The following is a 72,089-nucleotide window of genomic DNA, read 5'->3' on the forward strand; positions in this document are numbered from 1 at the left end:
ATCCCTTGGAATATATTCAGTAAGTGTGAGTTTTGAAATGTACATTTTTCTTTCATAAAAACCAGGAGCCTTGCATTTTGAAAAAGACGTCAGGGCAGCGTTAGCGAAGAGCCACCACCGAACAACACAACAAAAATATGTTCAAAACAAAAAAAGTTTAGAGCGATTTTAACCAGTTTTGTTATTTTTTGAATTTAAATTGAACATTCTGAACTTGAATTCTTATAAAACTATTTATTTTAAACAAATAAGAAACGCTTATGCTTTTATCACGTACAAAATTAAAAACGTAATGAAATAAAGTAAATAAAAAGCAAAAAGCATTGTTTCATTTTTGGCGGAATATAACAATGGTCATTTATGATAGTATAACAGTCAAACCTGATGTCTATAGTAAACTAGCATTTATGACACTTTTTTATAGAGTGTCAGCACTGATCCAGGAAAAGGAATGCGAGTGAGCAGTACGGCTATATACTTAATCAGTAGGCGATGTTGGTGTATAAGAAGGAGACAAAAACTCACACGTACACAGTTGTTTACATCACATTTGCGCAAGTCCCCTTGAGTTTGTGATAGAAAGTTTGTATGAGGCGCTGATCGTTAGGTTGACATTGCTGACAATCAGATGATAGTCAGTATTCTTGTAGGGTAGTTAATTCTAATAACCGCAATTATATGCATAAGACCTAATTTTTGGTTGAAGTAGCTAATGTGGCAACCTTGCTGTGAAACTTATACAAAGTTTCGAACCTTTACAGCACTGCCAGCTGTGTCAAGTAAAATGTAGGTTAAAGAAAAAGTAAACGATAACAAAGTGGAATGTGGAATTAAAAATCTGAAACAGTGGCATCGAGAATTAGAAACAGCAAAGAAGAGGTCGTCCTCGTTGAAAAGTTCAGAAATTTGAGTTTCATTAACGAAAATGAAATAATTTAAGGAATATAAATACTCAGATACGTGCAAAGTGTAGTGGTAATTAATCATTTGCATGAAAGTTGCAGTGTTTTATTAAATAAAACAGATTTGCAGAGTGAAAGAAAGTGGCAACCAAACGTGAAAAAATCGAAGTGAAAAAGTGAGTAGGGGCATATAGCCTCAGCCACACTAACGGAAACGGCGACGATTGCTGTGGCAGCGGGACCAGTAGCGGCAAATATCCTCAACCACACTAATCAATCGAGAAGGTGAGCAGGATTTACTGAAAATGTGACAATAAGATGCTGCTAGGGTAAATAGCTGCAAAACAAGAAGTAGATACCCTCGATTTACTCAAAAACAAGAAATGTGTCAATGGCAGCCTACAGTAATGGTATCTCAAGTCTGTATGTACTGTATAAACATGCGGCCAGACATGTGGTCGACTTCGACGTCGGGTAGTTATGAATCGGTGCAGTGATTTTTTCACTGTTTCAATATTTTGAAAATGTTTAAGGTTTAATAATAGGGTGATATATGAATCATAAAGGCAAAGAAACAAATGAAAGAATTATCCATTAATTATCCTTTATGAAATATGAATGAATGAAATTAATTAAGAAAATTTGAACTTATTGGTGCCGCAAGGGAACGGTAATAGTCTAGTTGAGGGGTCGACTGCTAATACGCTACCAAAAATATCGAGTGAGGTGTCAAAATACGCGTATTAATCTCGAGAACAATAATCCGAAGGCGGAAAAGAAAAATTGTATCTCTGTCCGGAGATATTTGCAGTTGAAGTTGGCGATTCCCATGTGGTTGTTGTTGTGTTTGTACCCACAAAAAAATTGTGCATCACCGTGGCGGTAGCCACGGTTATACCACACACCCGGACTTGGCATGGCGTAGCCCAGGGTTATTTTTTATAAGCGCGGCCGAAGGCCGCCAACGCAGAAATGTGTTCTGCGCAAAAATACTATGGATCTGACCCCCGGTTTCGGAGGTACCCGCGGGCCTTTTTTCGGTTTTTCGTTAATATCTTTTGAACACGTTAAAATTTTTATTTTCCGCCTTCGGATTATTAATACTGATGTCAAGACGCGTCGTTTGACACCTCTCAACTAGACTATTACCCAAGTTACAAAGCAAAGTAAACATTCAAAACCAGTTTATATGAGAAAATCACAGCTTTAAAAAAAATCCGTTCATATTACAAAACACTTTTGTTACTGCCGGTGTAGCTATTTCGGTGGTGCATTCAAACATTCATACAAATATACATACATAGTTATGCTTATCTTATGAATGTAGCTCCTCATGGTGTGCCTGACTACGTGGTACAATGACGCGCCGCTGAGCTACTGAAATGCCCATTACCATCAATTTATTACTTACGCGTCGGCGCATTTTCCCCAACTACTTTTCTAACGTCTATTTTTTATTTATTATGGATGTATGTACGTATGTATGTTCATATTCAATATGTATACATACTACTTATATCTTCAATTTCATTGATACTGAGTATTTAAATAAAATATTTAAAAACCAGTGTATGTACATACATGTACTCATGTGGGATATGTTTCGTTTTTAACGATAATGATCATTTAGTCTTAAGTGTCTGTACTAAACATTTGTTACTAGACTAAATAAATAAATAAATAGGAAGAGTACATTTGAGTATATACGTACATATATATACCTATACTTGCATTTCGCCATGTATATCATACCCTTAACTTACAGCAACTACATTACTATTTTTCAAGTTCATAATCATCTCACATAAGCTTGACAACATCATTTTTTTTTGTAATTCATTATCTGATTACCATTTGTAGAGTATTAACTATTAATGTATTGTTGTTCTTATTTTTTAACTGTTTCTCCCTTGAAAGATTGATAGTCCAATTGAGGTTTTCATGTGCAAGGAGATAACATAAACGATAAACGAATACCACACCGAGAAGAGAAGTCAAGTGGATGGATTGGGTGCGATACAGTGAATGGTGCGTTTGAGTGTATGGAAAAAAAGAAGAAATAATAAAAACTGTACGCTGCATTTCACACAAAAATGTTTTTACAACAACAATAGGTGTCCGCGCAGGCATCATAGCACAAAACTTATAGCCCGCTGATCATACGAAAAAAAAAAAACGTAGATCAACTGGGTACCGCCACAGTTAGCTTGTCAAGATAATAATTAATAAAAAGGACAAACAACGTACATTCATCAAACGCTCTCAGTACTATCTATTTGGGATGGCTGTGAAAGTGCAATTTGAGATTGGACATACTGCGAGATTGCGAAGCAAAAAAACGCCAGAAGGCTTCACACATGATTGGGAACTGTATGTGCGTGGTGTGAAAGAGGCAGACATCAGCACCTACGTTGACAAGGTCGTTTTTAATTTACACGATTCTTTTCCAAAACCAAAGAGAGGTAAGTACAAAGCTACTCTTGTAAATATACATACGCGCACACAGCAATAGCCAAACAGATAGAAACACCGTTTTAAAAATGACATTGCTGAAATTTCTTACAGTTAAGATTTATTTTTTAAGTATACTTTTGCATTATTAGGAAAACTTCAAGGACCCAGCACAATCAAGGCAACTCGTAGATATGAAATAAAATATTCTGTAATTTCCTCGTCAATACTTTTTTTTATTGCTGCTTTACAACACCTTTACAACATTTAACACATTTTTAATTGTTGGGAAAAATTTTAAATTTTGCTTTTAAAAAAACAAAAGCAAAACTGCATACAAACGGTTGAACTGTTACGGCTGGGGCAATTTTAACTTTTCAATAGTAAACATTTCGAGAAAAGCTTGAAACAAACATCCTATGTGATATAATCAATTTAATGTTGGACTGAATAACAATCCTAGCATCAGGCCCTTCTCCAAAAGAAGATTTGTCAGTAAAATGAGATCAATCGCATTGGATAGGTGTATACCATACTAGATCTGTACTTCTGTCAAAGATGACACTTCTGTGATTGTGTGGATTCTTCGAATGCTATGCTTTTGCTAGAAGAAGACTAACAGACCAATTCTAAATATTCTCGCGGATTTTTTTTTATTCCCGCGGAAAAATTCCTCCAATTCTTTTCTCCTAGGGAGAAGAATAATTGGGGAATAGGAATTTCGAATTTTCGAAGTTAGCTGTTTTGTCAATTGAAATTTCGTTGCGCATTTCTTATTTTGTTTAAAAAATTGTAAAGTTTAATTATTGTTGCCAATTTGTTTGAAATTAAGAAATAAGGTATAAACAATGCACATTATTGCATTTCATGTGGTATTCACTGAAATGAGTAATGAATTGGTGCCACAGCAACATCAAGCATAACATCAACAGCGGAGCATAAGAAGAAGACGGCCGCATAACACAAATCTGCCGGAGTTGCCTGCTTTCATTCTGCAAAGCAATTTTCTGACGGCCAAGTTGAGTTGAATTCGTCCTTCGTCATATGCCAAAATCTATTTAAGCCTTATTAAAAAATCCTTGCGCAATTTCTGGATGGCTGCATCAAATATGTATACCAAGAGCTCTACCGTTGCTTATGATATACTTTTCGACTTAAAATAAAGAATATTGTGGTTGTAGTTGTTGTTGTATTAACAGTGAGGATATTGTGGTAGAATGTACATACATATTTTAGCACAAATTTGTACAAATAAGTGTTCTTTCTTAAAAGAACGAATTTCCTTTAACTATTTTGATGCATTCCCTTTAATTTAATTTATGAATGTGAGGGAGAGGGAGATTTCTTTGCCATTTCATAGGAGTTTTTTCACTAGTTAAATTGAAGGGAATGCATCAAAATAGTTAACGGAAATTCGTTCTTTTAAGAAAGAACACTTATTTGTACAAATTTGCGCTAAAATATGTATTTACATTCTACCACAATATTCTCACTGTTAATACAACAACAACAGCAACAATATTCTTTATTTTAAGTCGAAAAGTATATCATAAGCAACGGAAGAGCTCTTTGTATATTTGATGCATCCATCCAGAAATTGCACAAGGATTTTTAAAGAAGGTTTAATTAGATTTTGGCATATGGCGAAAGGCGAACTCAACTCGACGTGGCCGCCAGAAAATTGCTTTGCAGAATGAAAGCAGGCAACTCCGGCGGATTTGTGTTATCCCGCCGGTCTTCTTCTTATGCTCCTCTGTTGATGTTGCTGTGGCACCAATTCATTACTCATTTCAGTGTATACCACATGAAATGCAATAATGTGCATTGTTTATACCTTATTTCTTAATTTCAAACAAATTCGCAACAATAATTAAACTTTTCAATTTTTTAAACAAAATAAGAAATGCGCAACGAAATTTCAATTGACAAAACAGCTGACTTCGAAAATTCGAAATTCCTATTCCCCAATTTTTCTTCTCCCTAGGAGAAAAGAGTTGGAGCAATTTTTCCGCGGGAATAACAAAATCCGCGAGAACAAAATTCCGCGAGAATATTTAGAATTGGTCTGAATATTTTATTGCTCAGGTAACTCGGTAGCATTCCTAATCTTACATGATGTATAAATTTCAAAGTGAAGTAACTTATTGACTCTTTTATACTAAGCCAGTTTAACCGATTCAGCATTATAGTTTTTGATGTTCTTTGGGGACATTTTAACATAAATCGCATTGCCTTGTTTTGTTGTATTTGTGGTCTTTTAATTTGCATATCACTCGCTATCAGCAGAATTGTAGGGCAGTATATAAAGTGCGGCTCAATAATTGAACGATACACCATTATTTTATGACGCTGACTAATAAGTTTACATGTTCTGTACATGAATCCTATTTTCTGCGCAATTTTTCTTTCAAGATAATTTATATGTTTTCCAAAATTCAGGTTTTCATCAATTAAAACTCCTAAGTACTTCATTTCATTTACTCTTTGAATTAAGTTGTTTTTTATCTTCAGGGTTATATTGTTTAAATCGTTATTACGTATGATGTTCTGGTTTTTGCGCTTGTTTACCAATTCAAACAGTTAGGCCCGACGAGAGGAGGGGGAATGGGGGGGGGGATTCCCTCCGGGCCCGGGGTTTCTCAGGGGCCCGCGATTATAGGTATTAAGAATTTGTTTAAATTCAGGAGAGTCTTTAGTTGTTCCATGTGCAAATTTTAAGCCGAATTTCAAAAGCAACGAATAATGATAATGATTTTTTGCTTGGGCCTTCGAACAGTGAGGGGACAATAAAAACATCAAACAAAAATGTATATTTACATGAATCCGAAATCGTAAAGTTTTCGTGGTAACACTGATGAAGGTTCATCTTCAAAAAGTCTTCCAACAATACCACCAACTCTGTATCGAAAGTCCAGTTTATTTAAACGACTTCGATATCGGTACCGTGAATAATCAGTTTTTGTAATCTGAAGAAGTCAACGAAATAATTCGTCGAGGTCATCAAAAGTGTCCTGTTATTTTTCTACGTGATTGTCATGACGATGCATTTCCTACCACGTTGTTTAACAGAATCTTGCCAAATGGGGAGAAAGTGGAGGGTGACTGGTTTGTATAGAGTGCCAGTAGCAATGCTTTTTATTGCCTACCATGTCGTATTTTAAGCACCAATACTTTAAATCTACCAAAAATTTGTTGGTCTGGCGGATATTCGAAATTCCAGGTATGAAGAAGCTATACGATAAACTGCCATCACACGAAAATACTCAAGATCACATTAAATGTTATATTCAAGGCGATCTTTACAAAATCTATTTCAAAAGGAGGCTACAATTGATACACTTATCAATGAACAGCTAATCACTCAAACTCAAAAGTGGAAAGAAATTTTATATAGAATTCTGGACACTATTTTATTTTTGGGTGAAAGAGGCCTAGCTTTCAAAGGCAAAGGTATATATCTTGGTGAACGAAATGATGGACATTTTTTGGGCATCTAAGATCTCATAAGCCATTATGATCAGATACTTAGAGATCATTTGGAGAAAGTTAGGATTTCACAACAGCAGCACAAACGTTTACAAGTTCACTATCTTTCTCCAGACATTCAGACCAACGAGTTTATAGAAATTTGTGCAAAGCACGTGAGGGAAACTATATTAGATAAAAGCAAGAAAGCCAAGTATTTTGCTATTATCGTTGATGCTGTGCCTGATGCCAGTAACGTTGACTACGTTCATTTTGCGCTAACTCCATTTCAATTCGAAAGCAACAAGTTTTAAATTTCAAGAACGGTTTTTGGCTTTCGTGAATTGTAACCAAAAACTGGTCAGAAATCGCTGATATAATTTGCCATACTCTAGGTAAACATGAAATCGCAGTAAAAGATTGTCGTGCAAAAGGGTACGATAACGGCGCCAATATTATACAACGGAGCACTACGTCACATTCTCGACAAAAACTCGAATGCTGATTACTCGCCTTGTGCAACCCACAGTCTGAATTTATGTGGTCTTGATGCTGCAGAATGTTGCACGGCTGCAATTACTTTCTTCGGAGTTGTACAAAAATGTTTTACTACTTTCAGCAGCACTCCACAACGATGGGACATCCTCAAAAAAAAATGTACCGAGCTCTCTTCATAGTCTTTCAGCCAAAGCCAAATTTGACTGCGCAAGCATACGGCGATGTAACCGGCATTCTCAAGTACATCAACAAGTTAGAATGTATCTTGCTGTCTTCAATTTGGTTCAAAATACTGACTACCATTAATGAAAGAAACGTGGTCCTCCAAGCTAGAGACGCCACCATAGATGTTAAGGTCCGACATCTAGGCGCCTTACTAGATGATTTGAAGTTGATCAGGAACCAATGGGAAACAATTTTAAACGAATACAAAACAGTTGCTATTCAATTGAACATCTCGCCAAAGTTTCCGGACATTCGAAAGAGAAAACCCAAAAGACGTTTTGAAGATAATGGAAATGAGATGATTACGGATGATCCAGATTCTGATTTTAAAAACAATACATTCTTGGTGATCGTCGATTCGGTAATCACTGGCATTACTGAACGATTTGCAGCTATGAGAAAATTGAGCGAGACGTTTTCCTTTTTGTGGAAATTTGAAGACATGGATAAAACTACGGTTCGGGCGAGCGCAGCAAAATTTGTGGAAAAATACAAGTCGGACATTTCTCAAAGCTTATAATCCGAAATAATTCACTTGAAACACATTTACGAAGGAAATTTTCATAACGGTCTGTCACCATTGGAATTGCTAAATGCCATCTACATATGTTCAAAATCTGTATACGATTTTCCCCAACATTTGTGTTGCTTTACGTATCTTTTGCACTATACCTGTCACTGTAGCTAGTGCAGAACGTTCCTTCAGCGTCCTTTCAAGGATCAAAAACTTTCATAGATCGTATTGATCTCAAGAGCGAGTTTCAGGACTTGCACGCTTTGTGTTGAATCCGTTTTGGCAAGACAGTTAAATTTTGATATTATTATAAAAAATTTTGCAGCGGAAAAAGCGAGAAAAGCCACCCTTTGATATCCGAACCTTCTATATTGAATAATTAAAATTTATAATCATCATTAAATTTATCAGAAATGTATTAAAATGTTACCAAATAACTAGAAAAGATTATTTGAAACAATATGTGGCTGTTAAAAGAGAATTTATTTCTACGTTACAATAAAACAGTATAAATAGTAAATATTCTGTGTAAATTTTATTTTCAGCTCTTAGTCCAAAAATCATTTAGTTGATGTGGCAAAAATTTTGTTTGATCTAATCCATCAATAATGATTCATGAATGAGACGTCATTAATTCAAATTAATCAAATGTATTAGTGGATTTTTTATGGGGCGGGGTGGTAAATTGTTTAGTCCCGGACCTTGATTTTCTCTCTACGGCTCTGCAAACAGCCAACAAGTTTTCATAACATCTTTGGTATCTAAATATTTAGAAAAAATACAGTACGGTGTGTCATAACCACTTATGTTTAACTAGGCAATTGGGTGCCTAACTACCACTACCAGGACTCACTTACTTCATAGTCATAGTTTTATTTTATATTATTTTTATTTATTTGGATTAAAGTCGACACAGACACAAAGTGGTCGACTACTAAGATGAAATATTAACATAAATTAATGTTACAATTAAAAATAATTAAATACAAATGTATACATTAAATTCAACCATACATATGAAAGAAATTTCAAAATATCAGGCCAGACGTGAGGGTATTGAATTATGCAAAGCTGATGCAGTTATACAAGTTGTAGCGCGAGCACCAGTTACTCAAGGGATTATTTACCGGCAAAGTGGTAAATGAAAAGGCATTACCCCGAGTAAAGTTCTTCGATTTTCTAAAGTTGGCAGATTAATAAGGAGAAACCTATTTCTATATGGTGGCAGATGCAAACTTGAATAGACAACGTAGTGAAAATTGCTTCTGTACCGACTCAATACGTTTTATCAAGTTTTGATATCCTGGGCACCAGAAACACGAACAATACTCTCAGATTGGTCGTACCAACGATATGTGCAGGGTCTTAGTCAGATACGGATCATTAAACTCCCCAAAAAATATTTTAGCTTTTGTTTCACCACAAAGTTTTATTTAATTTTAAACCATGCGTTATTTCACTTCTGTAAATTGCACTACTTCGGGCGTCATCAACAACTCACAGTTTGACAGCACATTATGCAATGAAGAACAATAATTATAAGAAATGATAACTACCGTTATATACTGTGGACGTTTTGAAAACAAATTGCATTCAAATAAAAAAAATTACTTCAAAATTTTTTACTTTTTCGCGTCTATACCAAGCAAAAATGCCACTGTGCGCTGCACAAAACCATGCTGGAGCTGCACATGCGTTGAAGTTAATATGTAATTATTTGCTCAAATGTTTTGGGAATAGCTGAAAGCTTAGCTGTACCTCTATAGTTCCCGAGACTAGACCTAATACCTTTTTTGTGCAAAGGTACAATAAAATTTCTTCCAGATCAAAGGAGAGATTCTATAGATAATTGGAATAATTTATATATCGGCTCAGATAAATTAACCGCACAGAATTTGAGCACACAACTAGGAACCCCATCAGGACCCGGAGAAAAAACCAGTTTCAAAGCTAGAAGCCCCTGAAGAACAGTGTTCTTATCAATTACTGAATTAGGAATGCAATTGAAACTTTTCACATTTACAGCGCTGTACCTGTTGTTGTTGTTGTAGCGATAAGGTTTCTCCGCGAAGGCTTTGGGATGTGTTGTAGATGTGATGGCCCATTGTCGGATACAGATCCGGTACGCTCTGGTAACAGCACCATTAAGGTGCTAGAACGACCATCTCGGGAACGATTTATATGGCCACATTAAACCTTCAGGCCATCCATTCCTCCCCACCCCCAAGTTCCATGAGGAGCTTGGCGTTGCCAGAGCCTCGTCTGTTAGTGAACCTGGATTCGCGACGGGTTGGTGAGGTTAGAAGATTGGGCGGAGAAGCTGTATATTGCGCTGGCAACCTGAAAGGGTTGCGCTACACAGCCCCTTGAATCTGGTATTTTAGTCGCCTCTTACGACAGGCATACCTACCTCGGGTATATTCTGACCCCCTAACCCGCTGGGAGGAGCGCTGTTCCTAATTCTTGTGTGTTTTCGGCGCCATCTTATTCGTGAATTGTACACCTCAGTGGTGTATTATTTACTCTATCAGAAGGCGAAGTGCCCGTTAGTCGGACATTATTGTAAAGCCGTGGTGAACGTAAATTGTCCCTTTTAAAAAATTAAAGTACAGGTAATTAAGTTTTTGCCATTTTTTACCTTGTACGAGTTTGATATGTTGCTATATTACAACCAAGTTCGTGTGAAATCGGAATACAAACCACGGATGGCGCACCGTAAGTTGTTGTAACATATTTTTAAGCTGAACTCTTTAAATAATAGTAATAGAAGAAAGGATTCCCCAGCAGGTTAGGGGGTCAGAATATACCCGCGGTAGGTATGCCTGTCGTAAGAGGCGACTAAAATACCAGATTAAAGGAGCTGTGTAGCGCAACCCTTCAGTTTGCCAGCGCAATATATAGCTTCTACAAACCCAATTGTCAACCCCAACTATCAACGGCGAATCCTGTTTCACTAACAGACGAGGCTCTGGCGACCCACAACAACAAGGAGAAAGGATTGAAACAATGGACACCTTGACTGATATTATAGGCAGTGTACTCGCTTCCAAATATTAAGAAAGCTTGTATCGCAATATATTTCTATTGTTTTGCAGTGTTGTATATACATACACACAAAAAGGAATAGAGGTTAAGGCTTCATGATACACGCGTCTTTTATGATGGACATTAGCACAAAACTGTGTTTAAACGTAACTCGGAAATATATGGTGCTAGCAATTGTAAGAAATGCGACGACAGTGCTGCTTACCTGATCTTAAAAAGGCATAAGAAGAATTAAAGGCAGTAAAAGAGGAATGGGGAGAAATGTCATTCAAATGTTGCCAGTCTATGAGATCTCTATGCTATGGAGGTGTCACACGTTGTTAAAGAGCTGAGGAATTCAACGAAATATTAGTTTCTTTTGCGAAATTTTGGAGTAAAATCGATTACCCTGGTCAACAGTGATTTTGGTGCAGCTCTACTTGTAACCAAATTTGGTAGTACTAGGTACCCTGATAAAAACTGTATACTTACTTTTTTAATGCTACGTAAAGTTTTCTAGATAGGGTCAAGAACCCCTTTTTAAGAGGTTAAGGCATGTATGGCTCCATAACTTTGTTTCTGTTTATTCTATCAATACAGTTTTGATGTCGTTGAAAATAGTACATTTCGCCGCTTCTATCAGTATACAAGTTGTTAATACGTCGTCACAAACGTCAGACAAATTGCCAAAATAATGTGAAAAATTAAATTTTTTATTAAATTTTTTCATTTTTAATCACGGTTTGCTCGAATAATTTGTCAACCAGTGCATATTAGAGATATACGCCGCCGATAAACGCCGCCGCCGCCGCCGATTTTGGTCGTTTTTCGCACGCCGCCGCCGAATGTCAAAAATATCGGCGCGGCGTCCGGCGCGTTACTATATTTTCTACTCGTTTAAGACTGTTTCGGCCATTTATTGTTCATGTCGAAAATTGGTCGGATATGGTCGAAAGTGGTATCAACGGATGCGCATCACTGCCAGTTATAAGAAACTAATTGCGTAATTTAACTCTTTATAACTATTCAAAAGTTGTTTAAAATAACAGGCGCTTTCGATGTCAGCTTAACACGAACTTTGCATCACCGAATTCAGCAAGTTATTAAAACAAAACACTAAAAGGCAAGTTATATAATAAATTTATATGCTCACTTTGCATTTTTGAAAAAATTAATAATGAACAATTAATTCAAATAAAATGAACCAAGGCGAACATGTTTTTAAATTGTCCTCAAGAATAAGCGAAATCAGTGATGCAAAATCCTTTGGTAGGTTCTAGGGGCATAAACACTCCTTTGAAATTATTCTTACCTCATACTTAAGTTGAGGATATATGTATGTACTTATGAGAAGGGTTTGAAAAATCACTAAGTCTTGCATTCAAACATCTGTTGTTTATTTGCGAAACTATACAATAGCGTCTGAAATGTTAATTTTGATTTTCACACTTCATCCTTCAACACCCGTCTCACGGTTTGACATTTTCTAAAGTTGGCGGCCATATCCAAAACTAGTCCCTTGGAGTGAATCACATTGATTATAGCCTATCAACCAAGTTTAAATATCACCTACACGTTACGGCTCCTTTTACAAATGTGAACACTTAGGCACATATATCTACCAGGTGAGGCTTTGTCCTTCGCAAGAACAGTCAAAGTGGTGAAGCAAAAGCTTTCCCAAGACAGTGGAACTAATGGCCGTGTGTGATACTATCCTAACGTATTGGACATTCGAACTTGTCTGAAAACTGAAGCTACGCGGTCATCCATAATGAGCTCCTATATCGTAAGGCCGGAAAACAGTAGTTAACAACTTTCAACTTAAAATCCGTCGACTTTCATTCTAAATTTAATTTAACGAAGACTATTGAAATCAATGTTGTGAACACAAACGTCTGCAATCTTTGGTCTACATTTTAAAAATTTTATCCAGGGTCCTTGTAAAATTTTAATTATGTAGATGTGCCGAGGATTATACGATTTTCACCCATGTCGCAATGACATCCACTTAGACTGCTTATGATTTCGAGGGCGGCATCTTTGGCCGAATAGTCACTCCCTAACGTTTCAAGGTGTTTCTCTGGTGTAGCTCGGCAGCATAGCGCGACAAAAGCATCCGCTGGAAAGTCTTCGGAGCTACACCTAGAGCTTCTAGGAAAGTGACCTCGACGAAGGTATGAGTTCGAAATCGCAGTCCTATAGCTTCTGTACTGGCATATGGTGTGAGGCTCAGGAGGCGTGGTAGCGACTGGTGGTCGGGGTTCCTACTGTTCGCACATCGGGAATTGTAGCTCTTAAAAACAGCCGAAAAAACTGGAGGAACCCTGTGCCACGAGAGTCATGAGTATTAATAGACCATTAATAGCAACCCTGAGTCGCCTTTATGCGTGACCGCCAAGGAGCGACAAATGATTTAAAGAAATTGTGTTCGCGACGATTATTAGGAGTTAACCCTAGGTGAAACTACGCTTTGCACGAGATATACAGGCAAAACTGTGACTATTTTATGTATCCCTATTTCTTTTCAGCAGACGCAGTAGTACCAATTCCAAAGACCGGGGTTAGGTTCGAAGCCTCTCTGGAGCAAGCGAACGAGGGACAATCCCTTCGCAAGGAGCTACTCCTGAAAATGTTTGAAGGGTCTGCGAGATTTTGCTGCAAAACCCCCGGATCTTTCCGAAATGGCCAACTCGTTGATTTCCTTAAATACGTATAAACAAAAAAAACCTTTCCTAAATATTATTTTTTTAAATAGAAAAATCAAGCTTTTAACGTAAGAACACCGGCGTACGCCGGCGCGCCGCCTACGCCGCCGCCACCGGTATATAATAGAGCCTACGCCGCCGCCGCCGATAAAGTGATCGGCGTAAACCTCTAGTGCATATGTAAATTATTTTAAAACAATCTCCTATAAATTCTGTTTTCAAAGACATTTAACTTTTTTATATCCGCGTAGATCTTCCTAATATATTCTATTTTAGTAAATTTTTACTGTGAAAAAAAAAGTTTTTTGTTGTTTATTTTATTTACATAAAAACTTTCGTTTACGTGATTTTTGTGAATGAGGTATGGCAAGACAATCACGTTGCATTCCCCAGAAGTAGTCAGCCATCATATGCTGATCCCATCGGCCTTGGTACCTCTCTTCCATAGTTTTTAGGTCCTGGTGAAACTGTTTGCCTTGTTCTTCGCTATAGGAACCAAGATTCTCCGGAAACTGGTCAAGGTGGCTGGGGAGATAATGGACTTTGATGGACATGTTACATCCTAAGTTTATGTAATTCTCTAGCCTGTTGTTAACAATATCAGAGTAGTTACTTGACTTGTGATTTCCCAGAAAGTTGTTAGTAACTTCAACAAATGAATTCCACGCAAGCAGTTCCAAACTGGTCATTGAATTTGAAAAATCAGTATCTTTTATAACATTCTTATCTGTGGTCCATCAAAAATACCCGTTTTTATTTTTTCTATGCTTAGCCTAGGAAATTTTCTCGTTCTCGTTCTCGTTAACGCCTTCACAAATTGTTTCATTAGACCCAGTTTAATATGTAAGGGTGGCAAAACAATTGAATCTCTTCTAACTAAAGGTGGGTTTATCACATTCTGCTTTCCCATTTCCAACATCTCACGTACAGGCCAGTCCCTTTCTGTCCAGTGTTGGTGCTCGGCACGACTATCCCACAGGCAATAAAAACATAGGTATTTGGTGTACCCACTTTGTTGTCCTAACAAAAAGTTAACCATCTTTAGATCTACACAAATACTCCAATTATGTTCGTTATACTTGATTTTGTCTAAAACAAGTGCAATATTTTGATATTCTTCCTTTAATTTAGTTGAATGAGCAATGGGAATTGAACCATATTGGTTGCCATTGTGTAAAATACCACACTTAAGGCTTCGTTTAGAGCTGTCTATGAAGAGACGCCATTCATTTGGGTGGTATTCTGAAGGACCTATTTTGAGAAGGCCTTGCACATCTGAACAAAAAACCATATCATTTTCCGAATTAAAAAATGGCAGCAAGTCTTGCACTCTTGTACGGTAGAGAGCCACTTTCGTACCTGTAGCCAACAAATTTTTTTCTTTTAATCTAGAAGCCAACACTTCTGCAGATTCCTTAGATAATTCAAAATCCCTTATTAGATCGTTTAATTCTACTTGGGTAAAAGTTGTTGGCTCAGTAGACGCTATTTCTTCGATATCACTATCGCTAGACAGTTCACTATTCGATGATTCACGGGTAGAGTAAAATGTTGGAACAGGTGCTTCCTCTGAATGTGGTAAAGGTCTCTTAGCGAACGTTTGGATATATCATTTTTTTAACAGTAACACCACAGTTATCGAAGTGATTTTTTTGTTCTCTCCATTGCATAGGCACCCCGAATCTCATATGGCTTCTTTTACCATTGACCAACTGTCTCAAGTGTTCACAGCACATTTTGCAAACTATTCGAGGCATCCACGGCTTGTTTTTGTCTACAACTTGCAATTTAAAGTACAAAAAATAAGCACTTTTTATAAAATCTCTTATATTTTTCCTGAATTTTTGGACTGTGTATTCCCCACAAATGTAGCAAAACACATTTGGGTCATTGACACAACTACCTCGTGATGAAGACATGATATTAAATTGTTTTTTTATTTATTTATAGAAAGGCACTAACACTTGAAACCGCGCTCCCAAAAGTACTAATTACAGAAAATTTAAAAATAAAGGGGAAGGAAAACATTTTTATAAAATAAAAATTTTTTTCACAGTAAAAATGTACTAAAGTAGAAAATCCCAGGAAGATCTACGCGGATATAAAAAGTTAAATGTCTTTGAAAACAGAATTAATAGGAGATTGTTTTAAAATAATTTACATATGCACTGGTTGACAAATTATTCGAGAAAACCGTGATTAAAAATGAAAAAATTTAATTTTTCACATTATTTTGGTAATTTGTGTGACGTTTGTGAAGACATATTAACAACTTGTATACTGATAGAAGCGGCGAAATGTACTCTTTTCAACGACATCAAAACTGTATTGATAGAATAAACAGAAACAAAGTTATGGGGCCATACATGCCTTAACCTCTTAAAAAGGGGTTCTTGACCCTATCTAGAAAACTGTATGTAGCATTAAAAAAGTAAGTATACAGTTTTTATCAGGGTACCGAGTACTACCGAATTTGGTTACAAGTAGAGCTGCACCAAACCAAAACTCTTATTTTGTTGACCTGTGTTATATTTAACCCAAATTTTGAACTGTTTTTCCTAAAATATTGATAAGAAAGGGATTCTAGTGAGAATCAGATAATTATTTGTTGTAAATCACCCCAACTTTTTTGTGAAAAACGAAATATCCAATTTTGGAAGCATTTTGATAAAATCTATTAATCCTTATATAAGGTGTCAACCTTGCGTGAGTTGAACCACATATGTATCTACATATATACTATGTATGCATGTATTTGTGAATGTTAAATTTGGTTGATTAAAACTGCTACGTTGCAAGGAAGGGGTATTTACATATTTGAATTGCGGCTTAGTTCGAGGGTTGTTGGTACACAATTAGGAGGGTGGTTGATTGGTGATGTGTAGAGAATGTAAGGGATGCGGAGCATTTGCAAAGACAAATTCTTGTTGACTTGATTTGGTTGTTATTTCAACTTTGTGTTTTGTTTTTCTTTGGTTTTCGGTGTTGGAAAAGGGGTATTTCCTTGTTAACAGTAAAAACAGTCTGTCCTTTCTTGCTATTTTTTGTTACGTTTGCGTGCCGATCATCTATGTTGATTGTTTTTGGCGCTTACTGAAGCATTTTATTGTTTAAGGCAAAATGAGCATTATGAGACACATTATTTTTTTGAGCTTTCGATAATTATAGGTTGGTAATTTTTTTTCGTTCCGTTCTACCTTACGAATATTTATTTAATCACCTACTTAAATAGAATTTCCTGCCTTTGATTCAACGTGGGCTAGTACCGGAAGGTGCTAGTTTCGCCTGCAACAGCAACAACTTAGCGTCCAATCTGGACAAGGGCGGATCCAGAATCCGGTAGTCTCTTTCAACTTGATGTGTGGTGGCGTCTAGGGATATTTTTCTAAAACCGATTCAATTCAACCGAAAAAAAATTGGCATTGCTTATCCATTCATCGGTCTATCCGTCTGCCTGTCCGTCCGAGGAGTCATCCTAAGATGTTTATTTGCTATTACTTCAATTCAAAGAAATATAGTGTGATGAAATTCAACATATTACTTATTCTGACAACGACGGAAACTCCTGCTAAAAAATAGGTATGCAATCACCCCCAATTAAAAAAAAAAAATTATTCCCGCAGCAAGTATGTCGGTCGTAAGAGGCGACAAAAATACCCAAATGATTCAAGGGGCTGTGTAGCGCAATTTATAGCTTCTCCAGCCCAATTGTCAATCTCACCTACCCGTTGCGAATCCTGTTTCTTTGTTGGTTTCTTTATAAGCCGAGGCTCTGGCGAACCCAAGTTCCTCATAGAATAAGGGGGTGGGGACGGGATGGTTCAATGTCGGGCGTGTACCCTAATGGTGCTTGTTACCAGAACGTACCGGAACTATGTATATCCGGCAAAGGACCATCAACATCGATAAAACTTACCAAAACCTTCGGGGAGTGTTTTATCAGCACTGCTGCAACAACAACAACAAGTGTTTTTATCACTACAACAACTCGAAATTTTTATATATCAAACATTTCAAAATTAAATACAATTTTGTGATAATTCAATACTTAACCTTTATGGGCAGTCTACATTTGTAGCAAATTTGGAAAAAGTCAAATGAAATAAAAAGTTCGAACAAACCAGGGCCGGAGGTTTTTAAAAGCTTCCTCATTATTTTTTCTATGTCGATTAAGTACATAAAATTATTCGAACTGTTCCTGACGCCCAGGCCTTATTTAAAAAAACAACATCTCTCAGCCGGTAGGCTACATTTGTAGACATTATATGAAATGTATGAACAATTTTATAATAATGTTGACTTCAATTTGTCGAAATATAATTTTTTATTACAAGTTTACTCAAGGCGTTCACGAGGGTAGGCACTTGTCGATGGTATGATGGCTTCGCCGAACTCCAGAGCGCCCGACTATGTGTCTTGCTCTTACGGTCATCCCATTAACGCCGCTCTGCCTATAAGAAGGGCGAGAGAGAGGGAGTATATAGTCAAAAGCGAAAGCAAAAAAAAAAAAGCTCTACAAGCGATGTGTCGGACTTTGGGAGCAAAATTAGCGGAAAATCAATGAGAGAAGAGGAACGGAGAAGGGTACTGATCAGGGGAATTAAGAGAGCCCTTGCAGGACTTAAAATTGTCAAGCGCTTAGGAGCAGTAGTCGACGCAACAAACTGGAGAGTGAGGGCTTGACATGGGCCCGAGAGGCGGTAAAAGTACGAACGCTGTTCAATGGTTGTGCCGCGAGAAACCTTCGGTACAGCAACCGCACTGTGAACTGTTTGAAATAACTTGCGGTTATCCCGAATTTGGGCGTTTTTGCGAAGATGAAAAGTAAAATTAAAGTTAAATAGCCAAAGCGGCAAGACGAAATTGACCTCACTTTTACCTGTAATTTAAACTCTCACTGAAAAAATTAAGCATTAAAATCAAGTAACATTTTTAAATTTAAGTCCGGGACAAACTCCTGTAAGAACGAAAACGGTGACTTTGTAACCGATGTCCAAAGAGTACTTAGATTATAGAGGGGACACTTCTCTGCTCTCCTAAATGGAGACAGCGATGTCCCGCAGGGATAATGAACCCGAGCCCGCAATTGATGATGGAACTAATGTCCCCCACCCGATTATGATGAGGTCAGAATAGAAATAACCAGATTAAAAAACAGCAAGGCCACGGGCACTGATGGATGCGGAGCTATTAAAATACGGAGGCGAGGAGCTGGTAAGGCGCATGCATCAGCTTGTTTGCAAAATATGGTCGGACGAGTGCATGCAAGACGATTGGAATTTAAGTGCTCTTTGCCCAGTCCACAAGAAAAGTGGTCCTGCAAACTGCGCCAACTATCGCGGAATCAGCCTTCTTAATATCGCATATAAGGTCCTATCAAGTGTATTGTGAGAAGGATTGGAGCCTACCGTAAATCGGTTGATTGGGCCTTATCAGTACGGCTTTAGGCCTGGTAAATCTACCATCGACCAGATTTCACAATGCGCCAAATTATGGAAAAAATCCGCGAAAAAATAATTGACTCACATCACCTATTCGTCGATTAAAGCCGCTTCGACAACACAAAAAGGAACTGCCTATATGCCGGTATGTCTAGACTGTGTGTCCCTGCAAAACTTTTACGGCTGTGCAAAATGACATTGAGCAACACCATCAGCTCAGTTAGAATTGGGAAGGACCTCCCCTAGCCGTTCGAAACTAAACGGGGTTTCAGACAGGATGACCCCCGTCGTGCGATTTCTTTAATTTGATGGAGAAAATTATACTAGCAGCAGAACTTAACCGTTTTGGAACAATATTTTATAAAAGCGTGCAATTACTGACGTATGCTGATGACATTGATATCATCGGCCTGAATACCCGCGCCGTAAGTTATGCTTACTCCAAACTGCGCCTTGGCAACCACGATAATTTTGGCAGCCATAATTTCGAAATAGTAAAAGACGAAGAATCACTCTTGCCAATAAATTCTACTTTGGACCAGAATTGGGCATTATTCGTATAAATGTTTATTATTCGAATGAAAATATATCTTAAGAAAATTATTCAAAAATAGTTTGTCTATGAACAAATTATCATTGAATAAATTTTTTTTTTTCAAAATCCCATAACTTGCTCATTTAAATATGAAGTAAAAAGAAAACAAGCTTTTCTCTTCCTGTATATTTATAAATCGAATAACGAACAAAATAATCTATTCGTCAGTCAAATAAATTTCTTTAAATAAAAAAACAGTCTGTGGTAAATAACAGACAAAATAATAATTGATCTTTTATTTGTTATTCAAGTTAATTTTGCTCTGCTTTCCACCAGGTAGGCAATTGAAAGTAAAGTCCTCTCTCGGCAAAGGAAAATCATGCTAAAAATCACTTTTTGTACCCGTCCAGCTATATGGTGTAGAAGCATGGACCATGACAACATCAGATGAAGCGGCTCTGGAAGTTCGAGAGAAAAGCTCTCCGAAAGATTTACGGACCTCTACGCGTTGGCGATGGCGAGTACCGAAGAATATTTAATGATGAGTTGTACGAGCTTTACGCAGCCATAAGCGTAGGCCAGCGAATTAAAACGCAGGGGCTACGCTGGTAGAAACGCAGAGGCTTTGCGTAGCCAAATGGCGCCAGTTAGCAGAGCGAAGAAGCGACTGGCGCGCCTTAAATTTCTAATATACACGTACAAGTAAAACAATTACCATACAAGTCGTACAAATGAAGTATTCCGGCAGCTTTCGTTAGTTTAATCACCCGAACAGGAAGTTTAAGAGATAATTTCTCAAGTTATAAAGCTACAATTTTATAGGAACAACTTTGTAAGGATAATTAAAAATTCGTATTTAATTATTTAAAAAAACGGGAGTGGAGGGCAACGCCTCCTACGGCCGCTCGTATATTTTAAAAAACCTTTCCTTTCGCAGATCTGGAAGTACTTTAGTCAAGTGCAGGGCGATTCTGCGAAATGCAAATTGTTCGGAAAAAATGCAAAACAGGTAGAAATATAACCAATTTGTAAATCACTTGAAGCGGTCACATTCAACATTGATGGAAATGTCTTCGTCAACAGCTCCTATAGAATCCTTTTTTGAACCTAATAACAACAACATAAGGAAGTCTCAGTCTGTAGATGAGCGAAAAAAACTGGATTGTGCTTTGATTAGAATGATTGCCACAGATATGCAACCCTTTAGGATTGTCGAAGATAACGGATTCAGATCTTTTACACAATGCTTGGACCCTCGGTACGTTTTGCCTTCACACTTTTAACAAATATATAAAATCAGTACTTTTTATGACATAGACAGCAGCAAAAACAGAAGTTGCAATTTTTATGAAATTTCGTCAATTAAATTCCTTATTCCTTTTTATTTTCAATAAGCTAAGAAAATACTTCCATAAAGTTTTTAATTGAAACTACGCATACCATGACACAAATTGCCGTATGTTGTTAATTAAAAGTTCCGTATACCTCATTGATTAAAAAGCTGCAAAACGTATACTGAGTACATTTTACCTTACGCATGTAATAAATATTTACTTTTTCTATGACGCTGAACATAGATCGATTCTAATGCTGTAATCGAAGTGAGAACATTCAGCCCTACTCTGCATTTCGACTTGGATTGGAATTTTTTCGATTTGGCAATTTTGGTATTCTGTGTTCCAATCTCTTTCGACCCAACTTCGAATCGTTCGATTTTGTGTATTCTGCATTTCGATCGTAGTTCCGTTTTTCTAAGTTGCAGGAAAAATATTTTCTTTTTATTTTTTTATTAATTTATAACAGAATTTTAACAAAAATGTAAGTAAAACTTGTTAAGAAACGTAGAAGGCTTGATGATGATTGTTTTTTATATGTTTCGACATGTCGATGTAGAAGTCCTTGGACGTATTTGCTCCGCAAAAGTATCTTAACATATACTTGAAAGCATCCTTGTTAAGTCGAAAGTTTTTTTTTTTTTGAACCTAAATAAGAAAATAAGTCATTAAACTTTACCACTTTTAAGTTCAATTTCTTACAATATTTGCCTTTCCATTCTCGCCTGGCCTTTTTCGTATGCTTTGCTTTCCAACTCAATAAATAATGCCGCGGCTATTGATTCCATTATAATAGACAGCTATAATTTGGTTGTGTTCGTTGGGTCCAGTTATATGCCAAAGCAAGCTGCCGGAGTAGAGGAAGGTGAAGCGAAAACGTAAACAATCCTTGCAGAAAGAATAAATAAACCTTTATAAAGTATTTTAGGCCAGTGCAATGAAATTAGCATCCATAAAATTCAGAAAATTTCAACTATATTCGTGTAGGAATCCGTTTTAACAAAACTTGGTGGCCACGGCTGGGAATTGGCCAAAAGAACGACAAAAACACACTTACAATTATGAAAGCACTTCACTCTAAAAATATAACACTGCGGCAATATATTCTATTGCTTCTTTTTGTACAAAATGGCGTGGATAATAAAATATAAGCGTTCAGTGTTTTTTACAAATTCTTTAATTTATTTTGTTCCAATGTGCACACATTCCGTACCAACAGCTGATTTCGAAAAATCATTTGCTCTTCCTCTTCTCGTTACTATTCTGTCGTAATGCAGAATACCCAACTTCGATTAAAGCGGAGCGTAGAACGGGAACGTAATCGAAATGCAGAATAGGGGTGATTATACATATTGTAATAATAAGTATTAAAGAAAAAGTGTATTGGTTAACGTTCCCAATTATAGTGGTTATTATTTGTTGTTAAATTATTAACTTTGTATTTTATTCTTTGAATTTTAAATATTTTATTATCGAATTACTTTTTGGTAAATGGAAATTTTTGAATACTTCAAAAAGAAAATTTTTGATTATATTTTATACTTCAAATAAATAACATAATATTTATAAAAAATAAATATTTAAATATTTGGTTAACAATCTGCTGAACTTGTTTATGGCCAAACACTTTGAATTAATTATTTCAAAAAGTAATAAAGAACATGATTTTTCTAATGACGCTCTTCACAAAATAAGAGACTATTTTTCGCTTGTTCGTTCTAAAGTTTTTCATCATAACAAAGAAAACTTTTTTTTTGTGAGTATGTTTTTGTTAATCTAATTCTAGTTTCGTAAATCTAATTTAGAATCACCTTATGAAGGACCTTTTAAAGTTATATCTAAGAAACATAAAACATTTACAATTCAATACAAAAATACTATTAAAAATATTTCAATTAATTTACTTAAAACAGCAAACATACTTATTAACACTTATTTAAATACAAATACAAATACTCTAGTAGACCCGTCAGACGTTGTTCTGCCCTAAATTTGGTCTATCCATACATTTTAATAAGCTTTTTCCGTCTAGCTCTGGTTTTGCCCATATCTTGAGACCCTAGTCACCCAGCGGTATAAAAATTACTCTGTACTAAAGCACTCATCAACAGCTTCAATATGATATCCATAATGTAAAAACACATCCTAGTATTACCCTGATGCACGTTTTGGCCTATATATCGAGACCCTTCACAAATAGGTATGAAAACTACCCTGTACTAAAGCACTCATCAACAGCTTTCATTCGTTATTCATATTCTATAAACACATTCTAGGGATACCCGCGTCCTCCTTTTCGCTTATATCTCGAGACCCTTGTTACCCGCGGGTACGAAAAATACCCCGCACCAAAGTACTCATTCGATACCCATATTGTACAAACATATCCCAGGATTACCCACGTCCACGTTTTGATCTCAAGACCCTATCCAGAACGGGATAAAAATTAGCCTATGCCTGTCTCCTGGTTCTAAGCTACCCCTCCACCAATTTTCAGCCAAATATGTTCATCCGTTACTTCCTCTTCAATCACTCTTTGTCTATTAAAAAAATCGCATCAAAATCCGTTGCGTATTTTTAAAGGTTTAAGCATTCAAAGGGACATAGGGACAGAAAAAGGGACTTTGTTTTATACTATGTAGTGATGTACATCCATACATACCTATAAACCTACGCTCGAAGTTAAATAACGCAGCGAATGCTATATATGTACGTATGTATGTGTCGCATCAAGCCTCACTCAAAAGCAATTAGCGCGGACAGTTTACAGCGAACAAACACACATACGCATTTTTTGATAAAAATGTTACTTTTGTTTAAACAATTTGGCTGATATAAGAAAGGAATCAAGTATTTTTTTGATGCAGATCGAAGGTAAATATTTCAAAGTTTTACTGAAAAGTAGAATTTTTGAAATCCATACATCCGTTTATGAGTTATAGCTGTGTAAACAAAAATTTTAAGATTTTTTGCTACATTTTGGCAATTTGCCACGCCCCTATAATATATATCTTCAAATTGTATTAACTGTACCATCTCACGTAGCTAGGCTTTCAAATGCAAAAACCCGTTTTAAAATCGGAGTATTCTGTGTGAAGTTATGTGCATACATCGCATTTAGCGACTTTATTTTATAAGATTTATATAGATTAAACAACAAAAAACAAGAAAAGGTTACATTTAATATTAATTAATAATTTGTTTGTGTTAAAATTTCTTGGAGGGGGAGTAAATATAGTGTTAACTACTTTGTACTCTTTATTTTAATTTTTAAAATAATTTTTAATTGAGTTTTCGTGTTTTAAAATGTTATTTATTATTTATTTAAATTTTTATATTAATATTGATATTTAAAATTTATAAATACACTGACATTAAAATTTTCTTTATGAAATAATATTCAAAAATAAAGTAATTCAAAAAATAATTAATAAAAATAAAGTATATTTAAATAAAGTAGATAACTCTACAAATATATTTGGTAATAAACCAAATATTTATTTTATTTTTAAAAATTTATTTTTGTTTATTTTTGAGTTTAGATATTTTAATACTAATAAGAATTTTCTTTTTTGAAGTTATTCAAACAATTTTAAGTTAACACGAAAACTCAATTAAAAATTATTTTAAAAATTAAAGTAAAGAGTAAAAAGTAGTTAACACTATATTTACTCCCCCTCCAAGAAAATTTAAAACAAACAAACTATTAATTAATATTAAATGTAACATTTTTTTGTTGTTTGCTGTTTAATGCATTTGTATTTGTATTTAAATTAGTGTTAATAAGTATGTTTGCTGGTTTAAGTAAATCAATCGAAACATTTTTAATAGTATTGAATTGTAAATGTTTTATGTTTCTTAGAAATAACTTTAAAAGGTCCTTCATAAGGTGATTCTAATTTAGATTTACGAAGAACTTTAACAAAAACATACTCACAATTTTCTAATTTTTTAGGAACGAAAAAGTTTTCTTTGTTATGATGAAAAACTTTAGAACGAACAAGCGAAAAATAGTATCTTATTTTTTGAAGGGCGTCATTAGAAAAATCATATTCTTTATTATTATTTGAAACAATTAATTCACCAGGTATTCTAAGTGTTTGGCCATTAACAAGTTCAGCAGATGAACATTTTAAATCTTCTTTAATAGAAGTTCCTAAACCAAGTAGAATGAATGGTAAAGTGTCAGACCAATGAATCGAGTCGTTTGATGCTATAATTGCTGCTTTTAAAGTTCGATGAAATCTCTCTATCATGCCATTTGCTTGGGGATGGTAAGGAGATGTATGAATTTTATGATAACCTAAAAGTTTAGTTAATTCTGTAAAAAATTTTGATGTGAATTGTGAACCTTGATCTACTGTAATATTTAATGGTGTACCAAACCGTGGTATATAATTTTGAATAAAAGTTTTACTATAGTATTTGTTGAAATATCTTTAAGTGGATAAGCTTCAGGCCAACGTGAAAATCAGGCGGAGTAAATATAGTGGTTATTATTTGTTGTTAAATTATTAACTTTGTATTTTATACTTTGAATTTTAAATAGGGGGACTCATGAAAGCATATAAACTTATAAGGTGTAAAATTATATCCATTTACACACGCTGTTATATGAACGCACCTAGTAAACTTGATTGTTTATCAGCTGTATTATTGCCGAACAAAATTTTTTTTGTTGTTATACAAATTAAAAAATGCTAAGATTAAGTGAAAAATCAAAACTAAAACGCATTTACTTGCTGTTGTTGGAGATTTCTGATGAAAATGCCTGCTGTAGTGTCTGCAAGGTTGCATTCCTTTGAGTTTACCGCGTTTACACAATGAAATGTGCGCGTAAATTTATACAAATTGTGTAAATGATTTTTCATGACAGCTCGTTTACGCACTAGATAAATTTATACGTCTACACACTTTATAAGGCATTTATACGGTTACAGGAGTCCCCCTAATATTTTATTATCGAATTACTTTTTGGTAAATGAAAATTTTTGAATACTTCAAAAAGAAAATTTTTGATTATAATATTTTATACTTCAAACAAATAACATAATATTTAAAAAAAAATAAATATTTAAATATTTGGTTAACAGCCTAATACCAATGTTGCTTTCCCTACATTTTGAAATAAAAGATTAAAAAAAAAAAAACGCAAAAAGTATGACATTTCAATTATCTCACTCCGATGAAAGGATCAAGTGAAGACCCATGTGGCATTCCTTGATGCTTCCAATTTTGTCGGCAGGCAACGAAGCGAGAGAGGAACTGTCCAGCTTTATTTTTCGGGAAAAATCATGTAAATGGTTAAGTACGTAAGTAAGTACACTGTTACAAAGAATAAGCAAAATTTAAATAAACTTTGTTTGGTTCGAATTAATCAATTAAATAGATTTTTTCTAGAATCAAATCGAAAAAATCTATTCTTAAAAAAATTGAATCGAATCCAGCTCTAAAACAAATAGTGTTTTAACCTTAAAAATACTTACACTCAATTTTGGGGATTGCAATAGGACTAGACGTTGAATAGTACTTAGATTTGCACATAATAAGCAGGGATATGGATCATCTCATTCTAAATGAATGGCTTTCTGTCGAAACGGATGTCTTAATTGCTCAACTTGTGTCACAATGTTTCAACAGGCATAACTCATATATAACTAGAGCTAAAGATTTGGGGTTCGTATCGTCATACTCCGCTAATGCAATGGGGTTATCAGACACTCTCACCAACCAAGTCCACGGCCACTCTGTTTACGACGTGGACTTGGTGACCATCAAAGGGGACAAGAGATAATTGCCCAAATTAATTCTAGTTACTGCAGCAGGTTAAACTCTTACTTATTCAAAATCAACTCCGGCACACATAATGTTTAATCTGCATGCGATATATCGCTACGTGATACAAACCAACTTTGCAATTGTAATGTGGAACCAACGCAACATCCCTTTAGTGGAACCCTGCCGAAACAGCGAGTTTCTTTATTAAGTTATTGAATGGAGTGAAGCAGTGCTTAACACAACAACAAAGCATCAACTGGACATTAGAAAGAGTAGTTAGATTAATGAATAGCCAACTGGATTTTATTTAAGAAATGAAATAAATGAGGAAACGTGCATTCACGCTTACTAAAATAAATTTCTTGTACTTACCCTATTTGGGAAAGTAATTACGTTGTCTTTATAAGATCGACAATCCCACAAGTTGGACAGCAGTTTATTTAATTTTGTCGCTGTTATCCTTTTATCTAAAGCAACACATAAATGCAGGCAAATCTTTTGATAGATGAAATCTCCAAACCATGAAAGGGCAAAGCTTAACAAAATTGTTTGAGCTTACTAACTTCCTAATGTTAATGTAGTGCACACTTCACTCCAATTAAAGACAGCTACTGAAATAAAAACACATACATTTATACGTACCCATTTGGCAATGTCTATGCAATGCCCTGCAAAAATGCTTTTCGTGTGGGTTGCGCCCGGTGTTATTCGCAGGGGGACTATTTTATTGTAATCTAAATAATAAGCAAAGCAAGTAATTGATCGGCTTCAAACCTTTCCAATTAATACTCAAAAAAATATGTATACCTACTTGCAAGAATGTTCCAAAAGGAATTTCGCCTTATATAAAGGATTACAAAATGCCGGGTAAGGTTTTTAAGGAGCTCAGCATTATGCAACATTCCTAATATTACGTATATCCAATTTTTACTCACGCCATCAGATACAAGAAAGCACACACTATTCTAAGGCGGAAAAGTCATTATAAGACTATTATTACTAAAATTGTTATTAGGTCACGATGCAGCGAGATCTTTATTTAGATCGATTGTGCCTTGCCTTTCAGCCTATTACTGTATGTGGAGGTTTTTAATACATTTAAGTACCTCTTCAGACTTTTTACTCCATATCACGAAGGGATTAAGAGTCACGCCACCTATATGGGAGAGTCTCTGCCTTGCCAGAGCGATGCATTCGCAAAGAATGTGAGCCGGCGTTTCATTCTCCAGCTCACAAACGCAACAGATTTGTGTTTCGGATAGATTTAACTTACGTAGGTGATATGGTAGACTACAGTGTTTTGTATAGTACTCATGCGTTTGAGTTTGGCTGATACTCTTGTTCCTCCATTGCTCCCAGCTTAAGATAACAAAATTTGGAACATTTTACGATGTATTGGGATGTTGGAAAGAACCTGTTTCCAATCACCCGCTACTTTGTTGGTTGACAATTAGTTTTTGTAATATTATTTCTTACTATCGCTTACACCATTTTCTGCTGTATATGCGTATACCTATCTGCGGCAAACCTTACTTACTTAATTGGCGCTTAACCGTCTAAACGGTTCTGACCGTCCAACAAGGCGCGCCAGTCGCTCCTTCGCTCCGCCAACCGGCGCCAGTTGGTCACACCAAGGGAGTTTAAATCGTTTTCCACCTGGTCCTTCCAACGGAGTGGGGGCCGCCCTCTACCTCTGCTTCCATAGGCGGGTTCCGATAGAAACACTTTCTTGGCCGGAGCATCATCTTTCATTCGCATAACATGGCCTAGCCAGCGCAGCCGCTGCGTTTTAATTCGATGGACTATGTTGATGTCTGCGTATAGCTCGTACAGCTCATCATTAAATCTTCTTCGGTACTCGCCATCGCGAATGCGTAGAGGTCCATAAATCTTTCGAAGAACTTTTCTCTCGAACACTCCCAAAGCCGCTTCATCTGCTGTTGTCATGGTCCATGCTTCTGCCCCATATAGCAGGACGGGTACAAGTGACTTGTAGAGTATGATTTTCGTTCGCCGAGAGAGGACTTTACTTTTCAATTGCCTACCTAGTCCAAAGTAGCATTTATTGGCAAGATTGATTCTTCGCTGAATTTCAGTGCTGATGTTGTTGCTAGTGTTGATGCTGGTTCCCAAATAAACGAAGTCTTTTACTATTTCGAAATTATGGCTGCCAACAGTAGCGTGGTTGCCAAGGCGCATATGCGCTGACTCTTTGCTCGATGACAGCAGGTACTTCGTTTTGTCCTCATTCACCATCAAACCCATCTTTACCGCTTCTTTTTCCAGTTTGGAGTAAGCAGAGCTAACAGCGCGGGTGTTTAGGCCGGTGATATCAATGTCATCAGCATATGCCAGTACTTGGACGATTTTATAGTATATTGTTCCAGTGCGGTTAAGTTCTGCAGCTAGTATAATTTTCTCCAGCATCAAATTAAAGAAATCGCAAGATAGGGTTCACCCTGTCTGAAACCTCGTTTAGTTTCGAACGGCTCGGAGAGGTCCTTCCCAATTCTGACTGAGCTGATGGTGTTGCTAAACGTCATTTTGCACAGCCGTATAAGTTTTGCGGGGAAACCAAATTCAGACATAGCGGCATATAGGCAGCTCCTTTTCGTGCTGTCGAAGCCGGCTTTTAAGTCGACGAAGAGGTGATGTGTGTCGATTCTCTTTTCACGGGTTTTTCCAAGATTTGGCGCATTGTGAAAATCTGGTCGATGGTAGATTTACCAGGTCTGAAGCCGCACTGATAAGGTCCAATCAGCCGGTTCACGGTGGGCTTCAATCTTTCGCACAATACACTTGAAAGGACCTTATATGCGATATTGAGAAGGCTGATTCCACGATAGTTGGTGCATTTTGCAGTATCCCCCTTCTTGTGGACTGGGCAAAGAACACTTAGATTCCAACCGTCGGGCATGCTTTCGTCCGCCCATATTTTGCTAAGAAGCTGCTGCATGCGCCTTACCAACTCCTCGCCGCCGTACTTGAATAGCTCCGCAGGCAATCCATCAGCGCCCACGGCCTTGTTGTTTTTCAATCTGGTTATTGCTATTCTAACTTCATCATAATCGGGCGGGGGGACATATATTCCATCATCATCGATTGCGGGATCGGGTTTTTCATCTCTGGGCGCTGAATTGCTGCCTCCATTTAGGAGAACAGAGAAGTGTTCCCTCCATAATCTAAGTACTCTCTGGACATCAGTAACAAGGTCGCCGGTTTCGTTCCTACAGGAGTTTGCCCCGGTCTTAAAACCTTCCGTCTGTCGCCGTATTTTTTGGTAAAATTTTCGGGCGTTATTCCTGGGGGCTAGAAGCTCAAGCTCCTCGCACTCACGCCTTTCTGCTTCTGATTTTTTCTTCCTGAAAAGGCGTCTCGCTTCCTTTTTAACTCATGATAGCGTTCACACACTCCTCTTGTCGCGCTAGCTTTTAACGTAGCCCTGTAGGCAGCGTCTTTTCTTTCAGTTGCAACGCGGCATTCTTTATCGTACCAGTTGTTTTTTCGTGGTGGCCGGTAACCAATTTTTTCCTCGGCGGCAGTACGAAGTGCTTTGGAAATATGCTCCCACTGCTCCTGTGAGGAGCTCCCACTGCAGGTGTGAGAGTCGAGTTGCGAAATCATTGGCAGTCTGTTGTGATTGAAGCTTTTCGACGTCTAGCTTCCTTGTGTGCGGCAAACTTACATACCTATTTTTCAGTGAGAAATTCCCCAGGTTTTTATAACAATTTTGCTCTTCCCTGCACCAGCGCACAAATCCATCACTTCTCACATGTGAGTGGCGTTTATCTTCACTTATATCCGTCCGAGCTGTGGCAATTGGCATCTAGAACATAACAATGTTAAAAATACCATTTTTACAGTCGGCTATATAATTGGGCTAGGGATTAATACTAGTTGTTCATTATCATCGTTAATTGGTGCTCAAGCGCCTAAGCGAATTTGGCCGTTTCATAACAAGTCACGCCAATTGAGATGCTAAAAGTGGTGAAGTCTTCCTTCACCTACCTCTCCCCCCAGTGCAGGTATCCCACTTGCTTTGGCTCCAAACTGCAGTGTCGGTAGAAATATTACCGGCCAAGCGCCTCCGACCATTCTCATAACACGCATGACCTACCCAGCGACACGACATGACCGACCTAAGTGACATTGTTTTAGCTGTTAATGCTGGATCCCAGTTTAGACGAATTCCTTCACAGTCTCGAATTTATATCCGCCAGCAGCGTGATGCCAAGGCACAAATTCGCAGATTCTTTCTTGGATGACAGCAAGTACTTCGTCTTGTCCTCATTTAACGCAAGACCTACTTTTTTTGCCTTTTATATAATCCAGAGAACGTGGAACTGACGCCGCGACTATTAAGGCCAATAATATATGTAAATATAAAACGCTAGTAATTGTAAGCTCGTATATTGGAGTATGCTATAACGATCTATTTCTGCTGTTAGAATTATCACGCAAGGGAGTCGCCTTGTCTGAAGCCTTGTTTGGTTTCGAATTGCTCGGAGAGGTCCTTTCCAATCCTTACCGAGCTGGTGGTACTGCTCAACGTCACTTAGCAGAGCCTTACCTTTAAGATACATCAGTTCGTTAACTTTGGGCTCAGTATTTCTCATAGTACGCTTGATAGAACATACGGGATACTAAGCAGGCTGATTCCGCGGTAGTTATGGCGGTTTGTGAGATCGCCCTGTGAATTGCGCAGAGCACATTTAAATTAAAACCGGGAAGCATGCGCTCATCCGACCATATTTTGCATAGGAGTTGAAGCGTGCTCGATTTGGTTTCGTGTTCTTCGATCAGGAGACAGCCAAGTCGCTTGCTGTATCTTTTTATGCTGGAACCTGGTTCGCCACGGTGAATTCAATCAGCTTGAACTAGTTGGGAGATGTTAAATCATGGAGGCTAAATTTTCCGACTGTAGGACCAAAGACCCCTTCTTTACCCACGCTTATAAAAGAAGTCGTGGGATATTGCCGCATCGTTTATTGGTACATAAGCGCATATGAACGAGATATTGTAAAACTTCGCCGTAATGCCGTTAACGACAGTACTTTCCAGCGAAGCTTCTTTCTCGCCACAACACAGACACCTTGACTCCAAATTGCCGTTTATTCATATTGCCACTGTAGTGCATGTTGCAAGGCCCTATCGTTCTGCTTTACCCCGTCCATCGTGCTTCCTGTTTGGCGGTGATGTCGGCCGTTGCCTTTACGAGGACATCAATTAACTGATACACGGGACATGGTACCTTCACCTAAAAGAGTTCGGTCATTCATTTCTTTATTTGGAGGGTATTATGTATAAAGAAAAAGTAATAAATCTAGAATTTTAAATTGTGTGCAAAGGCGAGCATCCAAGATCCCTTTCGCGTTTATCTTTTTCAAATAAATTTGAAATATCGAACGGGTGCAGAATCCTTGTCTCCAATCCGTCGCCTGGTGTGCTATTATCTTTCCTATATTCCAGCCTTTTCCTATTTTATCATTCTGACGCCGCTAATTTTACGGAGGCCTGGTAACCAATACGTTGTTAGCTCAATCCCCTCCACCTTTGCAGTTTGTTCTCCACCCGCAAAACTGAACGATTTTAAGCTCGCTGCTACGCCGGCGCCTTTTCAGACTTCGTAGCCATTTCATTATTTACTATTACATCGCATGCCGCGGACCATTTTACGTTGCTTTGTAGCATGCATCCAACAAAAAGTTCAGGGTGTAATCCTCTCCAAAAATGCTGCTTAGTTTGCATCTCGAGCTATAGTATCACTCCAAAAATACATGATAAATATCTTCTACTGCATCGGCCCCACAGTGATCGCATATGTTATTAGGCTCGTGATTAAGTTAGGTTAGGTTGAACTGGCCGGTCCATGAGGACCTCACATAGACTGAATAAGTCCGTAGTGTTACCAGAAGTTTGTTTTAACGACCAAACTGAAAAACCAGGACCTATGTTATAAAATAAAACCGTCCTCTCGGCAAATACTAGAAACTTCCTAGGACTTAAGCCACTTGCTGCTTCTAGATCTGACAGCTGTATCACTCCTAATAGCTGGAGTCATAGCCTGGCAAGCGCAGCACACGAGCACAGAACGTGTTCGATCGTTTCCTCCTCCAAGCCGCACTTCCTACATCTGCTATCACTGACCAAGCCTAATTTAAAGGCTTGTGACGCCAGAAGGCAGTGTCCAGTCAGAATACCCGTCATGAGTATACAGTCCTCCATTTGTTAGTCGCTTTTTCATTCCCATCTATTCCCATATGCCGTGGGACACAATATAGATGTACGCTTTTCCCCGACCCGATCATTTCCAGGGATTGCTTACACTTTAACACACTTTTAGATGCTGTGCTATGCGAGATTATTGCCTTAATTGTTGCTTGTCTGTCAATATAAAAGTTGACACGGTTGCAGCTTAAGCTATTATTTTCCAGTATTTCTACTGCTTTGGCTGCGGCTTATTTTCCGCTTGGAAAACGCTACAGTAATCTGGCAGCCTGTAGGATCTATTTATTTCCGGATCAGCACAGTATACTGCAGACCCAACTCCTTTCACTACTTTGGAACCATCTGTACACACTAGAGTGATCTTAAAAATTTGTTTTCCGCAAAAAGACTGTACCGCACCCACAATTTATTCCTTTGTATGTAAGTAATAAATATCACAACTCCTGGGCAAATTACACCCTTAAGCTGGCGTGGCACATTCCCATGGACAATGCCCAAACACATTTTTTTTTAATTTTCGAGAATAATGCCCGACAAAATCTTATAAAAAGTTGTAAATATCTGTTAACAAGGAAATGAAAAAGGAAAACAATTTTTGGAAATATGCGTGGCATTTCCCATTTTTCAATCCTGCATTTTCCAACGTTTTGGGAGAACAATTCACGTATCAAGTCAAAATTCGGTACACATATTTCTCCCACATTGGTAAAGAACCACGCCTATTTTATAAACATTTTTTTTTTAATAAATGATCATAGACCAATGTAAAAGGCATTATCTTTGCCAAAAATATCTTTATATAAATGGTATTTTACTTTCAAAATAGCCATTACTGAAAGAACAATCGAACTATTGTGAAGAAAGTGTACATTTGATTGTCACTCCATAACTCGAGAACGGCTCGACAGATTGCCATGAAATTTATAGGAAAGATACAGGAAGGAGAGATGATGGTTAGTTGATTTGAAATCCCAAATCGGTTTAGCCATATATATATATATAAATCAAAGTCTGTGTGTGTGTGTCTTCGCTATCGAAACGTATTTCCCACACATCAATCATCACCAAATTTTGGTTATGGGTTCCTTCGATCAACGGGAAGGTTTTAGGCTAAAAGTAATATAAAAGGGGCGTGGCACCTCCCATACAAATGGAATCTTTGGTACTGCATACCTTTGAAGGTATACATGCCAGAGCATTGAAATTCAATGAGGAGTTATATGAGGTCAATCCCTAACACCACCAAGAAAAGGCGGAATTGGGAAAAAGGGGGCGTGGAACCTCCCATTCAAATGGAATCTTTGGTACTGCATAACTTTGAAGGTATACATGCCAGAACATTGAAATTCAGTAAAGAGTTATTTGAGGTCAATCCTTAACACCACCAAGAAAATATGGAATTGGGAAAAAGGGGGCGTGGCACCTCCCATACAAATGGAATATATTATACTGCATATATCTGGATGTCGTAATGGTAGGATAATTAAAATTGGTAAGGAGCTATGTGACGATAAGTCCTAAAACCTCCAGTAAAATGTGGAATGGGGAAAAACTATGGCTGCCGTACAAACTTAAGTTATTTTAACACCTAAAGTTTGACTGCATTGTTGAGTTTAGTTGTTATGCCTTTTGGACGTTTAGTAATCTGCCGCTGTTAAAAAAATTGTTTAGCTTCAGTCTATCTACATCTTCTATAAAAATCAAATTCTGTGTGTGTTCCCTATGAAAACGTGTTTGCTATACTTCGATCATCACCAAATTTTGGCTCGAGGTTCCTTCGATCAAGACGAAAGTTTTTCATATTTCAGAATTAAGAATTTTAAATTTAAATGTTTTTGTTTTTTGGCTATGCGAAAGAACTATATCTTAGCTCCCAAAAATGTTCATGTTAACAAAATCAATGATCGCTTTCAAAATCAATTTCCTGGTGAAGTGACGAAATATAAATCGATCGACACAGTTACAGATGAAGATAAAATTGTGAATTATCCAAATGAATTTCTATACTCCTTAGAACCAAAAGGAATGCCTGCGCATATATCAACTTTGAAAATTGGCTCACCAGTCATGCTTCTTCGGAATGTAATCAAAGCAACAATCATCAGCGGTAAAAGCAATACAATAATATAAAATAAGATACAATAAGATACAAGAATAAAATGTTTTAACAGAAAATTTCACCAAATATGCGTACAAAATTCAATTCAATTTACAGAACAATAAATTAAATTATCAACAAACAAAACAGAAAAAATAACGCAACATCCATTCGATCTCGGGCCTGGTAAAGCTAGTTTTTTATAAATATGAATATTTCTAATAAAATCGGTCAAAATACATTTAATAAAGAACCCCCTTTTGACAAGACATAGTTTCAAAAAACTGAAACTAAATAAACTGTACGACAGCCCTCTACGTCTACTTAATTGACGCTTAACCGTTTAAACGGTTATATCCATCCGTCCAACAAGGCGCGCCAGTAGCTTCTTCGCTCCGCCAACTGGCGCCAATTGGTCAAACCAAGGGAGTTTAAATCGTTTTCCATCTGGTCCCTCCTGCTGAGTGGGGGCCGCCCCCTTCCTCTGCTTTAATAGGCGGGTTCCGATAAAAATATTTCCTTCGCTCGAGCGTCATATTTCATTCGCCTAGCCAGCATAATCGGTGCGTTTCAATTCGCTGGACTATGTTGATTTCTGCGTAAAGCTCGTACAGCTCATAATAAAATCTTCTTCAGTACTGGCCATCGCCAACGCGTAGACGTCCGTAAATTTTCGAAGAACTTTTCTCTCGAACACTCCCAAAGCTGCTTCATCTGATGTTGTAATGGTTCATCCTTCTGCACCATATAGCAGAACGGGTACGATAACTGAGTTGTAGAACATGATTGCCTAAATTGCCTAAAGTAGCATTTATTGGTAAGAGTGATTTTTCGCTGGATTTCAGAGCGTTGCTTGCTTTCGTTAATGCTGGGTCTTTTACTATTTCGAAATTATCGCTGCCAACAGTAGCGTGGTTTCCAAGGCGCAAATGCGCTGCCTCTTTGCTCGATGACATCAGGTAATTCGTTTTGTCCTCATTCACCATAAAACCCATCAAACCCATCAACTTGCATCTGCCTATCAGAACTCATTTGTACAAAATTATCACGACCTCTGTTTCTCCGATCCATATCATTCCCGTGAGCACTGAGCGGTATACGGAACTAGAAAACTCTGTGGATGATGGATAATATGTGTGAAGTGAGAAAGTTGGATCAAAAAGAGAAATAAATGCTGTTATGAATTAGCCTTATGCAAATTACTGTTTTTTTTTTAATTAATGGAGAACCATAACACAGTTGTAACAAATACGGAAGAAGAACAGGAAAGGTTGTCTAAGTTCGGATTGTAAACGAACATCATATATTCAGCTAGAGCTAGAGATCTATCATACAGTTCTTTTAGTACAGATCTCCTAGGTTAGGTGAGCCTTTTATAAGAAGTATTCCTCTTTGCACAGGAAATAAGTGTAAAGAGGTTCTTCACAGTAGGTCAGTTCTTCTTTATTGGTCAAAAGAGGTTGCCACACCCATTTACAAATGTTTAAGTTACGTCAATCAGTCTTCGAGTTATGGCTCCAGAATTGGTAGCCAATGCATGATCAAATAAGAGGCGGTGCCACGCTCGTTTTCCAAAATTGTTATAAATATACTTAAGAAGGGAAATAGCGTATTAACAACTTTTACAAGGCTTGTCGGGCATGGCTCTCGGAAATAACAAAAAACCCGATTCTGGGCATTTTCAATGGAAATGTGCCACGCCTTAACTTTAAGTTATCTGCCCAAGAGTTTGGAAATTATCTACCTACATACAAAGGGAAACTTTGAGGGGCGGTACCGCTTTTTCATAAACTTTTATTTTTTTCATACAAAATATGTCGAGTCTAGTGTACACATGTATCGGTCCGTCCGTCTTTTGAGCACCCTTGCGCGAACCATCCACCTCTATTGTGGTCTTAAGATCTCCCTCGAAGCGCAGATAGGGAATCAGGTAGTCTGTTCGTCTTGTGATTGATGACGCTATACTACTTTGTGAGGTAAAAATCTACCTAGCCGTGCTTTCTCAATATCCACTTATTAATATCTGGGATACATCGGTGTGTACAGCGTCCCTTTCTTGAGGCGTTCCATCTGAGCTGCCAGTTCTGCACGCTTATCTCTCGTGCTCCCTCACTTGAGTTTTAATCCTGATTAATTTGGCGCTGCTTCTTTTGCTAATATATCTATAGCACACATACCTGAAATTACTCGTGCTGCGTTGTCAGAGACTATGTGTATATGTATGTACGTTAATCGTTAGGTGGATAGGTGTCATTATAATTATACTTCGCATGAACGAATTCACAAATATTTATCGTATGTCATATAAATTCACCCCCAACTTATCTTATTTAACTATCGAGGCGGTTTATGATCATTAAATCATTATAACTCCATTTCAATTGTTGTCCTTTGAATGATTTGTATTTACAATTAAAATCTGCCTTTATGTATGTATGTAGGCAATACCTAATCAACCCTAATAAAGATTTGTTTTGAAGATTTTACATTTTCAGCACATGATAAAATTTGTTTGTTTAGCACCTTATGAGATAATTGCGTACGCATGAGTAGATGTTTATTCGTAAATCAATTAAAATTTTTTTAAATTCAAAAGACAACGACCTGTTAGAATATTATTATATCGCTGGCTTCGTGTGCAAACGTGCTAAGTCCACTTTTTATGAAAATTGAGATTTGATTGCAGTTGGCAGTAGCAAAACTAAAACCACATAATTTTACAAAAATAAAGTTATTATAATGTCGTTTTTACATATTATTATGCAGTGTAATGCAAATGTGGCAAGTCAAAGAAAATTTCAAATTAAAAAAATGCGTGCTATGTCCACCTGAAAGAAATTTTTCACTAGATTTGTAAATTTTGTTACTAGAACTCAATAAGATTTTTGCTTTTCACTTAAATTAACAATACTTCTGACTCAACTCTTTTTATATTGGCCTGCTCTTTAAGAGTTGTTAATTGTTTGATATGCTTACGAAATGAACTGGGAGCCTTCTCATTCTTTTATTATACCCAGCTGTACTTGAACACAGGGTATTATAACTTTGATTGGATAGCGGTTGGTTGTACAGGTATAAAGGAATCGAGATAGATATTCACTTCCATATATCAAAATCATCAGTATAGAAAAAAAATTTTATTGAGCCATATCCGTCTGTCCGTCTGACCGTTAACACGATAACTTGAGTAAATATTGAGATATCTTCACCGAGTTTGGTACACGAGCTTATCTGGACTAGAATAGATTCGTATTGAAAATGAGCGAAATCGGATGATAACCACACCCACTTTTTATATATATAACATTTTGGAAAACACAAAAAACCTGATTATTTAGTAAATAATACACCTAGAATGTTGAAATTTGACGTGTGGGCGTGGCACCGCCCACGTGTGATAAAATCAATTTTACTAATATTATTAATCATAAATCAAAAATCGTTAAACCTATCGTAAAAAACTTAAATTAATGAAATGGGTTAAGGACCACGTTCACTTTTATTTAAAGGTTTTTAAAAGGGACGTGGACGAATAAAACAAGATATATCTGCAAAAAAGAGCTTTATATCAATGTTATTTCATGTCCCAGGTGGATTTATAACCATAAATAGGGAAAGCTTCAAATTTAAAAATATGACTAAGCAATTTTCTATGTTTCGGGAGCCATAACTCGAAGAAAAATTAGCTCAGAATAGAACCATATGTATATGTATTATTGCGCAGCCTTGTAACTATTAAAAAAAAAACGAACATTACATACCCAGCTGCACACTTGAAATACTGTTGTACATATGGGGTATTCCATCGCATTTCGACTAATTTTGAAACCGACCCCTTTAGAATTGGCTGAAAGTTTTTCTTCCTTTTCTAGCTTACGAAAGACGTTTTTCAGAATTTTTTCATCCAACTCAAAAAAAGTTCTGAATTTTTAAAAAAACACCGTTTTTGTTTTCAAAATGCTATAACTTTTTCAAAAATTGACCGTTTGGGATCTTTTTTTTTTTTTTAAATTTGTTTTTAAATGTACTTTTCGGAAAAAATACAAAAAAATGTTTAAAGTTTATTTTTTTTCAATTAAATAAAAAAAAAAAATCGGCCCACTCCGGGATTAGTGGGGATGATTGCAGAGTTAATTGAAGTTTTTAATGAGAAAAAAAAAAATGGCGAAATTCGAAAAATCTCGAAAAACTGAAAAATTACAAAAAAAAAAAACTTTAAAGTACATTTAAATACAAATTTAAGAAAAAAAAGATCCCAAACGGTCAATTTTTGAAAAAGTTATAGCTTTTTGAAAACAAAAACGGTGTTTTTTTAAAAATTCATAACTTTTTTTGAGTTGGATGAAAAAATTTGAAAAAATTCTGAAAAACGTCTTTCGTAAGCTAGAAAAAGAAGGAAAACTTTCAGCCAATTCTTAAGGGGTCGGGTTCAAAATTGGTCGAAATTGGATGGAATACCCCATATATATGTGGTTCTATTCTGAACTAATTTTCGTTTGAAAGAAGCAAAAAGGATACAGAGGCTAACACCAACGACATTGAGCGGGTATTAATGCACTTTTCCTTCATATATCGGGATTTCCCTACTGTTTTAAAATAAAGATATAACAGAACAATAAACATAAACACACAAGTGACATTGTACTAAAAAGCGTTATTACAAAAAAAAAGGGCAGGGTTATTAACGAAATTTTCCAACTTTTACTAGAATTACTTATTATTACCTGCATCTACGCACTTTTACAAAATCTTTTATATAAAAGGCAATTTAACCGATTTAGTCCATTTTTACTGAAAATATTTCCTGTTAAAAGGCATTGTAAGAAAGAGGCAGTGCCACGTGCATTTTTAAGATTTGAATTTTTTCCCATTTCTTGTTATGATGGCACAAAATACGATTGGTACAAAACTATTTTTCGCTAAGATTTAACTTATTATTTTTGCCTACGACCCTTTTTGAAGTCATTTATATAAAAGTGGGCGTGGTCCTTAACCAATCTTATCCATTTTTACTAGAAATATTTCCTGCTATAAGGAAAATATGTGTACCCAATTTTGTTGCGATATGTAAATTTTTCTTCGAATTGTGGCTCCCGAAACATTGAAAATTGCTTAGACAAAAAAAGGGCGGTGCCACACCCATTTTCAAAAATTTTAGTGTTTTCCAATTTAGTGTTATAATTCAATTTAGAAAGTAAAATTCTATTGATACAAAGCTCTTTTTCGCTAAGATTTAACTTATTATTTTCGTCTACGACCCTTTTAAAAAATTGTATATAAAATTGGGCGTGGTCTTTAACCGATCTCGTCCATTTTTTCTAGAAATATTTCCTGCTATAGGGAAAATTTGTGTACCCTATTTCGTTACGATGCGTTAATTTTTCTTCGAGTTATGGCTCCCGAAACATAGAAACTTGCTTGGTCATAAAAGGGGCGGTGCCATGCCGGTTTTTTAAATTTTAAGTTTTTCCTATTTATTGTTATAACTCCCTTGGGGAAATGAAATACCATTGATATAAAGCTCTTTTTTTGCAAAGATTTAGCTTATTTTATTGGTCCACCACCCTTTTAAAAATCTTCTATATAAAAGTGGGCGTGGTCCTTAACCGATTTCGTTAATTTTTCTTCAAAGCATTCCTTCTAGTAAAGGAGACCTCTCTGCCCAATTTTGTTACGATAGGTTTAACGATTTTTGATTTATGATTAAGAATATTTGTAAAATTTATTTTATCACAAGTGGGCGGTGCCACGCCCATTAAAAATTGTTTTTTTTTAAATTTTTATCAAGAGTCTCAATATCAGTCCACACGTCAACTTTCAACATTCTAGGTGTATTATTTACTAAATAATCAAGTTTTTTGTGTTTTCTAAAATGTTATATATATAAAAAGTGGGCGTGGTTATCATCTGATTTCGCTCATTTTCAATACTAATCTATTCTGGGTCCAGATAAGTTCGTGTACCAAATATTTACTCAAGTTATCGTGTTAACGGACAGACGGACGGACATGGCTTTTTATCGGTACTGATGATTTTTATATATGAAAGTCTATATTTATCTCGATTCCTTTATACCTGTACAACCAACCGATATCCAATCAATGTTTTAATACCCTGTGTACAAGTACAGCTGGGTATAATAAATAAATGTAAGGCGCGATAAGCTCCGAAGAGATCTCTTCCAACTTGCATCGTGCTCCTATTTTTTTCCTACAAATTGGCGGGATGGGACCTACTTGTTTTATGCCGACTCCAAACGGCATCTGCAAGGCTACAACAACAACAACAGGCAGATGAGTTTTCACTGAGAGCTTTTCATGGCAGAAATACACTCGGAGTGCTTGCCAAATACTGCCAAGGGGCAACCCCGCTTAGAAACATTTTCTTCTAATTTGAAAAACTTGTTTATAAAGTTTTGGATGTTGCTTTTTCCGGGGCGCGAACCCAAGATCTTCGGTGTGGTGGGGGAGCACACTACCATCACACCACGGCGGCCCTATTGAGCACACAAAACAAACAGTGTTCAGCTGGGTATGTAATGTTCGGTTTCACCCGAACTTTCTTACTTGTTTTTACTTTACCTTCGTCGCAAAGTAAATATCAGTTAAATCTTAAACAATAAGTACCAAGTATCTCATGCTTTATATTTCATTTAAAAATAATCTTTTTGCATTTTATGAAAAAAAATACGTTTGGCTGCCTAAACTAAAATTGTAGCCCTTGTTAAACAGAGCTTTGCAATGATTTGGTTAAATAAGCACTTATAATCAGACTTTTTTCACAAAAATTAATTACTTCTAATAACTGCTTAATGTCTGTTCGAAAAAGGATGTGCATGCATTATTTTGCTTGTAATTCGACGAGTTTGCACTTTTTCTCTTAAAATTTTTTTCTAGTGGGAACTAGCTCATTTAAACTAGTTTATCATTAAATGAAGGAAGAAAGAAAATAAATCAATTAATTTTAGCAGAGTTTCGTTTGTACCAGTTTTGATTAACTTTTGTACACTTTTTTCGAGAAAAGCAAGCTTCGCTTTGCCAAAATGATATCTTCAATTCATTAAATTTGCTTCTTTTAAATGTGAACGGTGCCACGCCTACTTATTTTCCGAAATTTGAACAAATTTATATTTTTTGTCATAAGGTCAAATCACGTATAAATTTTAATGTTGTTGTTGTTATAGCGATAAGAACACTCCCCGAAGGTTTTCGGGAGTGTTATCGATGTTGATGGTCCTTTGCCGGGGGTTGCCACAAAGTATGGTGTATTTCTACTGATATTATAACAAAAATCCTAACCAAGTTATTACATTTGCAAAATCCTAAAACCTATTTTTACAGTAACCTAAAAAAACATAATTTTACATTTAGGATTTAAGCAGTAAGAAAAATTAAAAGAAAATTTAATCACTATTTAATTCATATTTTCTTTCAGTTTGTAATAAGCCGCCATATGTGATTAACGAATCCGGGTATGCCGGTTTTCTATTACCGATCGACATTTATTTTCGCAACCGCGATGAACCAAAACGTATTCAATTTACTTACGATTTGGATTTACAACAGACTGGTCCACCACATCATCGTTCGGAAGTACAAAAGTTTGTATTCGATCACGTTTCTGATGATTTTCGTCAAAAGCTACTTAAAGGTGGTGGCATACCAGTCACTGGTGCTGGCGTGGTGGGTGGAGTCACAGCGCCACCATCCAACACAACTCCAACTGCTGCTCTAAGCGATGAAGGGGGTGGTATGGTTAGTAAGCCGAAATTGAGTAGCGGCGATATGGCCACAGGTAGTGGTAGCGGTAAGAAGCAAAAGACTCGTGTAGATGATTCGAAGAATAATTCGTTTGCGACACTTTTCGGTACACCAATTAAGAGCGGATCTAGCAAACACTCGCCCGATGGCAAAACTAGCAGTTTAAATGTGCCCGGTGCCAAAACAACAGCAGCTACTACAGCCTCTAGTGTGAACAACACTGGGGGAGTTACACCCAACTCTGGCAGCAACAATCCAAATACGGTTGGTGTTAAAGAGAAATCCGCAAAGGAACGTGACAAAAGTAGCGGCGGCAGCGGCGGTAGCACAATAGTGTCGAGTGGTGGTAGTGAAAAGCCCCGTGAGAAATCCGAAAAGAAGGAAAAACATAAGCCAACATCTAGCCCGCGTAAGGAACCGCGTAATGATAGCAAAAAGTCTTCAGGTGATAGTAGCAAACATGAGAAACGAGAAGACTCTAAATCAAAAAAAGATAAGTCACGAGATAAAGAACGCGAACGTGACCGTGAGAAGAGTACAAGTAGTGGAACAAAACGTTCGCTAAGCCCGAAATCAGCCCGTGACCCTGGGGCGTCAAGTCCGAAACGTACATCACCACCGCGTTCTTCGTCGGCCACAAGCGGGCGTGGGGATGAGGTAAAACCAGCCGCTGGTAACAATAAAGCAGAAGGTAAAGAATCAAAGTCGCGCGAAGAGAAAACTAGTTCAAGTAGTAAGAAGTCTAAGAAAGAAAAAAAGGACAAGGATAAGGATAAAGATCGTGAGAAAGAACGTCGTGACGATCATAAGGAAAAGCATCGCAGTAGCGAAAATAAATCAAAAGATTCAAAAGAAGAGTGTCATAGCTCAACTTCTGCAGCAAGCCTTGCCACAAGTACTAATAACAGCCTTACAGCAAACCCTTCTGTAGACAATGGAAATGGTATAGCGGCATCTGAAACGAAAGATCTGAAAGGTAATAAGTCGCCGGCGAGTTTGAATACCAAAAAAGATGGAAAGGATAAAACGGAATCGTCTAAGTTAAAAAGCGTTGATAAAAATAGCGATAAAACAGCCTCAAATACGAACTCCAATTCATCAGCTATACAGACAGTTAATGCACCACCCACTAACGGTGATAAGAAGCTTTCAGGCAACACGACAAATCAAGCCAGTGACAAAGTGGAGAAAGAAAAGGATAAGGACAGAGAAAAAGAAAAGGATAAAAAGTCACATAAGCACAAGAAAAAGGATAAGAACAAAGATAAAGATAAAGAGCGTGATAAGGAGAGACATAAAGAAAAGGAGAAAGATAAAGAAAAAGACAAAGAAAAGGATAAGGATAAGGAACATAATAAAGAGATACGTACAGAAAAACCCACAGAGGCTCATGCGAATGTAAATTTAACAACAAACGTAACAGCAGCCGCCAACACGTCGACAGGAGCAACTGCGTCACATACCAATTCACCTAAACCCGAAACAAATACCACAAATGCCGTTAACACTAAATCGATAAACAACGCAGCCAATACCAACAACCACACTAGCAGCAATAGCACTACCCCGACGCCCGTTGTAGCAACAAAAAAATCACAAAACAAAGAAAAAAAATCCAAAGAGAAAGTATCCAAAGAAGAGAAACGTAACGCTACGATTGCCGAAGTAGGCGAAACAGAGTCACGTAGCAGCAGCAAACATGCTGCCAAAAACACATACACTGCTGGGCCAGTAAATCCAGCCATAAGTGTTACGGCTGCTCCTGATCAAGCTGTCAAAAATTCTAGCAATACCAATAACAAACAAATCGATTCAAGTAATGCAAGTAAGTCTAACATACCAGAAGAATCTCTATCATCGGCGGATATAACTGCTCCAACATCTACAACAGCTTCATCAACAACAACATCATTACCAGCAGCTACCACTAACATTGTACCCGCCGCTCCACTGCAATCAGATAGCTCAAGCAGTAGTTTTCCGGATTTAGCGCCGAAGTCAGCAGCTTCAAGCATAACGAAACCAACAACAACAACATCATCCAACACTAAAGAAGAATCAACGCCTACAGAAAAACCTGAAAAGCATCCCGTAACGCCTACGATTAAGGACCACAAGCAGCGTGGCAGCGAACGTAATACAAAGGCAAAAGATGTTGCTGAGAAACAAGAGAAGATGGATAAAAAAATCGAAAAGGACGAAAAGAAGCGACGACGTAGTTCGGTTGCAGCTGCCAATGTATCAGCAAATACCTTCATAGAACCACCCGTAAAACAAGCCAAAAAGGAATCGAACAAAGCAATACGCGAACAAACAAAGCCACCTGCATTGCGACATAGCCGATCGGCAAGCATCAGTGGCCCACTTACCATTAACAACAACAACAGCGTTAGCAATAACAATGCTAATAGTGTCACCACCAGGGATGCTGTAAATCAAAACATCAACAGTCATACCAATACCATTGATGCTCCCAACGGCGGTGGGAGCAGCGCATTTTTACCACCGCCCAGCAATGCGACTAGCACCAGTGTTACCACCAGCTCACCGGCAGCTGCCGCACCTACTGCCATTTCGGTGGTTCCTGCCACGAATGCCAGTAATACCAACACAAATGTTGCTGCCACACCAAGTGCTACTACAACTACAACTGCAACAGCTGCAGTGCCCCTTGCACCACCTCAAGCTCCCCAACCACTACGACCAACATCACCGGCAACTCCAGCTTCTTGTACAGCAAGCGCAGACGCAGCAAATACCAATAACGGGGTGACACCTACACCAGCATTACCAACTGAATATCTAAACGAATTGCAGGAGTTGCATCACAAAATAATGACTTTACAAGATAATGACGAATTGCAACAGGTTGTTGAGATGATTGCAGCTACTGGTTGCTATGAAATCACCGCCAAAACCTTCGATTTTGATTTATGTAAATTGGATCGCACCACAGTGCAGCGGTTGCAAGAATTTTTCGCAACATCTGTGTCGTGACACAAAATACGTGCCTAAAGTGATGAATTGCCTCGCAGTGGTGACGGCCAGACCAACAACCAGCTCGGTCGACTAGCTTGCAGAGAAAAATAATTTCGAATGGTGAAAAAATATTGCAAAAAATCGAGTTTCACAAAATCTAGTAGGAAGTGGGAGGCTTTAGTAAAAGTGTGAGATTGTGAGGGAATGAGAGGAGTAAAGATTTGCTATGTGACAGCAAAAAATCGCCTACATCTTAAAAAAAAAAATACTTATGGAGGACATATTAACGTAACATACATCAAAATGCTAATATGCGTCAAAATGCATATAAAAACAAAACAAAATATTTGTAAAAATTATATACAGGTAACAGGAAGAAATTATAAGTCTTATAATTATATTTTGTACTATTTTAAAGAGTAGGTGGCCAAGTATCAAACGAATGCTAATATTATCATGGGCTGGTGTTAACCTGCCAATGCGGACTTTTGTCAAAAATGATCTTTTAAGTAGTTCGGTAGACAGAAGATACTACAAAAATCAGGCAAAACAGTAAAACCTAATGGCGACTGTAAATGAAGTAAACCTACTTTAAATTAAGCTTGCCTTCTATGTTTTTTGCTTGCATGTAAAATCTTTTTACGCGAGTAAGCAGGTTTACACTAAAAGTCATTTATGTTTATTCAAGCAATTATAGCTCTGTAACTTTTTAATGATGAACTGAGCTTAATGAATATATTTAAATTTTTTTTAAATTAACTGTTCTTTTTGTCGTATTAACAAAATACCCCTGCAAATTTTTATGGCATGCTGCCGAAGAGACAATCCTATCAAATTAAAATTAAAAGCTAATAATAAACTTTATAACTCGGTCGATTCTGGCCCTTTTTCTTAGATATACTTTGTTCCTTTTTTCTTTTCTTTGCCTGCTGATTTGCACTATTAAGCAATATAAGAAAGCAACATTAACCGTTTTAATCTGATGGCCAGAAATGTCAAAATAACCCAGTGAAATCTCAGAAGAAGGCCCGGTTTTTCACAGCGAGCTTTAACTACAGTTAAGGTTGGCTAGAATTTAACCCTGCAACTTTTGATGCATAGGCACGGCTTAAAACTGCAGTTAAAGTTGAGTTCAGTTCAACCTTGCCACTTTGGCCGCGTACCCAAAATTTAACTACTCATCTCAGTTTAAGTTCTCATCGTGACTGTGAGTGTGTTGAATTTTTGTTGTTGTGGAGAAATACACAGCCATGCTTGCAATTTTGATGTTTTCGGCACGATATTTCGAAAAAAGTAAACAATTCAATTTTTCATAAAAGTGTACATATTCTGTAAAATTCTACCCTGTTGCTCCCCGTACCGTTTGAAATAGTGCACATCTTCTTTATGTTTCTATTTACTTTATATACTATGACGCGGTGTGTGAGATCAAATTATAATCAAATGTCCGCTCACTTAAATCTTAGATCTTTGGCCATTTACATACATACGTTTTTACGGTCTTAGTGACGGGGCTTAACTTTGGTTGTCCTAAACTCGCACTAAAAACCGGTCCTATGTTAGCGAGAAAAGGTGAGCATTTGTTTTGAAAATTTAATGCCTACTTGTTTTACAAACATGTGAGGTAGTGAGTATAGGCTATCCTACATTTCGGATGATTAATTTTTTTCTGATAACAAATGTCTCAAAACACATTGAAATTTTTTACAGTCTGGCTACAAATATGGATTTTACACAACAATGAATCTCTTTTCAAAACTACTCCCAGTAGTTCGGCAGCATTTACTAAAACCTAAACTAAAATATATTTTAAATAAAAATGGATTTATGCAGCCCGAATTGCAATTTTAGACCTACAAACTATATCGTAGAAAACATTTTTGTTAGCCACAAAAAAAATTAATCATAATTTCGACGGTTGGCCTAATATATTATTTACAAGCTGACATGCTCACATACAGACATAAATATATGCAAGTGTGTGCATAGCTGTATATATAGCGCCTTGAATATCCAATAAAATATAACCAAAATGTTGAATAAAAAAAAAAACAAACACAAAATAGTTTTTAGTCTTTATAACACATTAGTTTTAAGGAAAGTTTTTTTTTATTTTAGTGTTTTATTAGAATCTAATACCTATTATTTTCATTAATACTTACAACTCAAAAACTTTTTAATTGTTTCTTTGGGACCATTGGAGACTACTTTATTATGCAATATATTGTATATGTATGTATGTAGATTGTTACACATAATTTTTTTTTTGTAAATTAAAACAACAATATAACCGAAATAAACACACGCTGTATCAGATAAAATTCTTGTAAACAATAATTAAATGAAAATATGGAAAAATTATATTATTTACAAGGGCTATATTTGTACATATATAAGCATGTAGTACACTGTTGGTAATACTAGAAAAACGTTCTATGTCCATTCTGATTTGTTATTTGAACCCTTCTGCTAACGTTCGAATCGCTAAACTGTTGAATAAATCACTCCACTATTTAGTATTGCAAACTGGTCTTTATTTAGATTACTTCAAGAGTAGTACTTCACAATTATACTTCACAACCAATAGCGTGTTTAAATCAAAACTGATTACTGACTACTCAGCTTGGTCTGCTTTTATACTCTCTGTTGCCTTGTCCGCATATTTCTCCAAATGTCCAGACGTTGCTCCTTCTAGAATCTTCTACTTGGTTAGCAGCTATATGCGTGTGTATTTGTGGTTTATAGCCTCTCGCATAGCCATATGCGTGTGTATATGTGAGTACTACTTCCGCTGATGATTACATGTGCTTATGAGTATCTCTCCGTTGCCTTGTATGTATGTGTGTAGATCATGATTGATTTGTTTTGTGATGGTAGCATCACTTAGTGATACTAATATTCGTCACAGTACAATCGAACTGTGATTCCATGTTATATTTTTGCTTGTAAGATTGATACGCCAATCATTTTAGGTGTAAAAATTGTGTAATTGGTGATATTATTATTATTGTTGTTAGGCCTCGATGCACTGCGACCTTTATTGTGATCTTTGTGCTTGACCTTTCAGTCTATTACTACATTAGGAGGCTTTGAACGTATCTAAGTACCCCTACAGGCATGTTAAGCCATATCACAAATGTATTTAGAGTTACGCCACCTAGGTGGAAATCTCTGCATTGCCAGAGCTCGCAGAGAATGTGGACCGGCGTCATATGGCTTGTATTTGCCCTGCATTCAATTCAGTGTTGTATGAACTGCTTTGTTTTTCAGTTAGTTATGGTTTTACTGTTGTGCGCCTTTGTGAGTCCACAGAAGGGCTTTGGACAATAGAATGCTGCTATAGCACCCTTTATTGCTGGGTAGTCTGCCTGAGATAATAATGCGTTTTCTATTGCTAGACTGCGTTTTATGTTTTATACAAAAGTTGTAAAACAAGAGTCGAAAATCATGTGTAAGTCTTATGACAGTAGACTAACAAAGACAAAGGCTAACAACAGCAGGCACATAATGGATGTTCTTACAGCGCACTGCCTTTTGTTATCAGGAAGCGAGTGCAGGATGAAAGTGTAGATCATATACTGTGTATTTGGGTCATAACTGCTGGGTGTTGCACAATTCGCCGATCTTACAAAGTAGTAGTAGTTTCCTTATTTTTGTTCGACTTATAGCTCTTAAAGTATTGTCAAAGATGAGCTTAAAGGGACAATTTTCGTACTTATGCATATGGTAGAGACAACTACCGAAGTGGAAAATCAGCACAATTTAGTAGTTGCCAAACCAAACAGATATAGTGAATCGACTGCTGAGTGGAATATCACTCCATATCGGCTGCCGTTTCGAAAACGCCCTATCCCAGAAAACGTTTAAATAACGCCCAATTTGAGTTTTAGCTTCGAAAACGCCCTATCTCAGAATTCGGTTGAAAAACGTCTTATTTCAGGATGTGTTTCAAAAATGCCCTATCTGAGCTTAAATTCAATACATTTGGACAATAGCTAAGGCGGTTATGAAAAATTGTGAGATACGGCGTTCTTCAACCGTGTTCTGAGATAGAGCGTTTTCGAAAAAAAATCTGAAATAAGGTGTTTCTGAATTATTTTCTCATATGGGGCGTTTTCGAACTGGCAGCTGAGATATTTCGCTCAGCTGTCGAAATTTTATTACGGTTCGACCTTTTAAACAAAGATTTTTTAATAAAGTGGGCGTGCTCGTCAACCGATTTTGGATATTTTCAACTGGTATTTATAATAGAGAAGGAATATCAGTACGATATCGCACACCTAGATCAATAGGGAGGTAAGTCAAAAATCTTCAATTACCTAAAATACCTATTGAAGTGTATACTCGACTAATCAGAAAACGCTTTGTTTTTGTTGTCAGTTTTTCGCGTTTTCTGAAAATCGAGATTTTTTGAATCGATCGCTGCGATATCCCTTTTGATTCATGATTAATTTTTCGTTAAAGCTTTTCGTTTTCAATCTATATCAGCCATGGTACAATCAAAACTCAGTCCGATTTCGCCCATTTCCAAAGCGAATCTATTGCAGATAAGTCCGTATACCAAATTTGGTACATATATTTCCATATTTGCTCAAGTTAGGATTAAGGTTATCCGATTAAGGTACAAGTACATCTGGATATTAAAAATAGAGGAAAAATCAGGGCTGTCATGGAATCCAAGTCGGTTTTGCGTTTTATCGGAATTGCAAACCAATATTGATTTAAATTGGTGTCATAAAACCGTATTGGTTTTGCTGTTTTCGAATGCAAATAAAAGCGATGTTCGAATCAGCTGTTTTACAGTGTTATCGGTACACCGGCAATTTTGATGTTAATTTTTTTTGGAAAAATTTTATAAAATAAATTGTTTTGTGCATCTAAATAGAAATAAACAAATTTATTGACATCAAAATGTCAGCACTTTTAGCATTTATGTCATTGGAAGAAGAAAGTTACGAGAAGGTCAAAAGGAAAATTTTGAGAGGTCGCAGCAATTTCTTAATGTGGATTTCTAAATATATATAGTGTATTTGCAGTTACATTGCATACTATCGCATAAACAAAGAGGCTTTCCGAATGGTATTGAACACCATTGAAGGACGCTTAACTTGCTCGAAAGTTCTGCCAGTGCTGCAACTAGCAGCTACGTTACGATTTTTAACTGAAGGATCCTATCAAATATCAGTTGGCAAGGATTATAGCATGAGTGTAGGAAGAAACACGGTGTCAGCGATTTTAGATGATGTGCTTCGTGAAGCCCTTCGCAATATCTGTATGTTTCTCCATGAATTCAATCAAAATACTGTTTTGCATTGAATTTTTATGCTTTCCCCTATTAAGAATGAAAATATATGTAAATTTACCTTTATTTACTCACATTTTTAGAAAATGATCAACTGCAAAAGAAAAACATCTATGAAAAAATGAAATCCATTGAAATCCAACAGCATTTAACTGATTGGTTTGTTTCCGATAGCAAAATCGATATTATCGGATTCTGTGACACCTAAAACCAACACTAAATCCAATTCGAACATTAAACCGATAACATTGGATTTCATGACACCTACCAAACAAAAACTTACCGACTTTTATCCCATTTACTTTTACCTAAAATGAGTGAGCTTTCATCTTCTACGGTATTGTGGATAAAATAAAATTGGCATGGAATGTTTTGTAGTATCACCGACTGCATGTACTTGTTCATACATATAAATCATACTTAAGTTTATAAATCTCAAAAAAAAAAAAAAGAATTTTTTCCTTTATGTAAATTAATTTAAATTTTAAAAAGGTCTACTTGCAATGCATTGCATATGAACAAACAATATTAATAAATACGTTAATAAAAACAAAATTAAATTGTGTTTATAAGTTATTTGTAGGTTAGGTTAGGTTGAACTGAACCAATACCTATGTTGTAAAATTACTCTGTCCTCTGGCAAATACTTAAAGTTTTCTAGGGCCTATGTTGTTAGCTGCTTCTAGATCTGATGGCTGTATCACTTCTAATAGCTGGAGTCTTAACCTTGCTAGCGCAGAACACGAGCACGAAACGTGCTCGATCGTTTCCTCCTCCAACCCGCACTTCCTACATCTGCTCTCACTGACAATGCCTTGTTTAATTGCCAGAGGTCGTGATATTCGATTATTCGAATACTATGATATTCAATTTTCAGAATTCTATTAGTTAAAATGAATAGTCGTACATGGTCGATTATTCGAATAATGGCTGCTGAACAATCATTCGAATGTTAAAATATACATAGATACACGTTAAACATAATAATTCAATATTTTTCATTTTAAACCAGATACTCTAGAGCAGCAGAAGTAACGAAAAATATGGTCTGCTACTGCTCCGGCTCTTAATATGCATAGAGTATCGAGTATAGCTATTGCATAAAACGTGATAGTCATGCTCTGGCGGTGCGTCGTCGTATTTTACAGCGCAGCAAATAGGGAAATAAAAACTAGGGATGATATGCTGTTTGTAGCGGAGCAGTAAGGTAGGTCGCGCGTTAGCTTTCGTAGTCATCTCGGTCACTCACGGAAGTTTTAAGGTACTGTTTCGTTGTAATTTCGGGACGGTCGTATGGACTGTTGGGGTCATACCGGGATGGTTGTATGGACTGTTTCGAGATCAGTTCGTGTCCACATGACGGTTGTAATCGGGACTATTTTGGTATAATTTTGGAGCTCTTTCAGGACCATTTGTGACTATTTCATGGTTGTTCCGGGGTAATTTTGAAGTCAGTTCGCGGTAATATTCTGAAGATCTTAGGGACTATTTCGGGGCTCCAGATGTCACATAGGGATAACTTCTGGGAAATATCAGGATGGTTTTGCAGACTCTTTCGGGATAATTTCGGTATCGTTTCGGGGCTATTTCGGGATTACTTGCGGACTATTTCGTGGCTCCCCAGGGTCATTTAGGGATGACTTCGGGGTAATTTCGGGATGGTTTTGGAGACTACTTCGGGGTAATTTTGGAGTAAATTTTTTGTTCATTTCGTGATTGTCTTGGAGACTGTTTCAGGGTATTTCCACGGTCATTCCGAGATCATTCGAGAGTAATTTGCGGATGTCTTCAAGGTCTATTTTTCGTTATATTCGGAATGAACTTTTGGTTTATTTCAGGGTCCTACCGGGGCAATTTTTTGATGATTTTGGTGACTATTTTGTACCCTAAATTGTATCATCATGTCTTGGCTTCTTGAAGTCCATCTAAAGTAATGGACGCTCTTGTTGTCTCAGTCAACTCTCTTGAAAGTTTTTGTTGTATATCGGTGTATATAAGCTGTAATCGGATCAAATGCTTTGCTAAAAATTTACGCGGCCCTAGTGTTGCTACTGTTTTACTCACGGCTACTACTTTCGCATGAAAAACACTACAGTGATCTGGCAGAGTGTAGAATTTGTTTAATTCCGGATCTGCGCAGTATACCGCATACCCTACTCCTTCCATTACTTTGGAACCATCGGTATATATGTATGTATATCGGCTCGTCTGTAATTTGAGCGCCTTTGCACGAAGGCTCCACCTCTATGTTGGCTCTAAGAGACCCATCGAAGCGCAGGTAGGGAACTAGGTAGTCTGTTCGTCCAGTATTTGATGATGCTATACCACTTGGTCATATGGTGCGCTCAAGGTGCCGAGGCAACCAGTCTCGTTGCTACCAGATTTAAAGTTGGAGTGTGCAGAATAGCATACAGTGCAGATGTCCGAGTTGTTTTCAGGGATCCCGTTACGCTAAGCATTGATAGTTTATATACCCTCAAATTTTTTGAAGTGCGTTCTTTTTTGAGTGACCGACCACAAAACAACGACTTCATAGTATAGGATAGGCTTTACAACCGCTGTAATAACCCAATGAGAGAGAGAGAAGACGGAAAACCCTACGTACACCGCAGCATTATTTTGCATGCATAAAGTGCTGTCGAGACCACGAAAACTAACTGTCTAGAATGATTTCTAGAAATTTTGTGCAAGCTTTCTCCTGCGGGGTCACGCCTCATAATTTAGGCTTGGTCTAATTTGGGATATTTTACGTCTTAGTAAACAATACTACGTCTTCTCTTCACCGCCCATTCGATTTTCGTTTTGGTCATCAAGCTGGGCACTACTCCCTCCGTGATCGTAGTGTTAGTTCTTTCTACTGGCTCTTCGAAATCATCTCCCGATGGGAAATGTGTCCACCTCAAGTAACTCCCCACTATTACGTGACCATTTGCCTTTATTTTTCTTTCAAATCAAATAACCAAGGTCTTTTTAATTTCGAACTTCACAGTCCACATTTTCTTTTAGCACACTGTGGGGAGTTGTCACTCAATTTTTACACACACTTATGCAATTGTTTTAGTATTTGTTATAAGTGGTTGAATTTTGTTCTGTTATAAGTGGTTGAATTTTGTTCAAACTGGCGCCTCTCCAACAGGTGATTCATGTAGCAATTTTGGGTGAAATAATGCGTAGTATACTGTTTTCATAGTTTTACTAGAGCAGTAATTCCTGAGTTGATAGAAGCAGCGTAGTGAATATTGCAAATATTTTTTCAAACGGGAAATGTGCCTAGACCAATTCATATTACAGTCAACGATTAGACCTAGGTATTGAAATTCCTCTACTATGCCAATTACAAAGCAATTGGCGCTACAGGGTGTAAGAGAATTGAAAGTACAAGACTTTAGCTCAGGACATAAATGCTGATGAAGGGTGAAGCGTTCGCAATCTGAAGAATGAAAAGTTTGACATCTGGAGGTTGCCTTGAATTCAAGCTATAAAACATTAACTTAGTTTTACTGCTGATGACGAGTTTATGTTTTGCAAACCAAGATCTTAATAGAGAGACATCATAATTTATATTAGCAGTTAGGTCAAAAAAACCACCTGAGCCATATGCTAATGCAAGATCGTCAGCAAACGCAGTAACATTTCCTTTAAAGGGTAAGTCAAACATGGAATTTATATAAACTAGGAAAATAATAGGACTCAGCACGGAACCTTGTGGAACCCCAACTATTATTGATTTAGGATCACTGAGAATGTCTTGAATTCTTACCCTTTGCACCCTACCTGTTAGATAAGATCTGAACAAGTCGTGTATAAACCCACGAAAGCTGGCACAGTATCATTTATCCAGTAAATATTTACGGTCAACTGTATCAAAAGCCTTCGTAATGTCAACGAAGAGACCCCCGCAGCTTTTTTTGCTATCCAACCCTTTGCAAATGAATGAACAAAATTTGAGGAGCGCATCTTCAGTAGAACGGCCCGACCTGAACCCGAACTGCCTCGAGCCAAAGAAATTTTTGCTTTCAAGAAATAGTAGTATACGGTTTTTTAGTGCTGTCTCGAAAACTTTAGAGATGGAGGGCAACAGGGAAATCGGTCTATAATTATTTTTATCCTTCTTGTCACCCCTTTTAAATAGGGGTAGAATTATCGCACATTTCAGCTGGTCAGGGAAGACATCGGTGTAAACACTGGTAATAAAAAGATATTTCAAAATGTCTATTAAATTAAGGGCTGTGTTCTTAAGCAGTTTATTTGATATCCCATCAAAACCACACGAACTGGAGTTGTTTAGATTTTTAGTAATTGTTAGAATCTCTAACCCTGTGATGGGTTCAAACAAAAAACTCCTCCGTTGATCAGGGGCTTTGTGGGGGCAGTTCTGGTAGTTCTCTTGCTAACAGCTCATTATGTAGTTCCCAGTTTGTATTACGTGGGTTACGTCTCGCAATGGGCTGATCGACGAAGAACTCTAACATTACTTCAATATACCGGTGGTTTGAAAAGGAATGTTCCTCAAGAACACGCCATTTTTTAACCCACCAAAAAACGCTTTCGCTACAAATAGTGAGGTCAATAACCTCCTTACAGTTTTTAGTAATAAAAGTTGGTTCATTACCTACATTGCAAACTACAAGGTTAGTTATTAAAAGGTACTCAAAAAGTGACTCACCACGAGTGTTTATGTCGGAACTATCCCGCTGCACGTGGTGGGCGTTTGCGTCTGTCCCGATTAGCAAATGGCCTTTGCTTGAGTCGGCCACCAGATCCTTTACCGTCTTTTGCGGAGGAGGTTCCTCTGCGTCGTACGGCATGTAAACGGAGGCTAGCGTTAATTGGGTGCCTCCGCTTGCCTAGCTGGCCGCTGTAACGTCACCATTGCTATAATTAGGTTAGAGAAAGATATTTAGCTCGGCCTTTACTAAAATGCAGGTTCTAACTTTACCTTCATCTGCAGCTCGGATGAGCTTAAACCCAATGGCCCCCAATCCGTAAATCCTTGAGTTGTTCACCCAGGGTTCTTGGATAAGGACCAGTTCGACGTCACCTTTAGAAAGGCGACTGATGAGAGCAGCCGAGGCTGCCTTACTTTTATGCAAGTTTATCTGGAGCAACCTCAGCATGAGCTTGCTAAGACTCCCCTGCCTCCATCACCGTGATGTTGGGATCCTCTCCGTCGCTATCCAGCAGAGCATCCTCCATCGACAAATTGCCCAAAAGCCCCTGCGAAATTTGACGTGGCGGAAACCAGGCTTTCGGCGTCGGAGATTTCCGCTTCGGGTGCCTCAATGTCCGTGTCCAAAGAGGCACTCGAAAGGGATGCGCGCTGTGCGTCCCCACGGTATACGTGAATTACGACCTCACCGAGCCCGTAAAACACTCTTCCTTTGCTCCGTCTAAGGGGATCGAGAGCTTCCTTATTCAGGGCTAACACGACCTGTCTCCTAAGTCCTACAGCGTCCTCGACTTGGATGACAATCCAGTCCTGCGTTGGGAGAGCCGGGTTAATCAGTGCAGCATCCTGAGAATTCTCTCAGGTTCTGCTGGAACTGCTGGAACCCGTGCCCTGGCCCTTGGCCGAGCCGGAATGTCCTTCCAGTGGACGACCTCAATATTCGCCCCGGGATAGACTTGTCCCAGCTTTGCGGCTGCTGCCTTGTACAGCGCAACAGACCTTGCGTCCTCGCAAGCGAGTACCTTGATTTGGCCCTGGTACCATCCTGCATCAGAACCTCGCGGCGGACTACCCGGAGACTCCATCACCACGTCGAGAACGGCGTTACCGATTTCATTCCGGACGTACGGCCACTGGTCTTTAGGGATTGCACCACGGTCATTCCCTCGGTCCAGGATTCCTATAAGGACCCGGCCCTTGGCTACCTCGGCATAGCTGGGTTTGGCTACCGCGGGGTGATTTTGGTGCCTTTTCGGCGGTGGTTTAATATCCTCATCGGACCTTTGATGCTTTTATGGGGTTGCGCTTTCTACATTTGTTGGCAGAGAACCCCGAAAATTCGGCGGGCTCGCGCCCTTTCCACCGAATTCCTAGCGTTCTCTGACAGCGTTTCCAGCGGAACGCCCTCATACCTTGACAGGACTTTTGCAGCCCTTCTTTTGTTCCTGTGGAACGATCCATTGTGGGACTCTTCTTCGTACCCCCGGTCTTTTTTATGGCTCCTTTCTCCTTTGGCTCAGTGTGACCAGATCGTGGGACCCCTATCACAGCCGTGGGGAGAACAGTCGCCGTACCAGCGTCAGACGGGCGCCCAGCATCAGCAGGCGCGTCAGTGTTCGCCGTTGCCAGCGCAACTACCTTCGCCGCCATACTGGTACTTGCCCCTTTCAGATCACCTAAGATCGTATTGACTGAGGTTGCCCTCTTGTCGTCCATGGGGAGCCGACCCGTCGTTTCCAACGCAATCGCTCCCCCGGTTGAAGTAGCTGTTGCGGCCCCGTTTTCCCTTGGCTCGGAGTGGCCAGGTCCAGAGACCCCTGCCACAGCCGTGGGAAAAATGGTTGCCGTTCCGGCGCTTGGTCGGTGTTCGGCAACAGCAGGCGCGTCAGGGTTCGCCGTTGCCAGCGCAACTCCCTTCGCGTCCATACTAGTGCCGGCCCCCACCAAGTCGCTCTTCCCTTTAGCTTTGGTAGCCCTCCCTAGTTCACTAGGGCGTATGGATACCATTGGTGTTGTCCTTCTCCCTGTGGAGGAGGACGAAGTTTCTTTTTTGTTTTGTTTTTTATTCATCTTGTTCGTACGACCCCTTGCTAGACGAGGCCAGCTTAGGGTCAACTTATTGAAAGGGGGAAAAGTGTCGTCCGCCGCGCAGAGCCCCTTACCGCGGTAAGACCATTTCTACTCTCTGAGGCGGCCCGGTGTCAGAGAGGCTCCGTACAAATACAGCCAGATTAACCTCCCGTCTGCAAAATATCCAATGGGCACGGTGCCGCATAACACCCTGGATTGGGATGTTTTTGATGATTTTGGTGACTGTTTTTAATTCTCAAATAGTATCATCATGTCTTGGCTTCTTGAAGTCCATCTACAGTAATGGACGCTCTTGTTGTCTCAGTCAACTGTCTTGAAAGTTTTTGTTGTATATCGGTGTATATAAGCTGTAAACGTGATCGAATTCTTTGCTCAGAAGGAACTTTATATCCGGGTTTCCCCGCGATAAAGTTTCCTGTTGTTCTAATGCTGTTTGCGCTTCATTAGATGATACACGTGTAGGTGTGCTATATTTTTTATTGGTAACGATATTAGCCAATAAATTAGATATAATTTGTTAGATTTTTAACTTACATGTCGCCAAACTAACTTTATTCCTTCCTGTAATATAGTAAGCGAGGACGTAGGGATGCGAAAACTTAAAATAGCACCTTGCCTTCACTGCATTTTGTAAAAAAAATCCAAGTCCTTTCCTTTTTGTTGCGCTCATTTCCCCAAAAAAAATTTAGTTTTTGTGTCAAATAACGCTTGATAAAAACAGGTATTCGATGTTGGTAAGATATTGGAATAACCATTGAATGACGGCTATTCGATTAACCTAAGCAAACCAAATATAAGATTAGTGAAATTCGATTAATAAACGTACAAAAATCGAATAGTTTTAATTGCATGTTCATCTGTTCACCTATGATTGGAACGTTACAAGCTTCGAGCGCCCTGTTTAGCAAGTACATCCGCTTCTTCATTTCCATTTATTCTTATATGCCTAGGGACCCAATATAGATGTTTATTTCTCAAAATCCCGAGTCTTTCCAGGGATTGCTGACACTCCTCGGCACTTTTAGATGTGATTATATTGGCTGTCAATGTAAAAATTTACGCGGCCCTAGTGTTGCTACTGCTTTACTCACGGCTACTACTTCCGCCTGAAAAACACTGCAGTGATCTGGCAGTGTACAATTTGTTTAATTCCGAATCTGCGCAGTATACCGCATACCCTACACTCAGAGAAAAAATCGTTCTAAAACGAACGAAACAAAACAAACGTTGAAAAATGTTTGTTAAGTACGTTTTTTCTTAATTCGTGACCGATGGGCTTGTTTTAAGAACAGTTTTTCCAAGCACACCGTTCGTATTTTATGACCACTTTAGTATTGATGTGTGAACCTTCAGTGCTCATTTCAAGCACTACTTGGGCTTGATTTAACAATTTTCGTTCTCACGCTTCGAGAACGATTTGTGGTCGATTTAACATTTTTCGGTCTCAATTCAAGAACGGTTTGTTCTTGACCTTCCCCATATACATATATACCGATGGTTCCAAAGTAATGGTAGGAGTACACTCAGAGAAAAACGCCGTTCTAAAATCCAGCATCACCGGACTCATTTCAAGCTTTTCATGTTCTTACTTTTTTGTTCTTGAAAAACGAACAACCTGTTCTCAAAACAACAACCTTATTCTTGAACTGACATCCATTTTCTTGAAAAGAGAACGGATGGTCTTAAAATATGAACAAATGTTCTATTAATGAGAACAATGTTCTTAAGAACATGAAAAGCTTGAAATGAGTCCGGTGATGCTGGATTTTAGAACGGCGTTTTTCTCTGAGCGTACTCCTACCATTACTTTGGAACCATCGGTATATATGTATATCGGCTCGTCTGTAATTTGAGCGCCTTTGCACGAACGCTCCACCTCTATGTTGGCTCTACGAGACCCATCGAAGCGCAGGTAGGGAACTACGTAGTCTGTTCGTCCAGTATTTGGTGATGCTATACCACTTGGCCATATGGTGCGATCAAGATGCCCCGAGGCATCCAGTCTCGTTGCTACCAGATGTAAAGTTGGAGTGTGCAGAATAGCATACAGTGCAGGTGTCCGGGTTGTTTTCAGAGATCCCGTTATGCTAAGCATTGATAGTTTACATACTCATCAAATTTTTTGAGGTGCATTCTTTTTTGAGTGACCGACCACCAAACAACGACTTCATAGTATAGGATAGGCTTTACAACCGCTGTAATAACCCAATGAGAGAGAGAGGACGGTAAACCCCACGTACACCGCAGCATTATTTTGCATGCATAAAGTGCTGTCGAGACCACGAAGACTTAACTGTCTAGAATGATTTCTAGAAATTTTGTGCAATCTTTCTCCTGCGGGGTCACCCCTCATAACTTAGGCTTGGTCTAATTTTGGATCTTTTACCTCTTAGTAAACAATACCATATCCGTCTTCTCTTCACCGCCCATTCGATTTTCGTATTGGTGACCAAGCTGGGCACTACCCGCTCCGTGATCGTAGTGTTAGTGCTTTCTACTGGCTCTTCGAAATCATCTCCCGATGGGAAATATGTCCACCTCAAGTAACTCCCCACTATAACGTGACCATTTCCCTTTATTTTTCTTTATAAGTCCATGGACTATGTTTCCCTTGCTAGGACTTTCGATATACACACAGAAATTTTTACATGAGACTCTCTTCGCCCTGGACATTTCGAGCCTGTAGCTCCTCAACGCGCTCTTTGCCAGCTTAAACATTTCTTTTACCTGTCTTCTAAGAACACTCAGCTCATTGCTCCACCATGCCAGCTTTGCTTTTCCTCTGAATCTTCTTAGAGGGCAAGCTCTGTTATACGCAGTCATAAGCGTCTTTGTTAGGAAACATTGAACTCCTCCAGTTCCTCCACATTGCCAACCTATTTTGGGTTGTCCCATTTTTTTCCTACATGTTTCTGGAATTTCGTCCAGTTCGTTGACCAAGGGTTTCTAAAGGTTCCTGATTTCTGAACCCTCTTTAGGGGAATGCTGAAGCTGATATACGCATGGTCGGAGAAGGATGGTCTACAAAGAACCACCCAATCATACCTTGATATATCACGTTCAGAGCTTAATGTAATGTCAAGAACTTTGCTGGATGTTGGACCAACCTATGTTGTGACTCTTCCAACAGGCGCTCTGCAAATTGGTGTGCAGGATGAAATAAAATGGAGATTCACCCCTCCCATTCATATCCCCTCCTCCCCACGCATTGAGGTGCTCATTTGCATCCGCACCTATGACCAACCGCCCTTCCTCCTCTACTAGCCTCTTGCATTACACCGGTGGTGTCTCCGCAGTATGGGCCATATAGCAGGCTGTCAAGATAAATGCCGGCTTATTCTTCTGCTCGACGGTAAGTAACGATGAGTAAAAGCCAAATAAATGATTCTGGATCAGCGCCACATCAAACGATCCCTCCTCAAGGGTAAGAGGAGTTCGCCCGACGCCACTTTACGTGTTGGAGGTTTATCTGTAAGACTCGCAGTACCATTGGGCTGTTTGTCCCCCTCCAACACCCACATTTTGACGTATACGTCCTCCTCTTGCCCTTTGGGTTAAGTGCTTTCGAGGTCCTTGTTGCAGGTCCAAGGAAACTTGCTGTTTCAACAGGCGTGAACCAGAGTGAGAAGGGTGTTAGAGGCGTTGGTTCCACATTGCAATTGAAAAGATGGTTGGTATCATGTGGGGACAAGATGCAAGCAGGAAATACATTGGGTATGTCGGGGTTAATTCTGGATAGGTAAGAGTTTAACCCTTCCCAGTATCCAGATCGAAGTTGAGCTAGAGTGACGCGCGTCTGCCTATGGAGATTGCTTTCCTCTTCTGCGAGTTTATGGTATTTATCTTTAAGAAAGGGGTTCGCCGGGTAATTATTGGCATAGAGGTCGGACGCCCTTTTGTGGATATCACTGAGGACGTTTTTGTGTTCTTCTTCTACATACGGCTGTTTTTAGGTGCCGCATTATCTCAATGCTTGCGGAGATGACGTCTTAGGCCCCTAGAAGGCGAGACCTTTTCAATCAGATATCTATTGGGATGTCCAGGTTTCTGGGTGCTCAACAGAAACTGTTTGTTCAGCATTTCATTTCTCTCCCTAATGGGAGTACTCTCGCCTCATTATGTAGCTGATGTTCTGGGACATAAGAAGACAGATCGTAGCGGTTCTAAGAGCAGTATTTTAGTAGGCATGTATTTTCTTCCTGTGAGTAACCTTATACCTAGGAGTAATTTTGTATAGGAAACTATCCTGGAGGGAAAACGCTCAGGAGCGTGTGGAAAAAGCAACGGTGGCACTGTACAGCTATAGGGGAGCTGTTGCGCGAAGAGGGAATTATCACCGGATATTACCCTGTGGCTCTACCCCGCTGTGGTTAGACCAATTCTTTTATAAGGGGCAGTGGTCTGGTGGATGAGCTTAGATAGTAAATCAAACCTACGGGTATTCCAGAAGGTACAAAGAAGTGCTCTAATCTGCGTGGGGGTGCTCTGCGCACCACCCCTGCGGAGGCGCTGGACACTATTTTTAATGTGTTGCCAATAGATTTAATGGCCAAGCAATGTGCGGCCTTTTCTGCTCTGCGGCTGCGAGAGTTGTACAGATGGAGAGACAATGTGGATGGCCATGCAGCCATCCTTAATTATCTGGATTTGCCTTCGTCGGCTATTGCGCTCCGACTGTATTTTTCAATATGAAGTACGGGGTTATTATCTCGGATATGGATTATTGGTTGAAGGAGCCGTCGGACCTGAGCGATAGGCTGCAGATATATACTGACGGCTCCAAACTGGATAATAAGGTGGGTAGCGGTGTCTTTGCACCTCAACTAGGGTGGAATCTATCATTTAGCCCACCCGATCATTGCAGCGTCTTTCGGGCGGAGGTGGCTGCTTTAAATGAGGCCGCTGATCACCTGAGTAAGGCGGCTCACGGCTATAACCAAATTTGTATTTAGTCTGACAGCCAGGCTGCACTAAAAGCACTTGGATCGCTCACATGTAAGTCCAGGACCGTAGAGAAGTGCCGCAAATCTCTTAACGAGATCGCTGAGCAAACTTCCCTCAGTCTGGTATGGGTGCCTGGACACTCGAATATATCGGGCAATGAGATGGCTGACGAACTTGCAAGAGGGGGCACATCCGTTCCGCTTTCGTCGTCCTAGAAGGGATTGTGTATGCCGCTCGCTACCTGTTAGCTCATTTTGAAAGGGATTTTCCTTACGGAAGCGGGTGTGAGATGGAGCAATCTTGAATACTGCTACCACTCTAAGCTCGTGTGGCCTGAATGGGACGCGAGACGCACAAAAAGTCTCCTTCTTATTGGTAGGGGGGCATATCTCTGGTGGTTGGACTTATAACCGTTCACATATCAATCGGGAGGCACGCATAACGGCTGCGTGCTCCCTAGAATGATTACTGCAGGAGCAGCAAAGACGAAGAGGAGATAGAAACAGTCAAACATTTTCTGTGCGATTGTCCCGCGCATTGGCACAAGAGGAAGAAATCTCTGGGATCTCCCTTCTTTGACGATCTTTGTGATCTGGCTAAGTTGGAATCTAAGAAACTCCTGATGTTTGCTGTATCGACCTGTTGGTTTGAGTAGGGAAGAGATCCACGTGGTATGACAATCATGGGCCTAAGTGCACTGGTGCTCGCACCGGTGGCCACTCTAACCTAACCTTTAGACTTGGCGACCATTTCGGGGACGCGTAGCATGCAATCGGCCGGCCAATTTCTTTGTAAGTGGTAAAGAGTGTTTCTTTGTCTTTACCCCAATTGCTGCTCGCAAGAGATTCGAGGATTTTATCACGGCTCTGGATTAAAGGTACAATTACTGTTGCATGCTCGCCAAAATATAGATCCTGATCGAGCGTCACACCCAGTATTTTTGGGTGTAAGAGAGTTGGTAGCGTAATGCCATCGACGTGGATGTCCAATATGGTCGACATTTGCCGTTTCCATTTCTAAATAAGGTCGCCGATAATTTTGTCGCTGACAATATCAGCTTTCGAGAGGAGGTAGGACACCACCCTGTGGTACCCCTGTTTAATTCTTCAGGGTGTAGATGTTATGGGGGTCTTTGATTCAATCCGCAATTTATCTGTTTGTTGGTGGTGTTTAGCGCGGTGGTAGTGCTATGTAATTTTCGAAAGCCATGCTGATGATTCGCAAGACGCAAGTTTGCAAAGAAATAGGGCAGAACAATGGCTTCAAGTGTCTTGGCTACTGGCGCTAGGATATCTAACTGTAAAAATCTCCTATGTTAGCTGGTTTCCACGGCTTTAGTAGCGGTACCACTCTCGCTATTTTCCATTTTTCGGGGATGATTAAGGTTGGCAAAGACAGGTTGAAGACATGTTCTAAATATTTAAATCCCTCTTTGCCACGTTTTTTAAGCATCGGCTTGGCTATACCGTCTGGGCCTACTACTTAAGATGGTTTAGCATGATCGATGGTATCTTCAACCTCTTTGGCGGTGATGGTAGTAGGGATGGGCTGTGTTTATACTTGTGTGCGCGTCTGTTGGCCCACCGGCTAGCTTTGTCAACCGCGAAATGCATTACGTATTGGCGCTCACACATTTCTCCGACAGGAATTTATCCCCAAAGGCGATGAATATTTTGTCGTTGTGCTTAGTCGGTTTTGATAGGTACTTTTCGGTAGACCATAGTTTACCTACACCGGCAGAGGTTACAATTCCTTAAATACTGCTCCCATCACCAACACCCGCTTGTGGTTATCCACAAGCTGCCTGATCCGTTGGTTTATGCTCTCTCGCAAAGGTTGCAGCCTGCCGGAGGGTGTGGCCAGATTTACGGATTTTTCCAGTGGGAATAAAACGAGCCGACGTGTATTCAACCACCTTGCTGAATGCACGCTCTCCTTGACGGGCATCAGTCGACATCGGGAGAGGAGCAAATCGATTGTATATGTACTTTTTGTAATCTTCCCACCTTCCTTTTTTGAAGTTTATGAAAGTAAGTTTTTCAGAGGTGGGAGTATGGGTAGGTGGCCGGGTGCCAATCTTACCATCGGCCGCCAGTTGACTCAGTTAGCAAGTCCTGCGGTCACTATGGAGATATCTGGCGAACTATTACAGCTTCCTACTTTACGTGTGGGTGCGTCCTCGTTTATCGTGCGGAGCGCCGTTTCTTCTATGTGGTCCACCAGCATCTCACCCATGCTCTCCGCCTGTAGATCAGAATACTACAAATCGTAGTGAGCAATGAAATCGCCTAGAATAATGAAATTTTCACCGGTGAGTAGTGGGCTTATCCATTGGAGCAGCAGGTGACATGATAATGATTGATAATTTCTAAATTGGCATCGCCGGACCGGAAAGATATGCCGTGACGTGCCTGAACGCTGTCCCTGCGGCCGATGTCAGGAGCAAATAGATTATTTTGCATTGAGTGGTGGGTGATAAATGCGGGCCCACCTCAATTTCCGCTCTCACGATTTATGGACGTTTTACCCAGAGGAGGTCTGCAAAGCAGATGTTGGCGAGAGTTTTGACTCTTGGATGGCAGCAATGCGGATGTTGTGCCGCTTCATGAAGGTGACTTCTTTCCCGAGGCGTAAATGCTATGCTGAGTGTTGCTCTGTGCAGCTCGCATCACCATTTGGCTGTGTGTCTTCCTCTAACACCTTCGTGGTGACGTCCGCGTCCTTCACCTGCCACTTTTCCCTAAGGCTTTTGAGGACCTTTTCGAATTCGCCCACTTCTAGCGTGTTAGTGTTGTTATGCTTGGGACTTCTTTTTCTGAGTCGCATATAAATTTTGCCTGTACGGCAGGAAATTTAGCCAAGCTGCGTGTACAATATCCTCAAACTTTAATATTTAATGCTCCTATTGGAAATCTATATGATTATTATTATAATGTAAATGAATCAATAGAAATTTTAGAGGATTTAATAAAATTTCAATTTTATAATGATGAATATAAAATTATAAAATTTTTACAAGATTTATATAATGTTATAGATAAAAATATTCCAAAGAAAAATACCATGTTTATATTGTCTCCACCAAATGCAGGAAAATTTTGTTTTTGATACTTTTATACATTATTGCTTAAATTTTGGTCAAGTAGGTAATTTTAATAGATATTGTTCGTTTCCTTTAATGGAATGTGTAAATAAAAGAATTATATTATGGAATGAACCTTTATTAGAATCATCGGCAACTGAAACTTTTAAAATGTTATTTGGTGGAGATACAGTTGCTGCAAAAGTAAAATATGCAAATGATGCTGTAATTATGAGAACTCCTGTAACATTTTTATCAAATAATGATGTTTTTCCAAATGATGTTGCTTTTAGATCAAGAATGTTTATGTATAAATGGAGATCATACAAAAATCTAAAAAATTATAAAAAAAAAACCAAATCCATTATTAAGGTATTTTTTATTAAATAAATATAAAATTATTGATTAATTATAAATATAACATTTTTGTTTTTGTTATGACTTCAAAATTTTCACTATCTTATTCTTCTTCGTTATTTATTACAATTTTTCCATTTTCATCATCGGTTACTCCGAATAAAGTTTGTCCATCAGTGTATGAACGATCGTAATTAGCAGTAAAAATCGTTTCCAACGGCCAACTTACACTAGTTCCTTTTCCGAAAGCTGATGAAATATTACATTTGAGCCGTTTATTTTGAAAGTGGCATAAGTCATTTCATGTCGTTTAGGTTCAGTGATAATTTGTTTGTATCTCTCCTCTCCTCCAGTTTTTTAGAGTCCAATATCCAAAAGATGCAATTCTTATTATTATTTTATAATTGTAGAACCATCTATATATGCATTCGTTCAAAAATAACAATGCATTTAAGACCATGAGTTGGAAATGACTTATGCCACTGTAACGTAGCGTTACAATAAACCACTTGTACTTATGCTTGTATAGCATAGTCAACAACCACTAATAGCAAACCAATGAAAAAGCACAATAATGGTGCGTTGACTTCTCAACCAGTTTCTATAGCATAGCAAAAAACCACTTGTATAGCATAGTCAACAACCACTGATAGCAAACGAATGAAAAAGCACAATAATGGTGCGTTGACTTCTCAACCAGTTTGCGGCACCACCCATATAAACATTGAATTTGCATTTTTGCAATTCAGTCCTCGCAGGTGAGCCAGCGGAAGTGGTTGTCTTTTTAAAGACAAAATTGCCACTCCGGCTAGCTAGCCGAGTGGAAGGGGGCGCTGTCATGGCGCGGGTCACCCTCCACCAGAGTTGGACGACGAGAGTGGTGTCTTCGGACTATCCTTCCCTCCGTCGCCCACCCTGGTGTTGAGCGGCCCGCTGCCTTAATGACCAAATAACCCCCCTCCCCCGCGGCTCGGACTGAGCGGAAGGGGCGCTGTCAAGGCGCGAGTCACCCTTCACCTGGGCTGGACGACGCGAGTGGTGTCTTCGGACTATCCTTCCCTCCGTCGCCCACCCTGGTGTTGAGCGGCCCGCTGCCTTAAAGACCAAATAACCCCCTCCCCCTTCAGCTCTGATTTTAGTAGGCTGGCCGGAGCGGAGGAACCACTCCCTCTAGTTAGCTGGGGAGAAGAGGGTGCGGCCGTGGCGCGAGTCACCCCCTGCTGCACCAGGATGACGCGAGTGGTGTCTTCGGACTACCCTTCCCTCCGTCGTCCTGGTCTGGTAGGGAATGACTCGCCGCCCGAACGACCGCACGACCCCCTCTCCGCAGCTCTGGTTTCGGCCGTGAGCCGATGCGTGCGCACAAGGGGCTACCGCTGTGCCGTTAAGGTGCACTTCCCCTCCGCCACGGGTCGACCCACGGCGTCTCGGCTGGTACAACCCCACCCCCCTTACGTACCTTCTACTAGTGTGCAAGTAGGGAGGCGGGGGTGTCCAGCGGTGAAACCAGCACTAACCCGAGTCCTCGCAGTTTCTCCCGCAGGTGACTGACCCCGCCGATTACCGAGCCTGCCGAAGACGTTCGATCAGCCCGATCCTGCCGAAGCCGGGCGACCAATACAAGTCCGCTGGTACGTCCATCCTATCCCGCCCGGAACACGCTGCCGCTGTCCAGGTAAACCCCGTCGCCAGCCCATCTCCCCTCTCACCACGGCCCTGGTACGCGCTCCGTAGCCCACCGCCGCATCGTCGCCCCTCTGGTGCCGCCGCTGCTACGACGACCGTTGGCCGTTCGCCATCCTACCGCCGTTAAGCCGCTGCATCCGTCGCGCCGCTGCTACGACGTCCGTTGGCCGTCCGACATCCTACCGCCGTTAGGCCGCTGCATCCGTCACGCCGCTGCTACGACGACCGTTGGCCGTTCGCCACCCTACCGCCGTTAAGCCGCTGCATCCGTCACGCCGCTGCTACGACGTCCGTTGGCCGTCCGCCATCCTACCGCCGTTAAGCCGCTGCATCCGTCCCGCCACTGCGACGACGACCGTTGGCCGCTTGCCATCCTACCGCAGTTAAGCCGTTGCTTCTATCCCGCCGCTGCTTCCGTACCGCCGTACCAGTCCGTCCGACATCCAACCGCCGTTAAGCCGCTGCATCCGTCACGTCGCTGCTACGACGACCGTTGGCCGTTCGCCACCCTACCGCCGTTAAGCCGCTGCATCCGTCACGCCGCTGCTACGACGTCCGTTGGCCGTCCGCCATCCTACCGCCGTTAAGCCGCTGCATCCGCCCCGCCACTGCGACGACGACCGTTGGCCGCTTGCCATCCTACCGCAGTTAAGCCGTTGCTTCTATCCCGCCGCTGCCTCCGTACCGCCGTACCAGTCCGTCCGTTACCCGACCGTTCAGCCGCCCTACCGAACCTCCGTTAGTCGACGCTCCGCCCCCTCGCCATCTTGCGACGGAAAGCTGCTGTCCGCCTAATATCTCCAGCCGTGTGTGTGTGTGTTCGTAACACATAAATATTGTGTATTTATTCGGTAGGGGTTTGTGGGACCTTTACTCGACTCTGGATTGACTGAGCGTCACCCCAGCCTTAGACAAAACCCACCTCATACCACTTTCAAAATAAACGGCTCATTTAATGTCAATTGAACATTCAACTTTCCAATAACAAGCACTATTTAAATATGTTGATGAACTATCTGTAGGTTTTAATTGTGGTGTTACAATTATACCAACATGTAATTGAGGTTGAGTATCATATCCAAAACCACCTCTAACAGGATGATACGTTCCATAGGATTCAATTGTCCTCGCATATATGTCGTTAATATTATTATATTATTATGTCATTAATTGAGGTTGTACTTACTTTACTTAAACCAATGTCACCAGGTACAGAAGTAGAACCAGTTTCTCTATTCCATTCATGAATATAATATTGTTCAATAGGTTGCGGTACACATAAAGCATTAGATGGAACATGTTTATAATATTTTTCATACATTTCTTTTGGCTGAATATTTTCTATTCCAATAACTTTCATTGGATCAGTTGCAGAAGAAGTATATTTAACATTTTTTCCATAAATTTTTTTTATTTAATCCTTCTGCAACTAAACCTATGGGAACATATTCTGAAGTTGCAGTGCCAGACATAGTTGCTCCAACATCAAATGCTGTTCGAGTTCCCAATGGTGTAACTTTACATTTTACTTTTGTAACTTCTGCTGTAGAAGGTAACATATCATATTCAGCTTCACTTAATTAGAACGGTACAAAATTTAAAGGAATTAGAGCTAATGAAGTTGTAATTTGCTCAATACTGGCAGAAGTTTGTATATTTTCAGTACTATAACCATAACTTATTAAAATTTTTGTTTTAGAAAAATTCATATGATTACTAGAACATGGTTGACTTGGTCTTATCCATGTGATACCCGAAGAAGGGGAATCTCCACTTCCCGTTGCACCCGATCGCGCCCCGTATTCGGGCCACGACCTGAACCACTTTGGAGATGAATATTTTCTTGCATATCAACATCCATATCAGCAGTATTATTATTACGATAATTGGGCTTTTCAATAAATGTAGGATCAGGCTCGCTTGTTTGATCAGTATCACTATCGTCTGAAGGCTTTTCTCGCTTGGTGGGAGGTTCGTTATTGGTTCTGGTGCTTCCGGAAGTCTTATTATTTGTTCCAGAAGTTGTTGCTTGTTCCTCATTTATAATATTATGTTGCGCGTCGTAATCTTTTTTTAATTGATTATAATAATATCCTCCGGGTGCGTAATATGAATATATGTGTTTAGCTAGTAATGCATTTTTTTTAAAATCATGAATATCTCTAAAACCGTCTCTTCCAGGTTTAAATTTAATATTGTCCCATTCTTGAGCTAAATGTTTTTCTCTATATGCATATAATAATTGACCAAATGTTTTTTCCCTATTTGACATACTTTGGTATTGAACACCGAAAATTGTTTCAAAACCATATTTAACAGATAATCCAATAATTCCTATTAGTTCTGCTAAACTTTGATTATGTTTCCAATCATTTATAAAATTATTTATTGCCTCAAGATCAGCTTCTCTTATTTGTTCCTCCTTGGTTGCTAACTCATATTCTAAATCGTGAATATATGCATCAACATCTACGTCATCCACTGGTTCATCGTCTTTATATATTGTATTTCCGAGTCCCAAATAATTATGCCCTGGATATGTGAATCCGTCCCTGTATTTAAACATACTAATTTTAGAAATGTAGCACACGGCGTTAAATACATTTTAGCAACATTGTATCATATCTATTTTTAGCACTATCGCTATTGCGCACTTGCAATATGCGCAGTAAAAATAATAAAACATTATAACGACGACGACGACTACGACGACAAGAACGCTGGCTGAGGCGGAGACAACGCCGGCAGGGGAAGCAATTTTCCCAGATCATGACATTAGCGTCATGGCCTACGGCCGATGCTGTCGATCCAGCATATATTTTTAGACATGAAAATCGTATATAAGAGCTGAAATTTTGAATTTAATGTTAAATGTTTTGTAACAGTGACAGTGAAATAGTGTGTGCAGTTATTGTTTTCCTGCATTTGGTGGAGACAATATAAACATTGTATTTTTCTTTGGAATATTTTTATCTATAACATTATATAAATCTTGTAAACATTTTATAATTTTATATTCATCATTATAAAATTAAAATTTTAACAAATCTTCTAAACTTTCTATTGATTCATTTACAGTATAATAATAATAATATAGATTTCCAACAGGAGCATTAAATATTAAATTTTGAGGTTCTATACATTTTAAATATAAATATAATTTTTTAAAATTTAAAGTATTTGTATCATTATTTACAATTTTTAAACCATTTTTAATTAATGTGGATTCAGTATACCAAAATTTAAATTCGGATGATAACCAAACACATGTATTTAAAATATGATGTATTGGAGCTGTAGGATGCTTTTTTAAAAACTCTATCACTTTGTCTACCTTTCATCTCCTTTTGTTCCCGGAATTTGATTGATCTTATTGGTCGCAGATAGCAATAACTTCATGACCAATTGATGGTTCGGATCCAGTGGAGAATTTATTAAAAATGTCGAACGATAAACGGATTCACATATCCAGGGCATAATTATTTGGGACCCGGAAATACAATATATAAAGACGATGAACCAGTGGATGACGTAGATGTTGATTCATATATTCATGATTTAGAATATGAGTTAGCAACAAAGGAGGAACAAATAAGAGAAGCTGATCTTGAGGCAATAAATAATTTTATAGATGATTGGAAACATAATCAAAGTTTAGCAGAACTAATAGGAATTATTGGATTATCTGTTAAATATGAAACAATTTTCGGTGTTCAATACCCAAGTATGTCAAATAGAGAAAAAACATTTGGTCAATTATTATATGCATATATAGAAAAGCATTTAGCTCAAGAATGGGACAATATTAAATTTAAACCTGGAAGAGACGGTTTTAGAGATATTCATGATTTAAAAAAAAAATGCATTAACAGCTAAAGAAATATATTCATATTACGCACCAGGAGGATATTATTATAATAAATTAAAAAAGATTACGACGCGCAACATAATATTATAAATGAGGAACAAGCAACAACTTCTGGAACAAATAATAAGACTTCCGGAAGCACCAGAACCAATA

At 38.6% G+C, this 72,089-nt stretch overlaps 1 protein-coding gene across 1 annotated transcript; it reads left to right on the plus strand.

Moving 5' to 3' along the window:
* The first annotated feature begins 852 nt into the window (after positions 1 to 852).
* Positions 853 to 51,693, plus strand: ear (ENL/AF9-related). The gene is made up of 3 exons (XM_067759473.1): positions 853 to 1,187; positions 2,820 to 3,364; positions 42,633 to 51,693. The coding sequence occupies exons 2-3, from the start codon at positions 3,184 to 3,186 to the stop codon at positions 45,953 to 45,955; spliced, it is 3,504 nt and encodes a 1,167-aa protein (XP_067615574.1). The 5' UTR covers positions 853 to 1,187; positions 2,820 to 3,183; the 3' UTR covers positions 45,956 to 51,693.
* The last annotated feature ends 20,396 nt before the right edge of the window (positions 51,694 to 72,089 follow it).

This window comes from Eurosta solidaginis, chromosome 1 (genome assembly GCF_040869045.1).
Source record: "Eurosta solidaginis isolate ZX-2024a chromosome 1, ASM4086904v1, whole genome shotgun sequence".
NCBI classification, from domain to species: domain Eukaryota; kingdom Metazoa; phylum Arthropoda; class Insecta; order Diptera; family Tephritidae; genus Eurosta; species Eurosta solidaginis.

What these genes read in the sequence shown, in the direction of transcription:
- ear (XM_067759473.1), top strand. Translation starts at nt 3,184, where the DNA reads ATGGCTGTGAAAGTGCAATTTGAGATTGGACATACTGCGAGATTGCGA. An exon ending in TTTTCCAAAACCAAAGAGAG is followed by an intron (nt 3,365 to 42,632) that starts GTAAGTACAAAG and finishes ATTTTCTTTCAG; the next exon opens with TTTGTAATAAGCCGCCATAT.